The sequence below is a fragment of the Dendrobates tinctorius genome, unplaced genomic scaffold (genome assembly GCF_039654945.1).
Source record: "Dendrobates tinctorius isolate UK_male_01 unplaced genomic scaffold, ASM3965494v1 ptg000158l, whole genome shotgun sequence".
NCBI classification, from domain to species: domain Eukaryota; kingdom Metazoa; phylum Chordata; class Amphibia; order Anura; family Dendrobatidae; genus Dendrobates; species Dendrobates tinctorius.
This window is the reverse complement of record NW_027361825.1, coordinates 10,373,127-10,445,215: the sequence shown is the minus strand read 5'-3', so window position 1 is coordinate 10,445,215 and position 72,089 is coordinate 10,373,127. Positions and strand designations below refer to the sequence as shown.

The 72,089-nt window shown below is 44.0% G+C and overlaps 2 protein-coding genes across 2 annotated transcripts in view; both read right to left on the bottom strand.

The window, feature by feature from the left end:
* Window positions 1-4,566, bottom strand: part of LOC141052184 (uncharacterized) — a 12,341-nt gene extending 7,775 nt beyond the window's left edge. Inside the window, exons 1-3 of the mRNA XM_073549407.1 lie at window positions 4,509-4,566; window positions 674-1,430; window positions 1-415 (exon numbers count right to left, since the gene is read on the bottom strand). The exon at window positions 1-415 is cut by the window's left edge and continues 5,735 nt beyond it. Of these exons, the coding sequence (XP_073405508.1) occupies window positions 1-415; window positions 674-1,430; window positions 4,509-4,566 (1,230 nt within the window). The remainder of the gene's footprint in view (window positions 416-673; window positions 1,431-4,508) is intronic.
* A 45,890-nt stretch (window positions 4,567-50,456) lies between these two features.
* LOC141051822 (uncharacterized) lies at window positions 50,457-62,197 on the bottom strand. The gene is made up of 3 exons (XM_073548852.1): window positions 53,395-62,197; window positions 53,217-53,314; window positions 50,457-51,213 (listed from the first exon to the last, which is right to left on the bottom strand). The coding sequence occupies exons 1-3, from the start codon at window positions 62,159-62,161 to the stop codon at window positions 51,163-51,165; spliced, it is 8,916 nt and encodes a 2,971-aa protein (XP_073404953.1). The 5' UTR covers window positions 62,162-62,197; the 3' UTR covers window positions 50,457-51,162.
* Between the last annotated feature and the right edge of the window lie 9,892 nt (window positions 62,198-72,089).

The following is a 72,089-nucleotide window of genomic DNA, read 5'->3' as shown; positions in this document are numbered from 1 at the left end:
GTTGGTTGTTGGTGGCTGTCTACTGGTTTGAAAAATTAACGTCGGTGAACTGGTAGTTACAGTAGATTGTGCTTGTGTCCCAACACTGGAAGAAGTGAAGGTATTAGTAGATGATGGCTGGATACTAGATCCACTTGCAGGAGCTGTTGTACTGAATGATGCTTGACCACTTGTGGAAGCACTAGAGGATGTTGGAGAGATAGTTGTTGTTGGCTGACTACTGGTTTGAACAATTGACGTTGGTGGTCTGGTAACTACAGTAGACTGTGCTTGAGTCCCAACACTAGAAGAAGTGAAGATATTACTAGATAATGGCTGGATACTTGATCCACTGGCAGGAGCTATTGTACTGAATGATGTTTGGCAACTTGGGGAGACACTAGAGGGTGTTTGTGAGTTGGTTGTTTGTGACTGACTACTGGTTTCAACATTTGAAGTAGGTGGATTGGTAGTTACAGTAGATTGTGCTTGTGTTCTCGCACTGGAAGAAGTGAAGAAATTACCAGAAGATGGCTGGATACTCAATGCACTATCAGAAACTGTTGTACTGAATAATGTTTGGCTACTTGTGGAAGCAAAAGAGGATGTTGGTGAGTTGGTTGCTGGTGGCTGACTACTGATTGCTGGGCTTCCAGTTGCACTTGAAGATGTGAAGATACTAGAAAATGGTAGCTTACTGCTTTGAGTATTTGGGGTTGATAGACTGTTAGGTAATGATGATTGTACTTTAGTTCCTGCAGTTGAAGTGAGAACATTACTCGATGATGACTGGCTACTAGTTTTTGCAGTAATGCCTGAGCTGCTGAATGCAATCTGACCACTGGAAGACGTCAAAGTACTACTTGCTTCTGTGCTTAAATTTGGTATACTACTAGTGTCATGACTGAATGAAGATGCAATGTTTGTGGTGGACAACATTTTCGTACTGATTGCCCCAGTAGTTGATTGCTGATTTGTGCCAAATGTTATCAGCTGGGTAGTTGGCCCAGTATCAATGGTTCCTGCAGTTCTTGATGGTGTAAATTCTGTGATTTTTGCCCCTGTAGTAGGAGCAGTCATACTAGAAGTGACTAATGAGTAAGGGGATGTACTAATCATTCCAGTAGTGGATGTCGTAGATGTAGTCTCAGTCCGACTTGTGGAAGTATTGGTCACAGTAGAAGATGTAGTAGATTTAGTCGGCGTGGTACTTGTGGAAGTACTGGTCACAGTAGTGGAAGTAGTTGGAGAATTGCTGGTTTTAGTTGATATAGTGCTGGTTGTGGTGCTTGATATTATTGTTGTGCTTGCTGTTGTAGTACTTGGTGCAGTTGTTGGTTTTGTCAGATTTGTTACCTGATTTATTAGATTCTTAATAGCTTGAGCAATTGCATCGAGGATCTTTTGTAATGTTGAAAGAAATGAATTTGCCTGTGCTTCAACAGGAGACACTATGAAAGAAAACAAATAAGTAATATTAATAAGCACTATCTGACCTATCTAAATAGTGGATGTACTTGAGTGGCCCCTTAGTTACTAGAGCCAAGTTGAGGTGGTTACTTCTACACTCGCTTTTATTACAACCCTTGTGTCAACTCTCAACCAGATCTTCACAATTTCATTTTACATGACATCTCTTAAAAATCTGCAACCTTATCGAGAAGGAGTCTTTTGTCAATTTTTTTTGGCACAGTCCATATCTCTTTTCAGCTTTGTGCCATACCTTGGCTACAACCTTTCAGAATTATATCATGCTCCTAAAGGTGATATAGGTATTGAGGCTTGACTCCAACATGGTCTTCCAAGGTTCCTTCAGGTGGGAGACATTGACTTATGTGGGTTCCATGTGTATTACAAGAATTAGAAAATCACTTATTATGAAAATAAAAACATTCATGTCACTTTCTTTTTAGGCGGGGTTTATATCACGTCTTGGTCCCTGCTTAGCATTTTGTTTATGGCTTCCATCTAAATATCAAAAAAATGGCATTCAGTCAGTTTGTGAGACTAAGCCATTGTCTTCAATAAGGCAAAGTCTAAAATATTAAACTTTAGACTTCAGTTGTACCCCTTTTTAGCTGTGTCAATCTTTTTAGCTGGAAGAACAGTGAAGTCTACCATGCTATTGCTACTGGCTAAAAGGATGAAAACCACCAAACAGGAGGTCAAAGAGACCAAAGTTTCATATTTTAGACTCAATTTCTTTATTGAAATCAATGGCTCTGGTTCATCAAGACCAGCGGTTTTCATGCCGGTCTTGATGAGGCAGTTGGGTGGAGTGTGAGGGACATGATTCATTAAGAAGCAAACAAAGTGGTGTGCACCTACGTGTGCGTCTCCTCACAAATGTTCAGGCAGGCACTGGAGTAAGACTTGTGGGGTAACACCCTGTCCAAAAGTCACAAACATTTTGAGCAGCTTTGTGTTGCTCAAAATTGTTGCAACTTTTTAAAGTTTTTTTAGACCAGAATTCTGGCTAAAAACTTCGATTAATTGGGGCCAATGACCTTAAAAAACGCCAATGAAGTGGTGATCGGAGACCCTTACATTGTAATAACTCAGCGTTAATTGATGTAAGGGTCTACCTAAAACATTTGTACCAAAACGGTCATGCAATTTTGCATCACTAATGTCCGATTCTACTAGGGTGAGTGACCACCGGCGTCATGTGTTCCATATAGTCGAATGTAATGGATCCATATGATCCATTTAGTAGCAGATCCTAATGGATTTGAATGAATGATAATGGGATCATCAGGTTTCCATTAATATTGAATAGAGTAGAGTGTTGGGCTATGTTATTCTGTTCATTAGGGGTAATGGAAACATAATGCCATTGTGACCGGAGCATGAAGTCATGTATCCAGTCCACCACTCAGTAATACGATACAGTCATGTAGATGGAGACCTTAACCAACAGCCTATAGAAAGCTGATAAGGTAGGTAAATAAGGTGGCTAACCAAGGTGAGAGGTGAGCAGGCGTGCCACAGTCAGTTACTCAATGGATGGCCTCTGATATTTGCACTGTGAGTTTTCTGACTCTATCGGATACCCGATGAATGACTGCGGAATGCTTTTATCCAGAAAACAAGGAAGTGTTTGCTACTGAAGCATCTAAGAGTCACATCCTCTTTGTGCCTTGTTTTTTCACATCTTTTCTTTTGATAGAATCAATCCCCTCCCCTTACAGCCAATATTTTAATCTGTGAAGTATGCATTGCACCCATAATAGATAAATAATATCAGGGGCCAAAGGCAAAAGGAGTGACTTCAATGACAAAATATGCATCACTTTTGTAATTTACACCATTTGAACCACCATTTTTTTTTACTTAAATACATCTATTTGGGGCTAAAAATCATTTCTCTTAAAAAATGTTGCACAGTTTGCCTTCTATAGCCTCTGTGTTGTCCTGTCTATTGCTGGATGCAGAATGAGTTAGCTGAGAATCTGTCAGTGAGCTTGTTCTGATGGTCTAATGGGAGAGTCTTTAACTTTTGTCTCTGTCTTTATCTGACCTGCTTTAAGGTGATTAATGACCACATCAAAGTTGAATGTGTCGGGAAGCAAAGAGCCTGTAAAATTTAAACGGTGCAACATTTTTAATAAAACCCAATTGCAAAAATGATTTTTAGCCCGAAATACATGCACGTAGTAAAAAAAATAAATAAATAAATAAATAAAAATCACCAAATTTGAACAATTGAGGATTTTTCAGATTGTTGCTATTCAAGATCTGTAAAAGCAACTTCTTGATTTGAGACTTCTGGAAGTGAGGGGGCTGTAACTTTAAGACAATATTGTTCAACCTGTTAATGTACAGCTATAAATCTTATGATTTTGAGGGTCTGCTGAGAATTCTATGTAATAAGCACATCGATCTCACTGCTACATCACATAGAAGTGCACTCATAGGTAGATGACCAGATATTGTTCTGTGCATTGAGCGTGAAATATCAAGAATTACTACAGAAAAAAACATAATAAAAGTTCATTGTCCAAAGAAAACAAAAAAGCATCTAAAGTTACAAAAAATTAGGAAAAATAATTATTAGAGCCACCTAGTGTAGAGGGTGACACAGCCAGGTCTCTACTGATTTCTAAGCTACTGGTTAGGAAGTTGATTCATTATGACGACGTGTGTTGAGCATACCATACTGTGCAAATAAAATAATAAACTAAAATTGGGAATAATATAAAATAATTAATAATAGAATAAATTAAATTAACATGAATATTAATAAATGTAACACAAAAAAAATCTAATTCCATTCCATATAATACAATTTAATAAAAATAGAATAAAATGCAGTAAATAATATGGCGTCAAAAAATTACAAAACACAGTATAATATAAAATGCATAGTATAATAAAAAGCTTAAAACAATATGAAATATATACAATTAAAAAATGAAGCAAAATTCCAACAAAATAGAGGTAAGTTCAATAAAAAATTATATAATTAATAAATGTCCAATAAGATAAAATGTGATAGAATATAATAGATAAAAGTATAATTTTCTTACCGATCAGTAACAGTACAATCCCCAGGATAATCACTCGAGTGGTCCCTGCAGTATACATGGTTAATAAATATTAAATACAAGTATTGAGCCAAAGTAGAAGACAGCAAAGAAGTCACTTTGGCACAAGAAAATAAATATCCAGAGGGGTCCTCCTGGAGGTAAAATGTCCAGAATATGTTCTCCCTCTCCCTTTATGTACAGTATATAACAGAGAACACACACACATATATCATATATATGTAAATTAAGACATATAGGAAGCAGGGAGTGCACCAAGGTGTGTGATCAATGACCTCATACATGACAATCACAAAGTAACGTATGTATTCCTTTGGGTCAGATATTTGGGTGCTAGGTAAGGGTGGAGTATCTATATATAGATTGGAAGGGTAAAAAACAATTTGTCATTAAGGAAATGAAAGTAGCAGGAGTAGAGAGGAAGTAAAGTTTGAAAATTCCGTAAAATCTGTCTCATAAAAAAGTCATAAAGTATGCAAACTTTTCAAAATTAATTTGTTAGATACGTGTAGGTGTAGTAGACAATAAAGAAACAAGGCAGAAGAAGAATCAACACATTTGAAACTTGGTGCTGGAGAAGGATGGTATCAATACCATGGATGGCCCTAAGAACAAACAACTTAATCTTGGAGCAAATCAAGTCAGAATTGTCACTCGATGCAAGGCTCCCCAAAGTACGACTGGACACTTCGTACGAAGAGAGCGATCACTGAAGAAGGACATCATGGTCGCAAGAGTAGAAGGAACAAGGCGAAGAGGAAGGCCATGTTATGATCGTAATGACAGAGAAGACAATGGTGGACCTATCTAGACTTGCACAAGATCAATCTTCCTACAGATCGTTCATCCATCAAGACACCTTGGCTTGAGATTGAGCCGAAGTCCATTAAATACTAAGATAGATAAATAAAAAATAGATGTAGTAGAGGAGTAGTTCGTTTTTCACTGTTGAATGATGGCGATGGGGTAGAATGGTGGGTCATCGCCAATTGGGGTCAACAACTTTATGACTTATATTACTCAGGATATTGGGACTCTAATAGATTCCGAAAACAAGGCACTTCCAGTCCTGATCACCAGTGGTGGTCCGTTATGCTCTGTTCATCTACACTAAATTGAATAGGAGTTGTCCCCTTTCTGTAACTTTTTTTGTAGGGTGAGAAAATGCATGAATTGACACATTGAGACATTGAGGGACAAGATTTCCAGTTGTGAGTCAACCAACAAGCTATCTCTTGAGAACTCAAAGTAAATTTTAATGGGTTCTTCACTATTTTTATACGCAAAAAATGTGCTCATATTGGTCTTACATAAAAAAAAATAAAACAAAGCAAGATATTAATCAACCAGGCTCTCAGCACTGCTGCACATGGTCCCCACTGGGCTCCCATCTCCAGTAGGGAAAGAAATGTGTCCTCTGCAACAACTCAGTGGTCACTGATGTTTTCGGTCTGAGCTGGGAGAGAGAGCTGAGAAGTGACTCTTCTCACTAACATGGAACGTCACAACCAATCAGTGTTCGCCATTGGAAAAGTAACTCTTCATTTTGGTCTGAAGGATAACCATTGAACAACATGATATAGAGGGCAGACATCAGTTCCCTGTACACCATGCCTTTACTATGTGCTGGAAGTAATTTTGTAGTCTATCGCAAACTATTAATGATAAAAATATCTATGTGCTCAAAGAGAAAAAGAAGATGGCTCTGGCGTCCTGCATTGTAACCACCAGTGACTGACCTAACTGTAAATACATGGGAATTGTTGACATGGAAATGAAGAATGGTGATGGGAAAGATAGATAGATATCATATAAGAACAGGAGGCAGCACTCCATAAAATGAAGGTGAAAAGGGGGATTTTATTAGCTCATCTAGTGTGGCAATGTTTCGGCTGTAAACAACCTTTCTCAAGCAATATACCAATACAAGTGAGGAGTATATATAGCAGCAGTACCGCCTATTACAATAAAAGTTTCATTAAAGTGAACCTGTCATCAGTTTTGGCCAATATGAAATAAAGCCACTACCTTTCAGGCCTGATATACTGTATTCTATAATGCTGTATATCTGACCCCAACCTGACCTGTAAGACAGGAAAAATACCTTTTAGTATACTCACTTGTGGGGCGATGCAGTCTGAGGGGTGTCTTGCTCCGGCACTTCACATCTTCTTACGATCGCCGTCCTCCTGCTTGCTTTGTGTGGATGACACATCCCTGCATCATCCACACAGTCTCCTCGGCACAGCGCTCCTGAGCAGGTGTACTTCTCTGCTCTGAGGGCAGAGCAAAGTCCTGCAGTGTGCATGCGCCGGGGCTGTTTGACCTTTTCCGGCACCTGTGCACTGCAGTACTTTGCTCTGCCCTCAACAGGGCAGAGAAGTACGCCTGCGCAGGAGTGCTGTGCCGAGGAGACTGTGTGAATGACGATGGGACGCGTCATCCACACGAAACAAGCAGGAGTACAGGGATCGTAAAAAGATGGAAGCCGCCTGAACAAGACCTGCAACCCCCTTGAACCGGACCACCCCGCAGGTGAGTATAATAAAGTTATTTTTCTTGTCTTACAGGTCAGCTAGGGGGCAGATATACAGCATTATAGAATGCTGTATATCAGCCCTGAAAAGTGGTGGCCTTATTTCATTGGCCAAAACTGGTGACAGGTTTGCTTTAACATGATTTACAAGCAAAGAGTAATTTAATTATAGAAAAAACACAAAAATAGAGCTTGGTTTGAGTTGGTATATATGCCGCACATAAACGCATGTTCATATTGGCCATAAAGCATACAAAACCTACAAGAAACAAAATCAGCAAAAACTTCACAATGGGATAGTTGTCTGGGAGGCCATGCACTCATCTTTGACTTATTTTGTGCTGTTCTGCTATAGATAAGGGATAGACAGATAATAGATAGATAAATAGATAGATAGATAATAAATACATAGTAACATAGTTATTAAGGTTGAAGGAAGACTTTAAGTCCATCTAGTTCAACCCATATCCTGTCCTAACTTGCCCTAACATGTTGATCCAGAGGAAGGCAAAAAAACCCCATGTGGCAAACAGTAAGCTTCACATTGGGGAAAAAAATTCCTTCCCGACTCCACATACGGCAATCAGACTAGCTCCCTGGATCAACGCAATATTAAGGAAACTAGTGTATATACCCTGTAATATTATACTTTTCAAGAAAGACATCCAGTCCCTTCTTACATTTTATTAGGGAATCACTCATTACAACATCACATGGCAGAGAGTTCCATAGTCTCACTGCTCTTACAGTAAAGAATCCGCGTCTGTGAGTATGCTTAAACCTTCTTTCCTCCAGACGTAGAGGATGCCCCCTTGTCCCCGTCACAGGCCTAAGAGTAAAAAGATCATTAGAAAGGTCTTTGTACTGTCCCCTCATATATTTATACATTGTAATAAGATCACCCCTAAGCCTTCGATTTTCCAAACTAAATAACCCCAAGTGTAATAACCTGCCTTGGTATTGCAGACCTCCCAGTTCCCAAATAACCTTGGTCGCTCTTCTCTGCACCCGCTCCAGTTCAGCTATGTCTTTCTTATACACCGGAGACCAGCACTGTACACAGTATTCTACGTGTGGTCGCACTAGTGACTTATATAGAGGTAAAATTATGTTTTCCTCATGAGCATCTATGCCTCTTTTAATGTATCCCATTATTTTATTTGCCTTTGGAGCAGCTGCCTGACACTGGCCACTAAATGTGAGTTTGTCGTCCACCCATACACCCAGTGACAGTTTTGCCCAGAGTTTTACAATTAAGCACATAATTATACATCTTGTTTGTTCTACCCAAGTGCATGACCTTACATTTATCCCCATTAAAGCTCATTTGCCATTTATCAGCCCAAGCTTCTAGTTTACATAAATCCTCCTGTAATATAAAATTGTCCTCCTCTGTATTGATTACCCTGCAGAGTTTCGTGTCATCTGCAAATATTGAAATTCTACTCTCTATGCCCCCTACAAGGTCATTAATAAATATGTTAAAAAGAAGCGGGCCCAAAACTGACCCCTGTGGTACCCCACTGGTAACCGTGACCCAGTCCGAGTGTGCTCCACTAATAATCACCCTTTGTTTCCTATCCCTGAGCCAGCTCTTAACCCACCTACACATATTTTCCCCTATCCCCATTGTTCTCATTTTATATATCAACCTTTTGTGTGGCACTGTATCAAAAGCTTTTGAAAAGTCCATGCACACCACGTCCACTGCATTCCCTTGGTCCAGTCCGGAACTTACCTCTTCATAAAAGCTTATCAGATTAGTCTGACAGGAACGGTCCCTCGTAAACCCATGTTGATATTGGGTCATGAGGTTATTCTTCTCCAGATACTCCAGTATAGTATCTCTTAGAAAACCCTCCAGGATTTTACCTACAGTTGAGGTTAAACTTATTGGCCTATAATTTCCAAGTTCAGTTTTTGTCCCCTTTTTGAATATTGGCACCACATTTGCTATATGCCAGTCCTGTGGTACAGACCCTGTTATTATGGAATCTTTAAAGATTAAAAATAATGGTCTATCTATGACTGTGCTTAATTCCTGCAGTACTCGGGGGTGTATCCCATCCGGGCCCAGGGATTTGTCAATTTTAGTGATTTTTAGACGCCGCCGTACTTCCTGATGGGTTAAGCAGGTGACATTTAATAGAGAATTTTTATCCCTGATCACGTTATCCGTCATGGGATTTTCTTGTGTAAATACTGTTGGAAAAAAGTCATTTAGCATATTGGCTTTTTCCTCATCCTCATCCACCATTTCACCCAGACTATTTTTAAGGGGGCCAACACTATTATTTTTTAGCTTCTTACTATTTATGTAGTTAAATAATATTTTGGAATTATTTTTACTTTCTCTGGCAATGAGTCTCTCTGTCTCAATCTTTGCTATTTTGATTTGCTTTTTACAGAATTTATTTAATTTTTGTATATTTATTTAATGCCTCAATACTACCTACTTGCTTTAATTCTCTAAATGCTTTATTTTTGTCACTTATTGCACCCCTTACATCTCTATTTAACCATAGTGGTCTCCTCCTAATTCTAGCATGTTTATTCCCATATGGTATATATTGTGCACAGGTCCTATTCAGGATGCTAATAAACGTCTCCCGTTTTCTTTGTGTATTTTTATGTCTCAGGATGTCGTCCCAGTTAATTTCACCAAGATCATCTCTCATCCGTTGGAAATTTGCCTTCCTGAAGTTTAGTGTCCTTGTAACCCCTCTACTACACATCTTATTAACGGATACATGAAAACTTATTATTTTGTGATCACTATTACCCAAGTGACCCCCAACCCTTACATTTGATATGCGGTCTGGCCTGTTGGTTGATATTAGGTCTAGCAGTGCCCCCCCTCTTGTTGGGTCCTGAACCAGTTGTGAAAGGTAATTGTCTCTCATAGTTGTCAAAAACCTATTACCTTTGCTGGAACTGCAGGTTTCGGTTCCCCAATGTATTTCAGGGTAGTTGAAGTCCCCCATAATAATGACTTCTCCTTGAGTCGCCGCTTCATCTATTTGCGTTATGAGGATATTCTCTGTTGCTTCCATTATTTTTGGAGACTTATCAAACCCCTATCAGTAATTTATTATTTTTCCCCCCTCCCCTTATCTCTACCCACAGGGACTCTAGATTTTCATTAGATTCATATATATTATCACGCAGGATGGGTTTTAAGGATGATTTTACATATAAACACACGCCTCCCCCTCGCTTATTTGTACTGTCATTTCTGAACAGACTATAGCCCTGCAAACTAACCGCCCAGTCATGGCTCTCATCAAGCCATGTCTCAGATATCCCCACTATGCCATAATTATGTTCCAACAACATTAACTCCAATTCCTCCATTTTGTTGGCGATGCTTCTGGCATTAGTATACATGCACTTCATGTATCCCTCTGTACCTCTATTCTTTCTTAAATTATTAACTGTTCTAACCCCACCCCAATTTCATTATTTGTGCCCAGGTCTTTATCCACACTGTCTTCCCCTCCTATAAAAAGAATACCCTCCCCCCCGTCCCTAGTTTAAACACTCCTCCAACCTTCTAGCCATTTTCTCCCCGAGCACAACTGCACCCTCCCCATTGAGGTGCAGCCCATCCCTAGCCTAGAACCTGTAACCAACTGAGAAGTTGGCCCAGTTCTCCAGGAACCCAAACCCCTCCTTGCTACACCAATTCCTGAGCCACTTATTAACCTCCCTAATCTCCCGTTGCCTCTCTGGCGTGGCACGTGGTACAGGAAGTATTTCAGAAAATACCACCTTGGAGGTCCTTGCTTTAAGCTTACAGCCTAATTCCCTGAAATCATCTTTAAGGACCTTCCACCTACCTCTAGCTTTGTCATTTGTGCCAATGTGCACCATGACCGCTGGATCCTCACCAGCCCCTCCCAGTAATCTGTCAACCCGATCAGCGATGTGTCGGACTCGCGCGCCAGGTAGGCAGCACACCGTTCGACGATCCCTGTCTTTGTGACAGATTGCCCTATCTGTTCCCCTAATAATTGAGTCTCCCACTACCAGCACCTGTCTGGCCTGCCCTGTTCTCCTATTTCCCCCCTTACTGAAGCAGACACTCCTCCGGCTTTCAGAGGACATGTCTTGCTGCAGTAGTGCTACTCCTGCACTAACACTCCCCTCATTTACCAACTTAGCAAACTTATTGGGGTGTGCCAGATCAGGACTAGCCTCCCTGGTGCTCTTCTCTTTACCCCGCCTTCTAACTGTCACCCAGCTAGCGGTTTCATTGTCCTGCAGCTCCAACCTAGCGTCCCCCCCCTCATCTATCCCATTGAGCGTTTGCTCAGTGAGCAGAAGACTCCTTTCCATATTGTCTATGGATCTCAGTGTTGCCAGCTGCACATTTAGATCCAGTATCTGGGCTTCCAAATGCACAACGTGCTCACATCTCGCACAGCAGTTTGCACCCTTGACCGGCTGTTCAAGGATTTCATACATGCGGCAAGACGTGCACTGGATGGCATTGGCAATAGTGGAGCACATCCTAATGGGGATTGCACCAGACAGAAAAGATAAGCAAAAATAAAATAAAAAGTATTAATAAAATATAACAGCAATTCAGTAATACCTCCCTTGGAAACTCCCTGAATCCAAAGTCACTGAATCACAAGTCACACACTTACCACAGTTTGCACTTACACTCAGGTCACACTCAGCTCATTCACACTTGCTCAGGCAGAAGATTTAAAAGAGTTTTTTTTTCCCTTTTACCAGCACACCACCCTGCTGCACAATGCACTTCCAAAAGGAGTTGAGCCCCAACCAGCTGCCCCTTATAAACCCTTAATTATGAACTCCCACCCTTAATTAACCTCTTGTGAATATAGTTACACCTCAAGATTTAAATGCCATATAGTTACCCCTTATAAACACAGAGAGTAAAATAAGAGATTAACCCTGTAGAGATAAAAAATAGGTTAAAAAAGCCCCCCAAGAATTGAACAAGTAGAAAGCACTCAGCAACCCACAATTCAGCAACTCACACAGGTATTTGTTAAGGGTTTTCCAAATACCTCTTCACTGAATCACAAGTCACACACTTACCACAGTTCGCACTTACGCTCAGGTCACACTCAGCTCGTTCACACTCGCTCAGGCAGAAGATTTAAAAGTTTTTTTTTTCCCTTTTACCAGCACACCACCCTGCTGCTCAATGCACTTCCAAAAGGAAATAGATAGATAATAGATAGATAATAAATAATAGCTACAAATAAATAATAGAAACATAATAGATAGATAAGAGATACATAATACAGGGTGGGCCATTTATATGGATACACCTAAATAAAATGGGAATGGTTGGTGATATCAACTTCCTGTTTGTGGCACATTAGTATATGGGAGGGGGAAAACTTTTCAAGATGGGTGGTGATCAAGGTGGCCATTTTGAAGTCGGCCATTTTGGATCCTACTTTATAAATGGCCCATCCAGATGTATTCATATAAATGGCCCACCCTGTAGATAGACAGAGAATAGATAGATAATAGATAGATAGTGTGGTGCAGCAAAGGGTGTAGTGCTGGATGGAAGATATATTTCTCCCAGCAGGATAAAATTTGGCCGTGATTTTCCCTAAGATTGAGGACCTGCAGTGATGTCACGATCACGTGATCAGCCCATGTGATGGTTACCTCACCTGTGGGTGTGGTTATGGGCTATGTAAAGGAGTTTGTTGTTTTGGCAGATGGTCTGTGTGTGCAAGCTGTGAGGAGCAAGGCTGGAGTTAGCCTGAACTTGTTATATTGGACTACACCTGCTGCAAAGGTTTTGTGACTAGACTCATAGCAACCCTGGGAATGGCACCAGGCAGCCGCTTAGTTAAGACCGTGCAAGGGTGAGTCTGAGACCAGTGGTTTTCCAAGTTGGAGCATGTTTGTGTTTTTTCCCCTTACTTTTTGCTACTTACTGTTTAAAGTGTCATTAAACCACTGAAGTTTGGACTAAGCCTGCGTATTGACTCATTACTGCGGCCCCGCCACTGCCTACCAGAGCAAATCCCTACAATAGATAGTTAATAGATAGATATTAGATAGGCAGATAATAGATAGATAGATAATAGATGACAGATAGATAATAGATAATAGACAGAAAAAAGATAGATAGATAATTTATAAAAGATACATAGATGATATATAGATAATATATATACAGTATGTATATATAGATATATAGATAGATAATACAAAATGATAGATAGATGATTGTAGGCTAATAGCTCGAGAGGTATGTAGAGTAGAACAGGGGGGCATTTGTGTACATATAATAACATGTCTGAATCTAAAGGCCCCGTCTCACATAGTGAGATCGCTAACGAGATCGCTAATGCGTCACCGATTTGTAATGCAACAGTGATCTCGCCTGCGATCTCGCTAGATGTGACACATAGCGGCGACCGCCCCCTAGCTGGATATTGCTGATCATGCTCGAATGTCCTGGGCCATTTTTTCATCATCGGCATCCCGCTGGCCAGCATGTATCGCTGTGTTTGACGCCGATGAGCGACCTCGTTGGCGATGCAGAACTCAGGGACGCAGGCTGGAATCGTTCAGAATAGCTGCTGTGTGACAATGCACCAGCGATCCTTACCAGGTCGTATCGTTGTCGGGATCGCTGGTGCGTTGCTCTGTGAAACGGGACCCTAACATGCATCTCTATTTTCTTCATACAGGTACTTAACTACTTCAAGCTACTTCACTGAATCCTGCATGTGTCCTACCTATGTTATTCATCTTAGCAGCACATATAATGGTATTTAACTATTTCATGCTACTTCCCTGAATCCTGCATGTGTCCTACCTATGTTATTCATCTTAGAAGCATATATAATGGTTTATAGTTATATCAACTTACTCTGCTTGTCCCCTTATGCTATGAGGTCAAGTAATATTCAAAGTGGTTTATGATCCATTTAGGCCTGGACACTTGTTTATCTGCTCACTACATTTATTGTGTCCTGCTGTCTCAACTCAGTTTGATTGATTGCTAACGAGAGAAAAAAAAAGTAAGAGATCTTAGAACTGGTCTCCTATATATTCAGACATAGTCTGGGGAAACATTTATGCAGGGGGGCATTTATGTACATTTAATCAAAGTACATTTGATCAAAGTACTGGCAGTTATAACATGGCAGTTAGACAGGGCAAGAGACAGGTTAGACAAATAAATAAATAAACCTATTCCCTGTACATTTGGATTGCCACAAATATGCTGCTAAAGAAATAAAGGGAACACAAATGGCCTGTTGCAAATGGAATAGTGTTCCCTTTATTTTTTTGAGCAGTATATATACCATATGCATTGTTATAATTTATATCCTGGCTGCTGCATTCACTCACATCCACCGCCCTTGCATTTACTTTTTACAATCCATCCACATCGGCCCCTCTGTCCTTTTCTCTCCTATGTATAGCACTCACGCTCTTTTCACATTGCTAAACAGCACAGATCCATTCATTCGCACCATCAATACATGAGACGCGCTCACAAATCACTTAACCATCTGCTCACTCTTTTTATTCTCTTTCTCCTAGACATCTCTCCCAACCCCGGCCCCCCATGTCATAGTAAGTCGAACCCCTCAACTGCTACACTCAGAAACTCCTCTAATCTTATTAATATTACTTGTATGCCTTATATCTCTTTTAATTGTGCCCTTTGGAATTCTCTCTCAGTGTGTAATAAACTCTCCTTCATCCATGACTTCTTCCTTTCTGATTCTCTTAACCTTCTGGCTCTTACTGAAACCTGTTGTGAGTTCATTTTCCCCTTCACTACTGAGGCCCGATGAACTCCCTCTTCTGGTAAAGAAAGGTAGTGAGCCTGATTATCAAGCACCTGAGCCTAATGATGATGACTGGCTGAGTGGAGTTACTGACTGGATATAAGGCTGCCAACGCCCTTCTGCCCTGCGGGTGATTTCTCTGTGGGATCTTTGGAGACCAGTCTGAATTACTGCTCTTCTAAAGCTAAGTTTTCTGCTAGGCCTTTTGCATTTGTGCTTTGACTTTGTTTTGCTTTGTTTTCTGGATTTCTGCCATTCCCTGCTGGGGTGAGCTGAATTCCTTTAGCTCTGTCTTCTGAAAATTCCTGAGTGCTGATACAGTTTTTGAAGCCTAGCTGCTTCAGGGTCTTTTTCCATATCAGCTTGTTGGCTTATGTCTTTGATAGGGTTTTGGCAGATTGCAGACAGCAACCTTCCTTTCCTGTCCTGTTTTGTTGGGCCCCATCGTTTGCTCAGCCTATCTTTCTATCTGTGTGAGTGTTTTTTCATCTTGCTTCACCGTCATTATATGTTGGGGGCTGCCTTTTACTTTGGGGTCTGCTCTGGGGCAGTTTAGATTTCCTTTTCTGTCTTTAGGCTATTTAGCTCTCCGGCTGTGATCGAGGGGTCTAGGGCACCGTAGGAACCCCCCACGGCTACTGCTAGTTGTGTTGATAGGTTTAGGGGTCTGCAATCTGATAGTTGCCAACTTCTCTGGTTTTCTGGACGTAGCTTCTATTTTTGTGTCTGCCTCCTACGGTGACTCTTTCATAACAGAATCACCCGCCATACCGCAGATCCTAGGGTACTCAATAGCAGGAAAGAATTATAAAAAAAAAAAAAGTGTGTATATTTTTTCCTCTATATCTCTGAGGCCATAGGGGGATTTTTTTTTCTCTCAATGGAGATAAAGCAATTGTCTGATCGTGTGGAGCAGCTCGCTGCGGAAGTGCGGGGAATTTCCGCCTACCTTGCTCATTCACATGCTGCTGAACCAAAGATTCCTACACCTGATGTATTTTTTGGGGATCGATCTAAATTTTTGAATTTCAAAAATAATTGTAAATTATTTTTTGCCTTGAAGCCTAACTCGTCAGGGAGCTCCGCGCAGCAGGTTAAAATTGTCATCTCTTTGCTGCGTGGCGATCCCCAGGATTGGGCGTTTTCTTTGAAACCAGATGATCCTATTCTGACTAATGTGAACGCATTTTTTCAAGCCTTGGGGTTGTTGTATGATGAACCTAATGCCATTGATCAGGCTGAAAAGACCCTGCTGGCATTGAACCAGGGTCGAGATTCTGCAGAATTGTACTGTCAAAAATTCCGAAAGTGGGCGGTACTTACTACCTGGAATGATAATGCCTTGGCTGCTCTCTTTCGGAAGGGTTTGTCAGAAGCCGTAAAAGATACTATGGTGGGATTTCCTGTTCCCTCTGGTCTTGACGATTTTATGTCATTAGCCATTCAGGTTGATCGGCGTTTGCGCGAACGCAAAACTGCACGAGAGGTGTTGCCACCTGTTGAACAAATGTCTGAACCTATGCAATGTGATAGAGTTTTGTCCAGAGAGCAGCGTCAGGAGTTCAGAAGGCGTAATAAGTTGTGTTTTTTCTGTGGAGATGCCTCGCATATTATTTCTGTCTGTCCTAAACGAGAGAAACGCTTTGCACACACGTTTTCTGTTGGTGGTGTTCAACCTAAGTTTCTTTTGGCTATTACTCTGATCTGCTCCCTGTCCACATTTTCCGCCAAGGCTTTTGTGGATTCGGGAGCAGCCCTAAACCTAATGGACTTGGATTTTGCTAAACGTTAGGGATTTCCGATGACACCTATGCAGACGCCTATCCCTTTGAGGGGGATTGATGATACTCCTTTGGCTAAAAATAAACCTCAGTTTTGGACCCAGGTGGTAATGCGGGTCGCCCCAGACCATCAAGAAAATTGCAGATTTTTGGTGTTGCATAATCTGCATGATACTATTGTTCTGGGGTTTCCCTGGTTACAAGTTAATAATCCAGTTTTGGATTGGAAATCTGTGTCTGTGGTGAGTTGGGGTTGTCGATGTGCCTTTAGTGAGGCTCCGGTGTTTTCCACCTCTCCTCAGTCGCATGATGTTCCTGATTATTTGGCGGACTTTTATGATGTATTTAGTGAGAATGAGTCCGGGGTGTAAATTTCCCAAGGGTCGGCTCTTCAATTTATCTGTACCCGAGCACGAGGCTATGCGATCCTATATTAAGCAGGCGTTGAAGAAGAGTCATATTAGACCATCCTCGTCACCCTTAGGTGCCGTTTTTTTTTTGTAGCCAAAAAGGATGGATCATTAAGACCTTGTATAGATTATCGTGCCCTCAACAAAATTACTGCTAAATATCAGTATCCGTTACCCCTGATTTCGGATCTATTCTCTAGAGTTAAAGGTGCTTGCTGGTTTACCAAGCTTGACCTCAGGGGGCGTATAATCTTATTCGCATTAAGCATGGGGATGAATGGAAGACGGCGTTTAATACTCCGGAGGGACATTTTGAGTACCTGGTGATGCCTTTTGGGCTCACTAATGCCCCTTCTGTCTTCCAGTGCTTCATGAACAATATTTTCCGAGATTTTGTCGATAAATTTTTGATTATCTATCTGGATGATATTTTGATCTTCTCCAAGGATTGGGATTCTCATGTGGAACATATTCGGACTGTGTTCCGGATCTTGAGGGAGAATTCCCTGTATGTCAAAGGATCTAAATGCCTTTTTGGAGTACAGAGGATTTCTTTTTTAGAATTTATTTTGTCTCCGTCAACTATTGAAATGGACCCGGCCAAGGTACAGGCCATTTACGATTGGGTTCAGCCCACTTCTTTGAAGGCCCTCCAGAAGTTTTTGGGTTTTGCTAATTTTTATCGGAAATTTATAGCAAAATTTTCTAGTATTGCCAAGCCATTGACTGATTTGACTAAGAAAGGTGCTGATGTGTTAAATTGGTCTCCGGAGGCTGTTTCTTCCTTTCAGGAGCTGAAGCGAAGATTCACCTCCGCCCCGGTTTTGCGGCAACCTGATGTCTCACTTCCGTTCCAGGTAGAGGTGGATGCTTCTGAGATTGGTGCAGGAGCTGTTTTGTCCCAAAAGGATCCTGTAACATCTAAAATGAATCCCTGTGCTTTCTTTTCCCGAAAGTTCTCTCCATCTGAACGTAACTATGATGTGGGGAATCGGGAACTGTTGGCCATGAAATGGGCATTTGAGGAGTGGAGACATTGGTTGGAGGGAGCTAAGCATCAAGTCGTGGTCCTCACTGACCACAAGAATATGATTTACCTAGAGTCGGCTAATCGCTTGAACCCTAGACAGGCTAGGTGGGCCTTGTTTTTTACACGTTTTGATTTTGTGGTTTCTTTTCTTCCTGGAACTAAGAATGTCAAGGCAGACACCCTCTCTAGGAGCTTCTTTGCTGATTCTCCTGTGATGACCAAGCCTGCTACCATCTTAGGCGAAGGGGTAGTTCTTTCTGCCATCTCGCCCGATTTGAGACGTGCTCTGGAAGAGTTCCAGGAGGACAAACCTGAGCGTTGTCCCAGTGGAAAGTTGTATGTTCCTGACCAGTGGAAGAAGAGAGTGATGTCTGAAGTTCATTGCTCTGCTTTGGCTGGTCATCCAGGTATTTTTGGTACTAGAGATCTGGTGAGTCGGTCTTTTTGGTGGCCCTCCTTGTCTCGTGATGTCAGGAATTTTGTGCAGTCCTGTGGGACGTGCTCCCGGTCTAAATCGTGTTCTCGCTCTAGTGGGTTGTTGATGCCTTTGCCTGTCCCCAAGAGGCCATGGACCCATATTTCAATGGATTTCATCTCTGATATGCCTGTCTCTCAAAGGATGACTGTTATTTGGGTGATTTGTGATAGGTTCTCTAAGATGGTTCATCTTGTACCACTCCCTAAGTTGTCGTCTTTCTCTGAGTTGGTGCCCCTGTTTTTGCAACAGGTGGTTCGCTTGCACGGGATTCCTGAGAACATTGTATCTGACAGAGGAGTTCAGTTTGTGTCTAGATTTTGGAGAACTTTCTGTTCCAAGCTGGGAATTCAGTTGTCCTTCTCCTCTGCTTGTCACCCTCAGACCAATGGGCAGACAGAGAGAACAAACCAGACCTTGGAGTCATATTTGAGATGTTTTATTTCTGCTGATCAGGATGATTGGGTTTCATTTTTGCCCTTGGCCGAATTTGCTTTAAATAATGGAGCTAGTTCTGCCACTTTGATGTCACCTTTTTTTTGTAACTTTGGGTTTCATCCTCGATTTTCTTCAGGGCACGTGGAGCCCTCTGCCTGCCCAGGTGTTGACACTGTGGTGGAGAGAATGCACCAGATCTGGCACCAAGTGGTGGATAAGTTATCTCTCTCCCAGGAAAAGGCCCAGCGGTTTTCCAACTGACATAGGACCATTGGTCCCCAGTTTAAGGTTGGTGATATGGTGTGGTTATCATCAAAAAATATTGCTATGAAGGTGGCTTCTCCTAAGTTTAAGCCTAGATTTATTGGACCTTACAAGATTTTGGAGATTATTAATCCGGTCTATTTTCGTTTGGCTCTTCCTGTCACATTTAAAATCCATAATGTGTTCCATAAGCCTTTGTTGAAGAGGTTTGTTGAACCTGTTGTTCCGGGGGTGGCACCTCCAGACCCTGTATTGGTTGAAGGTAACATGGAATATGAGGTAGAGAAAGTACTGGATTCCCGTCTGGCTAGACGGAGACTCCAGTATTTGGTTAAGTGAAAGGGTTATGGTCAGGAGGATAATTCCTGGGTCTCTGCCTCTGATATTCATGCCAAAAGATTGGTGCGTGCCTTTCATCGGGCTCACCCTGATCGCCCTGGTGGCGTGGTTGAGGGTTCGGTGACCGCTCCTCAAGGGGGAGGTACTGTTGTGAGTTCATTTTCCCCTTCACTACTGAGGCCCGATGAACTCCCTCTTCTGGTAAAGAAAGATTATCAAACACCTGAGCCTAATGATGATGACTGGCTGAGTGGAGTTACTGACTGGATATAAGGCTGCCAACGCCCTTCTGCCCTGCGGGTGATTTCTCTGTGGGATCCTTGGAGACCAGTCTGAATTCCTGCTCTTCTAAAGCTAAGTTTTCTGCTAGGCCTTTTGCATTTGTGCTTTGACTTTGCTTTGCTTTGTTTTTCTGGATTTCTGCCATTCCCTGCTGGGGTGAGCTGAATTCCTTTAGCGCTGTCTTCTGAAAATTCCTGAGTGCTGATATAGTTTTTGAAGCCTAGCTGCTTCAGGGTCTTTTTCTATATCAGCTTGTTGGCTTATGTCTTTGATAGGGTTGTGGCAGGTTGCAGACAGCAACCTTCCTTTCCTGTCCTGTTTTGTTAGCTTGGGCCCCATCGTTTGCTCAGCCTATCTTTCTATCTGTGTGAGTGTTTTTTCATCTTGCTTCACCGTCATTATATGTTGGGGGCTGCCTTTTACTTTGGGGTCTGCTCTGGGGCAGTTTAGATTTCCTTTTCTGTCTTTAGGCTATTTAGCTCTCCGGCTGTGATCGAGGGGTCTAGGGCACCGTAGGAACCCCCCACGGCTACTGCTAGTTGTGTTGATAGGTTCAGGGGTCTGCAATCTGATAGTTGCCAACTTCTCTAATTTTCTGGACGTAGCTTCTATTTTTGTGTCTGCCTCCTACGGTGACTCTTTCATAACAGAAACCTGTATCCAGCAGTCAGACACCACCGCTGCTGCTACTCTTTCATATGGTGGACTACACTTCTCTCATACCCCAAGATCAGAAAACAGAGCAGATGGAGGCGTTGGTCTGCTCCTGTCACCCAAATGTACCTTTCAGGTTATCCCTCAAGTACCCTCACTTGTCTTCCCTTCTTTCGAGGTGCATGCTGTCAGACTCTACATCCCCTTCTCCATGCAAGATGCAGTGATGTATCGTCCTCCGGGCCCCTCCCATCAGTTTCTGGATTACTTTGCCACCTGGATTCCACACTATCTCTCCTGTGACATCCCCACCCTCATCATGGGAGACTTCCACATTCCCATTGCTCTTCCCCTCTCACCATCTGCTTCTCACCTTTTATCTCTAACCACCTCTTTCGGCCTCTCGCTGCATACTAACTTTCCCGCGCATGAAGACGGAAATTCCCTCGACTTCTGGCTTTGCTCAGTGAATGATTTCACAAACTCCCCTCTCCCGCTCTCTGACCACAACCTTCTATCATTCTCTTTCAATAACTGCCATCCCGCCCAGGTTACCTCCACTTTCCACACATTTAGAAACATAGAGGCCATTAACACCCAGAAACTTATTAAGAACTTGCAGTCCTCATTAGCCCCTATCTCCTCCCTCTCATGTCCCGATTCTGCACTGAAGCATTACAATGAAACACTTCAAAGTGCCCTGGATGAAACTGCACCTCCTATACATAGAACAACTAGGCACAGATGGTGCAACCCTGGCACACGCTGCAAACACGCTTCATACAGCGGTGCTCCTGGTGTGCCAAACGTCTGTGGAGAAAATCCAATCTACCCGAAGATTTCATCCATTATAAGTTTATGCTTAAAACATACAACACTGCCCTTCACCTCTCCAAACAAATCTATTTCAACACCCTCATCACCTCACTATCCAATAACCCAAAAAGTCTCTTTGACACTTTTCATTCCCTACTCAACCCAAGAGTGCAGGTCCCAACCACCGATCTCCACTCTGACGATCTGGCTAATTATTTCAAAGAAAAAAATTGACCATATCCGACAGGTAATTATCTTCCTATCAATTCATGCCATGCACTGTCGTCCCTCCCCCACTGCATCTAGCTCACTCTCTGATTTTGAACCAGTAACAGAAGAAGAAGTAATCAAGCTCCTTGCATCTTCTCGCCCTACCACTTGCACCAGTGACCCCATTCCATCACATCTCCTCCAGTCCCTTTCCCCTGCTGTCACCACTCACCTAACTAAAATATTCAACCTCTCTCTCCTGGTATCTTTCCCTCTTCAGTTAAGCATGCCATCATATAGTCATTACTTAAAAAAACTATCCCTCGACCAAAACTGTGCCACTAACTATAGACCTGTCTCTAATCTTCCATTCATCTCTAAACTCCTGGAATGCCTGGTTCACTCCTGACTTACCCGCTATCTCTCAGATAACTCTCTTCTCAACCTACAATCCGGTTTCCGCTCTCTACACCCTACTGAAACTGCCCTTACTAAAGTCTCTAATGATCTTCTAACAGCTAAATCTAATGGTCACTACTCCATGCTAATTCTCTTGGATCTCTCTGCAGCATTCAACACTGTAGGTCATCAGCCCCTCCTCTCTATTCTCCGCTCCATTGGCATCAAGGACACCATCCTCTCCTGGTTCTCTTCCTATCTCTCTGACCGCTCCTTTACTGTATCTTTTGCTGGTTCCTCCTATTCTCATCTTCCCCTTACTGTTGGGGTTCCTCAAGGATCGGTTCTAGGCCCCCTCCTCTTCTCTTTGTATACTGCCCCTATTGGTCAATCAATCAGTAGATTTGGGTTTCAGTACCATCTCTATGCTGATGACACCGAATTATACAATTCTCCTGATATCACGCCTGCCTTTTTGGAAAACACCAGTGATTGTCTTACCGCTGTCTCTAACATCATGTCCTCCCTCTATCTGAAACTGAACCTGTAAAAAACTGAACTCCTCGTGTTTCCTCCCTCTACTAACCTACCTATGCCCAACATTGCCATTTCCGTGTGTGGTTCCACAATTACTCCCCAGCAACATGCCTGCTGTCTTGGGGTCATACTTGATTAACCTCCCACATCCGATCACTGGCTCGCTCTTGTTATCTGCACCTCAAAAACATTTCTAGAATTCGACCCTTTCTTACTTTCGACTCTGCAAAAACTTACTGTTTCTCTTATTCATTCTTGCATGGACAATTGTAACTCTCTAATAATCGGTCTCCCATTTATCAAAAACTCCCCTCTCCAATCTGTCCTGAATGCTGCAGCTAGGATCATATTCCTCAAAAAATCGTTATACCAATGCCTCTCCCTTGTACCAGTCCTTACACTGGTTATCCATACACTCCAAAATCCAGTATAAACTTATTACCCTCACCCACAAAGCACTCCATGGCTCAGCACCACCCTACATCTCCTCCCTCGTCTCAGCCTATTACCCTACCCGTGACCTCCGTTCTGCTAATAACCTGAGGTTAACATCCTCAATAATCAGAATCCCACTCCCGTCTCCAAGACTTTTCGTGTGCTGCACCAATTCTTTGAAATGCACTACCCAGGTTAATACGATTAATCACCAATCCCCACAGTTTTAAACGTGCCCTAAAAACGCATTTGATCAGTCTAACCTATCGCCTCAACGCATTAACCTAACTATCCCTGTGTGACTCTTTCAAAATCTTTTACCATAACCAGGTTCCTTACATCATATTCTCACATGCTTTATGCATTTAATAGCCCTCTGTGTCTGTACTGTTACATATTTAGACTGTTAACTGGTTCATGCAGCAACAGGAACACCCGATTCTTACACTATGGCTGGTCCGAACAATAAAAACAATTGTTACCATCCACCTTTCCTGTCTCCCCTTTTTCCTTACCGATTGTAAGCTTGCGAGCAGGGCCCTCATTCCTCTTGGTATCTGTTTTGATGTGTTTATTGGTATACTGTAATGTCTATTGTCTGCAGAAGTCCCCTCTATAATGTAAAGTGCTGTGGAATATGTTGGCGCTATAGAAATAAAATTATTATTATTATTAATAATAACAGGGATCCACCAGTGAGAGGTCATCTCGCTGCGGTTGATGGGCACACATGAATTGGCCAACTTATGCGCTAAGAACCTTCATTTTTGTAAATCACAACATGGTCAGGTTAAGGGCTTAGAACCTGGTCAGGTTTTTTCGCTGTATTTTTCTTAATATTATATAGATAGATTATATATAATAGATATATAAAAGATAGATGATATATACAGTAATAGATATATAATAGATAGATAATAGATTATAGATAGATAATAGATAGATAAAACATAGATATAGATAGATAAATAATAGATACAGAGATAATAGATAGATGATAGATAGATATGGGATAGATAATAGATAGATTGATAGAGATAAAAAAAAACAGTAGCAGCACACCGTAATATTTCACTTATTATGGTGTGCTGCTCCTATTTTTTTAGGATCTCTGGATACAAGGTTTGGAACTTGCCTAGGGGGGCTTTTTGCACCTGGACTCATTGTCTTATTATTGTGCTGCTCTGTATTTTTTTGAATAGATAGATAGATAAATAATACATAGATAATAGAGAGATAATAGATAGATAGATAATAGGTAATAGATAGATAATAGATAGATAGATAATAGACAGAGAGCTAATAGATAGATAATAGATCGATAGATCGATAGTTCGATAGATAGATAGATAGATAGAGAGAGAGAGAGAGAGATAGATGATAGATATATAGATAGATAATAGCTAGATAGATAGATCATAGATAGATAGATAGATAACAGATGGATAGATAATAGATAGATAGATGATAGATAGATAGATAATAGATAGATAGATAATAGATAGATAGATAGATAATACATAGATAGATAGATAATAGATAGATAAATGATAGATAGATAATAGATAGATTGATAGATAATAGATAGATAGATAGATAATAGATAGATAAATAATAGATAGATGATAGATAGATATATAATAGATAGATAGATAGATAATAGATAGATAGATAGATAATAGATAGATGATAGATAGATGATAGATAAATAAATAATAGATAGATAGATGATAGATTGGTTTATAGATACAGTTGCAATTAAAATTATTCACTCCTTATTGTAAATATGGATTATTAGTAGAGTTGAGCGACTTTTGGTTTTTTAGGGTCGCGTTTCGTTTCGGGTCGAGCAAGATCGTCCGATTATAGGGAAAAGTCGGGGTTGTCCCGAAACACGAAACCCAATGTAAGTCAATGGGGAATAAAAGTCGGCAGTGAGAGGAGGACAGGAAACACACCTACAGTGCCCATTTGAAAGCCAAAAGCATCAATTCTTCTTACTTAAGCTTGTCAACCTTAATTAACTTCATAATACAAGTTACGCACTGAAAAATGGGGGTTATTTGGCTAAAGTTGTGGGGGGGGAGGGCTGGCTGCAGGTTTTCATGTGCCCTGGGCGAAAGAGCGCCCCTTTAACACATACCACAACTCATCATGCTCCGATACGGCAGAGAAATAGCGGTATAGTACAATGAAAAATACCTCACTTTTCACATCTCATGACGAGGCCCATCTATTTCTCCATACAGAATCATTGGTCCCATATAATGTTTGAAACAGTATATGATGAGCTCCACATAATGCTACAGTATATGTTGGTCCCCATGGATGAAGCTCCACTGTCTTATGGGCCCAAATAATGCTCCAAACATAATGGGCCCCATTTCTAATGCTCTAGTGTATAATGGGCCCTGTAAATGCTGCTCCAGTGTCTGATGTCCACCTTTGGAATGTTCCAGTGTATGGTGGGCCCCAACTATCATTCTCCAGAGTATAGTGCTCCCCAAAAATTGCTGTCCCAACATTGAAAACAATCAAATAAGTCTCCTCGCTAGGGAATCCCTGTACTAGTCTAGACTCCTCGTCGTCCCCATCTTCCATCTCACTGCACAGCATTTCAACTTTGCAAGTGCTGTGATCCTGGGCAAGCAGGGGGGGCCCACTCGTTGGCGACGGCACTGGCACAGGGCCCCTGATAGTACGGTGGTGTGTCTGATGGCGGGTGGGCCGAACCTGCACTTTCATCTGCAGCTTCCTCTTTGTCACCGTGTAAGATGGAACTGTATATGGGAAGGGTAACCTGAGTTTCATCAGGGTCAGATTCAGGCCGGGTAGCGTGCGAGGGGAATGTAGTGGTCTGGGTCAATGTACCAGCAGACTCATCGAGCAGTGGCTGGGCATCAGTGCACTTGTGTCGCCCCCAGGTCGCCACAGTGGCATTACCTTCTTCCTAGGGAGTGTGATGTCATGCTTGGGAGCAACGAAGGATCTCTCTAGCAGGTTAACTGATTGGGCGGCGTTATTCCCACGAGTCATGACCCTCCAAACAGCGTTCATGATGGCAAAGTGTTTGTTTTACGTGGGCAGTATGGTTGCAAAGCTGAACCTTAAAGGAATGTCCAGAAGGGCACCACCAGGAGTGGAGCCTACGGTTAAATTCGACTCCACCTGGGAAACCTCAACCATGCCAGCTACAGAACAGATGCACACATTGCAAGCTTAATTCCGTTAACGAACGTCATGCCCCGCGGTCCGAGTCCGGCTTACTAGAGGGACACGTGAGGCTCTGGCACATGAGACTGGCCAATAACTGGTGTGTCATGCCCTTACATGTCCGTGGCTGCATGTGCGCTACACTGAAAAGGCCAGCGTTTGTCGCTTACAGGTGCAGATAACCCGCTGAACAATGTTAGTGATGGGGATCACTGATTACAATTATTACCCGCGAACAATGATTTCCCAGTAAGTGCAGGTCAACCGCAGTTCCGGAATTAGGCCTAACCGTCATTCCTGAAAAAATGAAAAACTTACGTGTGCAAACCACAGGTGCTGTAGCTTGCTTAACAGCTCGCCAGCCGTTCTCACGCCCAGTATGGATTACACGTGATTGCACAAAGGTGAGAAAGGGTACCGTATCCCCGGATAACATGTATGGATAGCGTACACATTCAAAATATATGTCTATACATCAGGAGGCAGGCTCAGACGGTGTTAGGCCCAGTATGGATTGCACGTGATTGCACAAAGGTTAGAAAGGGTACCGTATCCCCGGATAACATGTATGGATAGCGTACACATTCAAAATATATGTCTCAGGAGGCAGGCTCAGACGGTGTTAGGCCCAGTATGGATTGCACGTGATTGCACAAAGGTTAGAAAGGGTACCGTATCCCCAGATAACATGTATGGATAGCGTACACATTCAAAATATATGTCTATACATCAGGAGGCAGGCTCAGACGGTGTCAGGCACAGTATGGATTTGACGGCCCAGATTACACAGCGGAGGAGCAGGGAGAGGCAAAGATTGTAAATGCTGGGGCCCTGCCCAAGCAAGGGGGGCCCACTCGTGGGCGTTGGTACTGGCACTGGGCCCCTCATAGTACAGCGGTGTGTCTGACGGCAGGTGTGCACCACCACCGTCAGAGACACTTGATTGCACTATGAGGGACCCTGTGCCAGTGCCCGCGCCCAAGAGTCGGCCTACCCACCTGTCCAGGGCAACGGCACTCGCACGGTGTCGTGCGCTAGGTGGTGACCCCGGCCATGGGGGGGGAGGCAGCACAGTTAGGGAGTTTTAGAAAGTGGCATATGTTGATGTTGGACATTCAGCTGATGCAAAAGGCGAAATAGGTGAAGTACCAGGAAGAGGTGGACCAAAGCAAGCCATTTTTCTGTCACCCTATGTGTCATCAGGGGAAGGTGGGACAAAATCCTTGGAAACCCATGCATGGTTCATTTTAATGAAGGTTAGATCATCCACATTTTGGGTTGACAGACGGGTCCTTTTTTCTGTCAGGATTGATCCAGCTGCACTGAAGACTCTTTCCGATAGCACACTTGCAGCTGGGCAAGCGAGCTCCTGTAAGGCATATTGGGCCAATTCAGGCCAGGTGTCCAGTTTAGCGGCCCAATAGTCAAAGGGAAATGACCTGTGTGGGAGAACATCGATATGGGAGGAAAAGTAGTTTGTAACCATAGTTGACAACTGCTGTCTCCTGTCACTTTCCATCGATGCAGTATTACCAGTTGTGTGAGCGGTATTTGAAAAATCAGTCCACAACATTGTCATGAAACCCCTGTCTCCAACGCCACTTCTGCTGTGTGCACCACGAACACCTCTGCCAAGCTGCCCCCGGCCCGTACGGCTTGTGTGAGAACCATCACCGCTGCTGTGTGCTGGGAATGCCTCAAGCAACCGATTTACCAGAGTTGCTTGTTTATTAGCCAATATTAGGTCAAGGTTCTCCTGTGGCATGATGTTTTGTAATTTGCCTTTATAGCGTGGATCCAGGATGCTGGCCAACCAGTAGTCGTCATCGTTCATCATTTTGGCAATGCGGGGGTCCCTTTTTAGGATCTGCAAGGCATAATCTGACATGTGGGCCAATGTTCCCGGTGTCAATGATGCACTGCGAGTGCTGGGTGGAGGAGCACTTTCTGGCAAATCCACATCCCTCCAGTCACGCACAAACCCTGTACCAGACCTTGCCACGCCAACATTTTCACTTGCCCCACGAGATGCATCCTCCTCCCCTAAGTAATCATCCCCATCATCATCCTCCTCCTCCTCTTCTTCCTCCACCTCGTCCAGGAGAGGTCCCTGAGCAGACAATGGCTGAATGTCATCAAGGATTCCCTCCTCCTCTTCCTCCTCATCAACATTGGCTGCAGACGCCTGCTCCTTAAGGTGCGTCAAAGTTTGCATGAGCAGACGCATAAGTGGGATGCTCATGCTTAGGATGGCGTCGTCTGCGCTTACCAGCCGTGTGCATTCCTCAAAACACTGAAGGACTTTACAGAGGTCTTTCAGCTTCGACCACTGCACACCTGTCAACTCCATGTCTGCTCTCAAAGTGCCTGGCCGTGTATCCTCCCACAAATGCATTATGGCCTGCCTCTGCTCGCACAGCCGCTCCACCATGTGCAGGGTGGAGTTCCACCTTGTTGCAATGTCGATAATGAGGCGGTGGTTGGGAAGGTGGAGCAATCGCTGCAGCTTCTGCATACGAACGGAGTGTACAGGCGACCGGCGGATGTGCGCGCACAGTCTTCGCACCTTCTGGAGCAGGGCTGTTAACTCCGGATAATTTTTGAGGAAGCACTGCACCACCACGTTCAAGGTGTGAGCCAAGCAAGGTATGTGGCTGAGTTTTGAAAGGGTTATGGCTGCCACAAAATTACGGCCGTTATCACTAACTACCTTGCCTGCATCAAGATGTACACTGCCCAGCCATGACTCAGTTTGTCGCTTCAGGTACTCGGCCAGCACCTCGGCGGTGTGTCTGTTGCCCAAACACATCATCTGCAACACAGCCTGCTGACGCTTTCCACTAGCTGCTCGATAGGGGGACACATCATGTGCAACAGTGGCAGCTGCAGATGGAGTGCTCGTACGACTGCGCTCTGTGGACGAGCTTTCGCTTCTGGAGGAGGAGGAGGAGGGTCGAACGCCTACAGCCAACTGTTTCCTATACCGTGGGCTAGGCAGCACTGTCCCACCACCGCTGTCCCCTGTGGACCCTGCATCCACCACATTAACCCAGTGCGCAGTGATGGACACATAACGGCCCTGGCCATGCCGACTGGACCATGCATCAGTTGTGAGGTGCACCTTTCCGCTCACTGACTGCTTGAGTGCATGGACAATGCGGTCTTTCACATGATGGTGGAGGGCTGGGATGGCTTTGCGAGAGAAGAAGTGGCGACTGGGTAGGTCATAGCGTGGTACTGCATAGGCCATGAGTTTGCGGAAAGCTGTGCTTTCCACCAACCGAAAGGGCATCATCTCAAACGAGATTAGTTTGGCAATGTGGGCGTTCAAACCCAGTGTACGCGGATGAGAGACTGAGTACTTTCTTGACCTACTCATAGTGTCTGGGAGGGTGAGCTGGACTTGAGAGCTGCATATGGTGGAAGTAGCGGTGGACAGGGCGGACTGAGAGAGGGTTGATGATGGTGATGGAGTTGGTGTTCTTTCTGATGGCCTAGAATCAGTCTTTCGTTGATATAACAGTGGGATTCCCTGACTGCTGTGGCCTTGCAACGACACCTCAACATTTGCTGCTGTGCTAACCGGTGGGCTTACAGTGGGGGAAACAATGTAGCGTTGCTGACTACCTTCGTTGTGATCAGTTGCACATGTGGCACTTGAGGTTTGGTGTTGTGTCCACGCTTGCAAGTGCATGCTGGTTAAATGTCTAAGCATGCAACTGGTATTCAAATTTTTCAGATTTTTCCCTCGGCTAAAGGTCTTTGCGCACTTCTTACAGATAACCTTGGCCTGATCATGAGGATTTTGTTCAAAAAAGTGCCACACTGCACTCTTCCTACTTTGGCAGACATTTTGCGGCCTAGCACGCTGTGATCTTTTGACCCTCTGGACAAGCTGTCTAGCAACTCTTTTGATGTTTGGAACCTGTCTTTGGAGTGCTACGGGCCTGCCAGATAACAGCTGTTCCGATGTCGATGTCTGCTGTGGATGCTCCTCATCTGAGCTATTGGAAGCAGCACCCTCTTCCCCCAATGGATGCCAATCTGGGTCAACAACTGGGTCATCCATCACCTCCTCTTCTATGTCATGTGCACCTTCCTCTGTGTCACCGTGTATGGTGGTATAGTGTGCGGGAAGGGGCACCTGAGTCTCATCAGGGTCAGAATCTGGCTCTGTACACTGCGAGGACAATGTAGTGCTCTGAGTGAATGTACCAGCAGAATCATCCATCAGCGGCTGTGCATCAGTGCACTCCATGTCAGATTCATCTTGGCCTGGGTAATTCACCATTTGACTTGATAATCCAGGCATGGTATGTGAAAACAGCTCCATGGAGTAATCAGTAGTATGGCCTGCGTCATCCTTCAATCTTGGTTGGGGTGAAGGACACAAGGAAAGGTGTGGTTCATGAACATGAGCCTCCAATGACGACTCAGTGCTTTTACTTTTTACAACTGAAGAAGAGGAGGTGATAGAGCTGGAGGCTGAGTCAGCAATGTAAGACAAAACTTTTTCCTGATGCTCTGGCTTTAAAAGCGGTTTGCCAACTCCTAGAAAACTAAGCGTTCGAGGTCTTATGTAGCCAGACGATGACGCAGGCTCAACACCTCCTGCATTCGGTCCTATTTTGCTCTTGCCACTACCATCAGATCCACCACCAACACCATCATTACCAGCTGCCAATCCCCGCCCAATTCCACGGCCTCTTCCACCAGCCTTCCTCATTTTTGGTAGAAATGTAGACAAAATCCAACAAACTATATAGTAATGTAAAACAAGGTACAAGGTGTCTATAGGACAGGGGAGATTTTGAATTTCTGCAGACACTTGTGGACACTGGACACTTTTGGATTGTGTGAGGCCCACTGATATCTGAGCGCTATGTGACAGGCTCGATGGCACAGCTGTGACCAAAGTGACTAGAGGATAAGGGAGATTTTGAATCTCTGCACACACTTTTAGACACTGGACACTTTTGGATTGTGTGAGGCCCAATGAATATCTGAGCGCTATGTGACAGGCTCGATGGCACAGCTGTGACCAAAGTGACTAGAGGATAAGGGAGATTTTGAATCTCTGCACACACTTTTGGACACTGGACACTTTTGGATTGTGTGAGGCCCAATGAATATCTGAGCGCTATGTGACAGGCTCGATGGCACAGCTGTGACCAAAGTGACTAGAGGATAAGGGAGATTTTGAATCTCTGCACACACTTTTGGACACTGGACACTTTGGGATTGTGTGAGGCCCACTGATATCTGAGCGCTATGTGACAGGCTCGATGGCACAGCTGTGACCAAAGTGACTAGAGGATAAGGGAGATTTTGAATCTCTGCACACACTTTTGGACACTGGACACTTTTGGATTGTGTGAGGCCCAATGAATATCTGAGCGCTATGTGACAGGCTCGATGGCACAGCTGTGACCAAAGTGACTAGAGGATAAGGGAGATTTTGAATCTCTGCACACACTTTTGGACACTGGACACTTTTGGATTGTGTGAGGCCCAATGAATATCTGAGCGCTATGTGACAGGCTCGATGGCACAGCTGTGACCAAAGTGACTAGAGGATAAGGGAGATTTTGAATCTCTGCACACACTTTTGGACACTGGACACTTTTGGATTGTGTGAGGCCCACTGATATCTGAGCGCTATGTCACAGGCTCGATGGCACAGCTGTGACAAAAGTGACTAGAGGATAAGGGAGATTGGATTGCTTTTAAAAAAGCAGTTTGCGGAGCAGTGGGTAAACAGCAATGCCAGCCTGTCAGGAAGCCTTAAAAGGCAGCCCAACAACCAACACCACTGATACACCACAATATAGCCTCCCCTTGCACTGCACACACAGTGACTGGTGTGTTGTGCAGGCCAAATTGCTAGCAGCAGAAGCAGTTTTTTTTTCTTCTCAGCAGGACAAAAAAAAAAATTGGGATTGCTTTTAAAAAAGCAGTTTGCGGAGCAGTGGGTAAACAGCAATGCAGGAATGTCAGGAAGCCTTAGAAGGCAGCCCAACAACCAACACCACTGATACACCACTATATAGCCTCCCCTTGCACTGCACACACAGTGACTGGTGTGTTGTGCAGGCCAAATTGCTAGCAGCAGAAGCAGTTTTTTTGTCTTCTTCCCTGCCTAACGCTCTCCCTACAGAATCAGCAGCAACCTCTCCCTATACTGAGATCGGCAGAAGTAAGATGGCGGTCGGCGTGCACGCCCTTTTATACCCCCTGTGACGCCCACCAAAGCAAGCCAATCACTTGCATGCCCTTCTGAAAGATGGTGGTGACCCGTGCCTATGTCATCACGTTGCCCACAGTGTCCGTGGATCCTGATTGGCTGAAAAAGAGCGCAAAACAAACTTTTGAAACGCGACTTTGGCACGTAAGTCGCCGACCTCGTGGCCGACCTCATCCTAGGGTCGGGTTTCGTTTCATGAAACCCGACTTTGCCAAAAGTCGGCGACTTTTGAAATTTTTCGACCCGTTTCGCTCAACTCTAATTATTAGCAAACTTTAGAAACTTTCTGCTGTTTGCCATACACAAATGTAACCAGAACCATGTAAATATAATAACCCAACTAATATAACAAGTGTTTTCCCGATTTCAGAAGAAAATGTGTTTTTAGTGACTGCTGCAGTCTCCGCTGCTCTTGTTTGATCGGTTTATTATAAACGTCAGAAGTTTCTAAATGTTATACTCCGGGGGCAACGGGACTGAAGTTAAAACCATTTGGAGGGTTAAGGTAAAGTTTACACTAGTGCAGCGCTCTCTGCTGGCCACTATGTTGGGTATTCTGTCTGAATCCCTGAAGAAGCAGATGAGAACTGCGATGGGAGACCTGACGAAGCCCGATGGAGATATTTCTTGTTGAATGAAGCTGATGGAGTCCGTCCTATCTGTTTCGCACATGCAAAAAAAAATTAAAAATGTGACAGAAACCCTGATGCAGAGCTCGGCACAGTGCCCTGTATTAATGTGAACGCAGCCTAAGACGTGTCCAATTCATTTCTGCCTACAGTGTGCTCAGCGCCAGTGTTTGTCAGTAATATTTTGGGTGTTACAGGAGAGTCCATTGTTTGCGGTCATGTCTTGCTTAGTAACTTGTCCTTGTGAGATATACAAAGTGTCAGTATTTCTTGTATGACAATTGGGGTTTGTAGAGGGTCAGAAATAGCAGAGGAATGTGAGATGAGCCTCGTATTATGCAAATTCTAATAATCACCAACTTCCTTGTCGGTAAATAAAAACTAAATAAAAAGTGAAAATCACCAGGGCGTTTTTACTCTGTGTCATTATATGTGATGACGCGAGAAGGAAAAAAAAATGACAATAATAACTTGTTTTCAAAGATGTTTTCACAATGCCTTTGTTTTTAAGGAACGCTACTCTCATCGAGATCACACAGTAAGTTGTCATATCCAGAGGAATTCAATGGCAAGCATTCCACTTCTTTACAGCACCATCACAGGGGAAAGAAAATTGTCCCCAATAAAATACATTGAGTGTCTTAGTAATGAAAAGTGTGCTGATCCTCCAGACTGAGAGACGCTGCAACTAGAGATGAGCGACTTTGCCTTTTTTAGGGTCGAGTCGGGTATCATGAAACCCGACTTTCTCAAAAGTCGAGTCGAACGAAATCGGCCGACTATAGGGAAAAGTTGGGAAACACGAAACCCAATGCAAGTTAATGGGGAGAAAAGTCGGCAGTGAGTGGAGGACTGTAAACACACCTGGCATAAATTTTAACCCTAGAGGCGGCGAAATCTCTCTCTCTTCTCTCTCTCCCACTCCCACTCCAGCTCCGCTACGCTCCGCTTCTCTCATTGGCTGAAAAAAGTCACGTGCAAGCATTCGGCGAAACCCGACTTTGACGCTTGGGTCACTGACCGCATGGCCAGCTTCACACTGTGGTCGGGTTTCGCTCCATGAAACCCGACTTTGGCGAAAGTCGGCGACTTTTGAATCTGGCCGACCTGTTTCGCTCAACTCTAGCTCCAACCACTTTCATCTTATGCTAATTTAGGGCATTCTCAGATAAATAGTTTGTGACGCCAGTGAGGATTAGGCTGGGGCTACAAGGCGATTTTAGCCAAAGGTCAAAGAGCTAAAAAAAACCCAAAACCATTTGCTGTTACCAAATCACAGCATTGTGCAAGTGAATGGGGAAATGTTGCAACACACAAGATACTGGAACAAGCAGCTTTAGTGTGTGAGTGGAAGAAACTTAATGTAATTGATAGTGATAGAGATAGGAGAGTCACTGTATAGTACCTTGAGGCAGGTGGGAAACAGCATGGGAAAGACTGCTGCTTTTAATCTGCTACAGTGCCGCAATTCTGTCAGTCAGTCTGCTCTTAAGGGGGTTTTACACATAGCGATATCGCTAGCGATATCGCTATAACGTCACCGATTTTGTGACGTTATAGCGATATCGCTAGCGATATCGCTATGTGTGATACTTACCTCCGACCGGCTCCCCCGCTGTACATCGCTGATCGAGCGAGAAGGTCCGGCTCCATTTCTCGTCGTCAGCTTCCTGCTGTGACGATGAGCGACGCGTGGAGGCGGGCGGGAGGACGTCTTCATCGCTGTGTGTGAAAGGTGTGTATCGTGCGCTGCGTCGCTGCTGCATCGATGTGAGACCTACCTGTGTGGCAGCTCACTAGCGATCATTTAGCGATGCACCAGCGATCCTGACCGGGTCGGATCGCTGGTGCATCGCTAAATGTAAAAGGGCCTTTTCACAGCAATCAGTTTTTGCTTTTCTGCATTTTGCTATATTTTTTGGCATAAAATAGAAGCTTTTATACAGCATTCTATAGACACCGGCAGAATATAAAAATAAAATCCAGAAAATCACACAGCATGATTTTTACATTATTAATTTGCATTTTATTGCATGAAATAAGTATTTGATAAAATAGACAAACAGAACTTAAAATTTGGTACAGAAACCTTTTTTTGCAATTACAGAGCTCAAACATTTCCTGTAGTTCTTGACCAGGTTTACACACACACTGCAGCAGGGACTTTGGCCCACTCCTCCATACAGATCTTCTCCAGATCTTTCAGGTTTTTGGGCTGTCGCTAGGCAACAATGAGTTTCAGCTCCCTCCAAAGATTTTCTATGGGGTTCAGGTCTGGAGTCTGGCTAGGCCACTCCAGGACCTTGAAATGCTTCTTATGGAGCCACTCCTTAGTTGCCCTGGCTGTGTGTTTCATGTCATTGTCATGGGGGAAGACACAACCATGGCCCATCTTCAATGCTGTTATTGAGGGAAGGAGGTTGTTGGCCAAAATCTCACGATACATGACCCCATTCAACCTCCCTTCAATACAGTGCTGTCATCATGTCCCTTTTGCAGAAAAGTACCCCCAAAGTATGATGTTTCCTCCACCATGCTTCATGGTTGGAACAATATTCTTGGGGTTGTACTCATCCTTCTTCTTCCAAATACGGCAAGTGAACTTGATACCAAAAAGTTCTTTTTTGCTCTCATCCGATCACATGACCTTCTCCCATGACTCTTCTTGAGCATCCAGATGGTCTTTGGCAAGCTGCAAACAGGCCTGGACATGTGCTGGTGTGAGCAGGGGGCCTTGCATGCCCTATAAGATTTTAATCCACGGAGGTGTATTGTGTTACTAGCAGTAATGTTTGAGACTGGGGTCCTAGCTATATTCAGGTCATTGACCAAGTCCTCCTGTGTAGTTCTGAACTGATTCCTGACCTTTCTCAGAATCATCCTTACCCCACGAGGTGAGATCTTGCATGGAGCCACAGAGCGAGGAAGATTGACAGTCATCTTGTGCTTCTTCCATTTTCTAATAATTGTGCCAGCAGTTGTTGCCTTCTCACCAAGCTGCTTGCCTATTGTCCTGTAGCCCATCCCATCGGTCTGCAATTTTGTTGCAGGGGTCCTTAGACAGCTGTTTGTTCTTGGCCATGGTGGAGAGGTTGGAGTGTGATTGAGTGTGTGGACAGGTGTCTTTTATGTATGTAACAGGTTGCGGGATGCAGTGACGGTCAGGAGGCAGGGCAAGGGTTAACAATTTTAATTAATACTAAGATACTCCACACAGGGAGGTAAACAGTTAAATGAGGGAACAAACAGTTCAATTTGCAAAGGATATGCAGAGTTAAGGAATAATGAATCAGATAATGGCATTTCCTTTGAATCACTTAACATGGCAGTAATTCCTCCTGCTGTGGATTCTGCTAGGAAGTCAATAGAGCCAACAAGGGCTGGCGCGATGCTTATCCAAGAAGGTCCCGTAGGCAAAGAGGATCCGTCTTCTGGTGGCAGCGGTCAGTCTCCATTACCTTCCACTGAGCCCCTAGTCCATAAATTGATGCTGCCAAGTGTTAGGCGTTGGGTTCCTGCCTGTGCACAGGAGGAATCACGACCTTGCCTTCTGCAGTCTCCCATTCCGCTCTGGCTGCAGAGGAGCCTGCTCAGCAAAGACGTTGTTCCCGGCATCTTGCTCAGTCTACTACTGTTGGCTTGGTTACTGCTGCCAATCAGAGTTCAGCTATAGTAACCTGCAATAGCCAGCAGCGAGCAGCTCTTGGGACTAAGTCCTTCTTTGGGCCCACTGAGCATGCCCGTGGGAAGTCCTCTCATTGGAGGTCTGAGGTCACATGCTCTCTGAGGAAGAACCTGGTTAAGGTTCGAAACACGTCAGGCGTGGGGGTCTGTTTTCCCCTTTATGGTTTTATCATGAAATTATGTGAATAAAACTTATCGTGGATTTTATCAAGTCTCCAGTGCCGGATCTTCCTTCTCTCTTCATGTTTACAGCACTGTATGCACTTTAGTGCGGTTTCTGTTTAGTTTTGTTTCTTCGAGTGCTAGTGGTCTAGAAGGACTCTAACCCAGCATCTGTGGGGCTGAGTCCTGAGACTGTACACTAGCGCTCACTCCTCCGAGTCCTGTGACGTTAACAGGCTCTGGCATTTGTTACAGCGGCTCTGTGAAGTAGCAGAGTTCGCTTCCATACACACCGAGTCAGCGGTTAACCCGCCTGTGTTTTGCTAGTACTCCGCCATTACTGAGCAGCAGTTTACCATCCCTGCACGGTGGACCCCGGGTTGCGATTGCACTTTCTCTTATTTTATATTTAGTGCGATCCGCAACCCTAACACCTAGTCAATTAAAGACACAGCCCTGACTGAGTCCAATGTAGACCGGTCAAGTATAAGCTGGCAAAATCAGGGTGTGAGTGTCTGTCCCGTCTACCCAGTCTCTCTTATGCGGCATGTGCACGGTACTCACGGCGCCTTGCTTTCTGGTAGCCACTGGGCACACTGCACCCCTCTCTCTCTAGTCCCCACTGTTGGTGGTGGGAGGCAACAGACGCCGGCCTGCGCACTGGCGGTGCTCGCAGCACGGAGTGTTATGATGAGTCACCGAAGGAGGAAAAAACAAAATACCAGCTAAGTCCAGAAAAACCAGAGAGGTTGGCAGCTATCGGATTGCAGACCCCTGAACCTATCCACAACAACTAGCAGTAGCCATGGGGGGTTCCTACGGTGCCCTAGACCCCTCGATCACAGCTGGAGAACTATATAGCCTAAAGACAGAAAGGGGAAAAACTAAACTGCCCCAGAGCAGACCCCAAAGCAATAGGCAGCCCCCAACATATAATGACGGTGAAGCAAGATGAAAACACTAACACAGATAGAAAGATAGGTTGAGCAAATGATGGGGCCCAAGCTAACTACATAGGACAGGATAGGAAAGCTGCTGTCTGCCATCCGCAAAAACCCTATCAAAATGAGCCAACCGACTGATAGGAAAAACAGGCCCTGAAGTCGCTAGGCTTCAAAAGACTATATCAGCACTCAGGTATATTCTGAAGACAGAGCAAAATATCAACAGATCAGAGACAAAAATGGAATTCAGCTCACCCCCAGCCGGGGATGGCAGAACTCCCAAAAAACAAGGAAAAACAAAAACAAAACTGAAGAGTACAAAGCAGAGCAGAAAAACTTAGCTTTGAGATGCAGGAATCAGACTGGTCTCCAAGAATCCAGCAGGAAAATCACCAGCCAGGAAGAAGGGCGTCGGCAGCCTTATATCCAGTCCTCAATTCCAGCCACCCAGTCATCATCTAGCTGCCCAGGTGTTTGGTAATCAGTCTCACTACCTTCCTTCACTAGAGGAGGGAGATCATCAGACCTCAATGGTGAACTGAAAAATGAACTCACAACAGTACCTCCCCCTTGAGGAGGGGTCACCGAACCCTCATCCATGCCACCAGGGCGATCTGGGTGAGCCCGATGAAAGGCACGCACCAATCATGAATATCAGAGGCAGAGACCCAGGAATTATCCTCCTGACCATAACCCTTCCACTTAACCAAATACTGGAGTCTCCGTCTAGCCAGATGGGAATCCAGTATCTTCTCTACCTCATAATCCATGTTACCTTCAACCAATATAGGGTCAGGAGGTGCCACCACAGGAACTACTGGTTCAACAAACCTCTTCAACAAGGACTTATGAAACACATTATGAATTTTAAATGTGACAGGAAGAGCCAACCGAAAAGAGACCGGATTAATAATCTCCAAAATCTTGTAAGGTCCAATAAATCTAGGCTTAAACTTAGGAGAAGCCACCTTCATAGCGATATTTTTTGATGACAACCAAACCATATCACCCACCTTAAACTGGGGACCAACGGTCCTACACCGGTTGGAAAACCGCTGGGCCTTTTCCTGGGAGAGAGACAACTTATCCACTACTTGGTCCCAGATCTGGTGCATTCTCTCCACCACAGTGTCAACACCTGGGCAGGCAGAAGGCTCCACCTGCCCTGAAGAAAATCGAGGGTGAAAACCAAAGTTACAAAAAAAAGTGACATCAAAGTGGCAGAACTAGCTCTATTATTTAAAGCAAATTCGGCAAAGGGCAAAAATGAAACCCAATCATCCTGATCGGCAGAAATAAAACATCTCAAATACGACTCCAAAGTCTGGTTTGTTCTCTCCGTCTGCCCATTGGTCTGAGGGTGAAACGCAGAGGAGAAGGACAACTGAATTCCCAGCTTGGAACAGAAAGTCCTCCAAAATCTAGACACAAACTGAACTCCTCTGTCAGATACAATGTTCTCAGGAATCCCGTGCAAGCGAACCACCTGTTGCAAAAACAAGGGCACCAACTCAGAGGAAGATGGCAACTTAGAGAGTGGTACAAGATGGACCATCTTAGAGAATCTATCACAAATCACCCAAATAACAGTCATTCTCTGAGAGACAGGCATATCAGAGATAAAATCCATTGAAATATGGGTCCATGGCCTCCTGGGCACCGGCAAAGGCATCAACAAGCTACTAGAGCGAGAACAAGGTTTAGACCGGGAGCAAGTCCCACAGGACTGCACAAAATTCCTGACATCACGAGACAAGGCGAGCCACCAAAAAGATCGACTCACCAGATCTCTAGTACCAAAAATACCTGGATGACCAGCCAATGCAGAGCAATGAACTTCAGACATCACTCTCTTCTTCCACTGGTCAGGAACATACAACTTTCCACTGGGACAACGCTCAGGTTTGTCCTCCTGAAACTCTTCCAGAGCACGTCTCAAATCGGGCGAGATGGCAGAAAGAACTACCCCCTCGCCTAAGATGGTAGCAAGCTTAGTCACAACAGGAGAATCAGCAAGGAAACTCCTAGAGAGGGCGTCTGCCTTGACATTCTTAGTGCCCGGAAGAAAAGAGACCACAAAATCAAAACGTGTGAAAAACAAGGCCCACCTAGCCTGTCTAGGATTCAAGCGCTTGGCCAACTCCAGGTAAATCAAATTCTTGTGGTCAGTAAGGACCACGACTTGGTGTTTGGCTCCCTCCAACCAATGTCTCCACTCCTCAAATGCCCATATCATGGCCAACAGTTCCCGATTCCCCACATCATAGTTACGTTCGGATGGGGAGAACTTTCGGGAAAAGAAAGCACAAGGATTCATTTTAGATGTCACAGGATCTTTTTGGGACAACACCGCTCCTGCACCAATCTCAGAAGCGTCCACCTCCACCAGAAACGGGAGAGAGACATCAGGTTGCCGCAAAACCGGAGCAGAAGTGAATCTTCGCTTCAGCTCCTGAAAGGAAGAAACAGCATCCGGAGACCAATTCAGCACATCAGCACCCTTCCTAGTCAAATCCGTCAATGGCTTGGCAATACCAGAAAAATTAGCTATAAATTTCCGATAAAAATTAGCAAAACCCAAAAACTTCTGGAGGGCCTTCAAAGAAGTGGGCTGAAGCCAATCATAAATGGCCTGTACCTTGGCCGGGTCCATTTCAATAGTTGACAGAGACAAAATAAATCCCAAAAATGAAATCCTCTGTACCCCAAAAAGGCATTTCGATCCCTTGACATACAGGGAATTCTCCCTCAAAATCCGGAACACAGTCCGAACATGTTCCACATGAGAGTCCCAATTCTTGGAGAAGATCAAAATATCATCCAGATAGATAATCAAAAATTTATCCACAAAGTCTCGGAATATATCGTTCATGAAGCACTGGAAGACAGAAGGGGCATTAGTGAGCCCAAAAGGCATCACCAGGTACTCAAAATGTCCCTCCGGAGTATTAAACGCCGTCTTCCATTCATCCCCATGCTTAATGCGAATAAGATTATACGCCCCCTTGAGGTCAAGCTTGGTAAACCAGCAAGCACCTTTAACTCTGGAGAATAGATCAGAAATCAGGGGTAACGGATACTGATATTTAACAGTAATTTTGTTGAGGGCACGATAGTCAATACAAGGCCTTAATGAACCATCCTTTTTAGCCACGAAAAAAACCCCAGCACCTAAGGGTGAAGAGGATGGTCTAATATGACCCTTCTCCAATGCCTCCTTAATATAGGATCGCATAGCCTCGTGCTCGGTTACAGATAAATTGAAAAGCCGACCCTTGGGGAATTTACACCCCGGGTTCAGCTCAATAGCACAGTCATAACTCCTATGAGGAGGCAAAGACGCAGACTCATTCTCACTAAATACATCATAAAAGTCAGCCAAATAGTCAGGAACATCATGTGACTGGGGAGAGGTGGAGAAAACAGGAGCATCACTAAGGGCACACTGACAACCCCAACTCACCACAGACAAAGATTTCCAATCCAGAACTGGATTATGGATTTGCAACCAGGCAAACCCCAGAACAATGGTATCATGCAAATTATGCAACACCAAAAATCTGCAATTTTCTTGATGGTCTGGGGCGACCCGCATTACCACCTGGGTCCAAAACTGAGGTTTATTCTTCGCCAAAGGAGTAGCATCAATACCCCTCAAAGGGATAGGCGTCCGCAGAGGTGTCATAGGAAATCCACAACGTTTAGCAAAATCCAAGTCCATCAGGTTCAGAGCTGCTCCTGAATCCACAAAAGCCTTGGCGGAAAATGTGGACAGGGAGCAGATCAGAGTAATTGCCAGAAGAAACTTAGGTTGAACACCACCCACAGAAATAATATGCGAGGCATCTCCACAAAAAAAACACAGCTTATTACGCCTTCTGAACTCCTGACGTTGCGCCCTAGACAAAACTCTATCACATTGCATAGGTTCAGACATTTGTTCAACAGGTGGTAACATCTCTCGTGTAGTTTTGCGTTCACGTAAACGCCGATCCACCTGAATGGCTAATGACATAGAATCGTCAAGACCAGAGGGAACAGGAAATCCCTCCATAGTATCTTTTACAGTTTCTGACAAACCCTTCCGAAAGAGGGCTGCCAAGGCACCATCATTCCAGGTAGTAAGGACCGCCCACTTTCGGAATTTTTGACAGTACAACTCTGCCGAATCCCGACCCTGGCTTAATGCCAACAGGGTCTTTTCAGCCTGATCAATAGCATTAGGTTCTTCATACAACAACCCCCAAGGCTTGAAAAAATGCGTTCACATTATTCAGAATAGGATCATCCGGTTTCAAAGAAAACGCCCAATCCTGGGCAGCGCAGCAAAGAGATGACAATTTTAACCTGCTGCGCGGAGTTCCCCGACGAGTTAGGCTTCAAGGTAAAAAATAATTTACAATTATTCTTGAAATTCAAGAATTTAGACCGATCCCCAAAAATACATCACGAGTAGGAATCCTTGGTTCAGCAGCATGTGAATGAGCAAGATAGGTGGAAATTCCCCGCACTTCAGCAGCGAGCTGCTCCACACGATCAGACAATTGCTTCATCTCCATTGAGAGAAAAATTCCCCCTACGGCCTCAGAGATATAGAGGAAAAAATATGCACACAAACAAAAAAAGAAAAATTCTGACACTTTTTTTTTCTTTTACAATTCTCTCCTGCTGTTGAGTACCCTAGGATCTGCGGTATGGCTGGTGATTCTGTTATGATGAGTCACCGAAGGAGGAAAAAACAAAATACCAGCTAAGTCCAGAAAAACCAGAGAGGTTGGCAGCTATCGGATTGCAGACCCCTGAACCTATCCACAACAACTAGCAGTAGCCATGGGGGGGTCCTACGGTGCCCTAGACCCCTCGATCACAGCCGGAGAACTATATAGCCTAAAGACAGAAAGGGGAAAACTGCCCCAGAGCAGACCCCAAAGCAATAGGCAGCCCCCAACATATAATGATGGTGAAGCAAGATGAAAACACTACACAGATAGAAAGATAAGTTGAGCAAATGATGGGGCCCAAGCTAACTACATAGGACAGGATAGGAAAGCTGCTGTCTGCCATCCGCAAAAACCCTATCAAAATGAGCCAACCGACTGATAGGAAAAACAGGCCCTGAAGTCGCTAGGCTTCAAAAGACTATATCAGCACTCAGGTATATTCTGAAGACAGAGCAAAATATCAACAGATCAGAGACAAAAATGGAATTTAGCTCACCCCCGGCCGGGGATGGCAGAACTCCCAAAAAACAAGGAAAAACAAAAACAAAACTGAAGAGTACAAAGCAGAGCAGAAAAACTTAGCTTTGAGATGCAGGAATCAGACTGGTCTCCAAGAATCCAGCAGGAAAATCACCAGCCAGGAAGAAGGGCGTCGGCAGCCTTATATCCAGTCCTCAATTCCAGCCACCCAGTCATCATCTAGCTGCCCAGGTGTTTGGTAATCAGTCTCACTACCTTCCTTCACTAGAGGAGGGAGTTCATCAGACCTCAATGGTGAAGGGAAAAATGAACTCACAACAACGGAGCACTTCTCTCTCTGGACTGCTACAGTACACCCGACTCCTCTCAGTGCAACGGTCCCTCTGCAGACGGTGGGACCTGTCGCAGCGCTTTGCCTTTTATGTAACTCCGCCTCCCCAGGTCATCAGGTTGGTCCGGCTTCTCATTTCTTCCCCCAGGCAACAGGGGATGCAGCCTCAACAGTTCCTGACCCTGCAAGCAGGTGCCTGCAGCCCGGTCTTCCCCCTTACATATAGGTAATGAGTTCAAACAGGTGCAGTTAACACAGGTAATAAGTGCAGAGTAGGAGGCTTATTAACCCCTTTCTGACATCTAATGTAATATTCCGTCCATGTGACCTGGGCCAATTTCACCATGGATGGAATATTACGTCATCGCGATCTGCCGCACTCATGGCGGTGTGTGGCCGATCATTGCAGGGTGTCAGCTGATTCTCAAAGCTGACACCCGGCTCTAGGTGCCAGGAGCGGTCACAGGCCGTTCCCGGCACTTTAACCCCCGAAATACTTTGAGCAAACAAGATCGCAGCATTCCGGGAGCCAGTGCAGGGCTGACAGCCCCTCTGCCTTTGGATTGGAGACCCCGTGGGTATAACGCGGGGTCCCAATCATTGCCATGGTGAGCGGATGCCGTCATGACGACATCCAGGTCACCAGAGTTAGGAAACTTGTTGATCATTCGCAGTGCATGATCAGCAAGTCTCCCTGTGAGTGCAGCACTGACAGCTGCTTCATCTGCATGCTATAGAAGTGATCAGCCTGCAAAAAAATGATTGTCCCATAGTGGGACAAAGTGTAAAAGTTAGGAAAAAGTAGAAAAAAATTTAAAATAATTGTAAAAACATTTTAAAAAAATCAAAAATAATAATAAAAAAATCAATATATATTCTATCACTAAATAAAAAGTTGAAAAAAATCTAAACAAAAAAAGTACACATATTTGGTATCACCACATCCGCAATAACCCGACCTATAAAACTGTCCCACTAGTTAACCCCTTTAGTGAACAGCATTAAAAAAACAAACAAAAAAACAATGCTTTATCATCATACCGCCGAACAAAAAGTGCAATAATGCGCGATCAAAAAGATGGATATAAATAAACATGGTACCGCTGAAAATGTCACCTTGTCCCACAAAAAACTGAGCCACCATACAGTTCCATCAGTGGAAAAATAAAAAAGTTATAGCTCTCAGAATAAAGCGATGCAAAAATAATAATTTTTTCTATAAAATAGTTTTTATTATATAAAAGCGCCAAAACATAAAAAAAAATGAGCTATCGCTGTAATCATACTGACCTGAAGATTAAAACTGCTTTATTAATTTTGCCACACACAGAATGGTATAAACGCCCCCCCCCAAAAGAAATTAATGAATTGCTGGTTCTTGCTCATTCTGTCCACAAAAATCAAAATAGAAAGCAATCAAAAAGTGTCATGTGCCCGAAAATGGTACAAATAAAAACACTAGCTCTTCCTGCAAAAAACAAGGCCACACATAACTCTGTGGACCAAAATATGGAAAAGTTATAGCTCTCAAAATGTGGTGATGCAAAAACTATTTTTTGCAATAAAAGTGTGTGACAGTAGCCAAACATAAAAACCCACTATAAGGCCTCTTTCACACATCCTGATATTTCCGGTACTGGAGATGTCAGTGTCTGTGTGTGTAATACTGTGCGGCATCAGTTCCACAAGCACAGGTGTCAGGGAAGAAGTGTTACAGTAACCACTGTTCCCTGGCGCCGGGTGCTAAACACGGCTCTCATCATTTTCCCCTGCTCTGCCGGCGATTGGCAAGAACAGGGCAGAATGATGAGAGTTACATTTAAGAAATAAAAGAGACAGCAGGCGGTGGCTGATGGGACTATTACTCCCTGCTGCTGCTAATAACAGTGACAATAGGAGCGGCGGATGGGAGTATTCATCTGCCGCTCCTGTGCTGTAAATAAATACGGTAATTAAAAAAAACAGAGTGGGTTCCCCCCTATTTTTGATAACCAGCCAGACAAAACTCACAGCTGGGGGCTGCAACCTTCAGCTGTCAGCTTCAGAAAGGCTGGTTATCAAGAATAGAGGGGACTTCACGCTGTTTTTTAAATTATTTAAATAAATAAAATTAAAGGGTATTTTTGACAACCAGCCTGGCTAAAGCAGACAACTGGGTGCTGGTATTCTCTGGCTGGTAAGGGGCCATGGATATTGACCCCCCAGCCTAAAAATAGCAGCCCACAGCTGCCCAGAAAAGGCGCTAATCCAAGCCAAGCCCTCAATCTCCTGTAATAAAAATAAAATAATAAAGCAGCAATATACCATACCTGTCCGTAATTGTGTCCCACGCCGTAATCCATGTCTGGGGGATATACAGTTTTCAGCCTGGATAGTGCCATGATGCAACCATCCCAGCTGAAAACCACTGGTGAATGAGCTGCTGAGAATGCAGCATCAATGACTGGAGCTGACGTCCTAGAGGTTACCTTTGGTCACTGAGCGCCTTTCCCAGCCGGGATGAGCTGCGATCAGATCCCCGCTAGCACTGTGAGCACTCACAGCTCACGGTGCTTGCGGGGATATCACCGAAGTCACTGCAGCTCAGCCCGGCAGGGAACAGAGCTCAGTGAAGTAACCTCTATGACATCACCCTCGGTTACTGACACTGCGTTGCCAGCTGGGATGAGCTGTGCTGACTTCGGTGAGGTCCCCGCTAGCACAATGAGCTGTGATCGCTCACTGTTCTAGTGGGGATCTGATCACAGCTCAGCCCGGCTGGGAAAGGAGCTCAGTGACCGAAGGTGACATCTACGATGTCACCTCCTGTCACTGACGCTGCATTCTCAGCAGCTTATTCACCAGTGGTTTTCTGCCGGGACGGTCGCATCTTGGCACTGTCCAGGCTGAAAATTGTATATCCCCCAGACATGGATTAAAGTGTGGGACACAATAATGGACAGGTATGGTATACTGTTGCTTTTCTATTTTATTTTTATTACAGGAGATGGAGGGCTTTGCTTGGATTAGGCATGGTTGTAAGTATTGTTTAATTGAGATTAATAAAGGAGTCTGTGTCTTTTTTTGAAATAAAGGATTTTATTCTGGGTGTCTGTCTTTATTTACAATACAGCTAGAGGATTAGGAATGAGGGCATCTTATTGATGTCTCTCCATTACTAAGCCATGGGCTTGATGTCACCTGAAAGGTGACATCAACTCCACAAATATTATCCCACTTGCCACTGCTACAGGGCAAGTGGGAAGAGCCAGGCAAAGCACCAGAATTGGCGCATCTAATAGATCTGCCTTTTCTAGGCAGCTGCGAGTTGCTATTTTTTGGCTAAGGGGGTCAATATCCATGACACCTTATCAGTCTGAGAATAACAGCCCCCCAGCTGTGAGCTTTAGCAAGGCTGGTTGTCAGAAATGGGGGGTTCCTCAGGGGGTCTAGTTTCCAAAATGGTGTCACTTGTGGGGGGTTTCCACTGTTTAGGCACATCAGGGACTCTCCAAACGCGACATGGCATCCAATCTCAATTCCAGCCAATTTTGCATTGAAAAGTCAAACAGCGCTCCTTCCCTTCCGAGCTCTGCCAAGCACCCAAACAGTGGTTTACCTGCATATATGGGGTATTAGCGTACTCAGGAGCAATTGCACAACAACTTTTGGGATCCAATTTCTCCTGTTACCCTTGGTAAAGTAAAAAAAGTGGATCTAAAGTAAATTTTTTGTGTAAAAAAGTTAAATGTACATTTTTTATTTAAACATTCCAAAAATTCCTGTGAAGCACCTGAAGTGTTAATAAATTTCTTGAATGTGGTTTTGAGTACTTTGAGGGGTACAGTTTTTAGAATGGCATCACTTTTGGTTATTTTCTATCATCTAGACCCCTCAAAGTGACTTCAAATGTGATGTGGTCCCTAAAAAAATGGTGTTGTGAAAATGAGAAGCTTTAACCCTTATAACTTCCTAACAAAAAAAATATTGGTTCCAAAATAGTGCTGATGTAAAGTAAACATGTGGGAAATGTTAATTATTAAGTATTTTATGTGACATATCTCTATGATTTAAGGGCATGAAAATGTCACAAGAAAACAGTGTCAGAATCACCGGGATCCATGGAAGCGTTCCAGAGTTATAACCGTATTTTTCGGACTATAAGACGCACCAGACCATAAGACGTACCCCAATTTTCAGAAGGAAAATAGGGAAAAAAATAATAATGTGTCAAATGGGGGTCCGTCTTACAGTCCGAATTAAGCTTACCTGGGAAGGGATCCGGCACTGGTGGAGGAGTGGTCACAAGGGTCATTCAGTGGTCCAGGCTCGTGCGGTGGCGGCTCTGTGCTTGGGCAGGTTGGTTGAGCTGGAGCAGCTGGGCTGTATTGGGGCAGCTGGGCTGTGCTGGGGCAGGTGGGCTGTGCGGGGGCAGCTGGGCTGGGGCAGCTGTGCTGGGGCAGCTGTGCTGGGGCTGGGGCAGCTGGGCTGTGCTGGGGCAGCTGGGCTGTGCTGGGGCTGGGGCAGCTGTGCTGGGGTTGGGGCAGCTAGGCTGTGCTGGGGCAGCTGTTCTGTGCTGGGGCTGGGGCAGCTGTGCTGTGCTGGGGCAGCTGTGCTGGGCTGGGGCAGCTGGGCTGTGCTGGGGCAGCTGGGCTGTGCTGGGGCAGCTGGGCTGTGGATGGGGCAGCTGTGCTGGGGCTGGGGCAGCTGTGCTGTGCTGGGGCTGGATCAGCTGTGCTGGGGCTGGGGCAGCTGGGCTGGGGCAGGTGGGCTCTGTGGGGTGAGGGAGGTGGCACTCTGTGCTCCGGTGCAGGGGTGGTGGCTCCGCCGGTATTTCCTCCAAGCCCGGAGGCCCCCGCACATCCCTTGCTGGCCGCCGCCATGTTGCGGTGGCCTCTGGGAACATGGATGCTGGGAAGATGGCCGCCGGTCCGGGGACGGCGCATGCGCAGGTTCAGATCTCATCTCGGGGGACGAGATCTCGTTGCCGAGATTTGAATCTCGTCCCCCGAGATCTCGGGACGAGATCTGAACCTGCGCATGCGCCGTCCCCGGACTGGCGGCCATCTTCCCGGTGTCCATGTTCCCGGAGGCCACCGCAACATGGCGGCGGCCAGCAAGGGATGTGCAGGGGCCTCCGGGCTTGGAGGAAATGCTGCCCCTGCACCAGAGCACAGAGAGCGGCTACCCCTGCACCGGAGCACAGCCCGCTGCCACCACCGCACTACAGAGCCCCGCGGCACCCGCACCAGCCTCCAGCCATGATCGGAGGTTAGTATATTGCGACCATAAGACGTACCCCCCACTTTCCCCAAAAATTTTTGGGGAAAAAAGTGCGTCTTATGGTCCGAAAAATATGGTATCTCATAAAGGGACAGTGGTCAGAATTGTAAAAATTGGCCCAGTCATTAACATGCAAACCACCCCTTGGAGGTAAAGGGGTTCAAGAAAAACCAACAGGTCTGTGAGAGGCAGAATTATTGCTGGTCGGTGAATAAATTTGTACTTATTTCATGCAATAAAATGCAATTAAATTACCGTATGTAAAAATCATACAATGTAATTTTCTGTTTTTTATTTTTAGATTTTGTCTCTCACAGGTGAAGTGTACCTACGATAAAAATTACAGACCTCTCCATTCTTTCTGGGAAAACTTGCAATATCGGCAGTATATGAAATACTTATTTTCCCCATTGCAGCATTGATTTGCAAATATAAGGGGGTAAGATATTATGTCTTTCATGCTCCCCTTCCCTCTGACTGTCTTGCAGTTCTTAATGATTACAGAAGTGCAACAAGAAGGAACAGAGGAAGAGAGCCCAACACTAGGGAAGGGGGGAGTGGAGACCCCTAGGCATATCTAAAGTCACCCTTTCTGCCCTAAATGTCCCTATATAGGTTATGCACCTATCGCCTAGCAGGAACCTAATCCCTGCCTTACCCTGGCGATAAGCCCTGCTTGGGGAAGGACTGAATGAGCACTAGTCAATCCTCACTACCACTAAAGACAGCTGGTGTAGACAAACAAGGGGAACACTTATCTTGAGAGGACTCAGAGATGTAACACAGACATCCTCCAGCCACACCAAAGAGGAAGAAGTCTCAACAGGGGGAAATATAAATATCATCGGCATCTCCCAGCAACAGGCTGGGAGTCTATAAGCACCCAGGTCCAGGTGTGTCAATTAGAGCCAGAGAAAGGTTGCCGCTTGGTCCAAGAGTCGGAAGGGTTAAGAAGGTGTCTACAAGGCCAAGCGCAAGGACCTTCTGCAGCTAGATGCAGTGTGACTGTCTACAGCTTCTGACATACCTGTGATAACAAATCACTTTATATTATTTCTCTCTCTGGTTTTGCGATTTCATGTCTTTGTCCAAAGGAATAAAAAGCTTAGTGGACTATGTGTGAAATGAAGTCATATGGATCGAACAGATCCTCTGTTGCTCCATCACATGCGATGTGTAATCTCGGTAGAGAACCTGATTAATTGAATTTTGACACCTTGATACTCAGGTCTATTTTGTAATCTTAACCCTTGATATCACAGCTCTGCCCAACCTCCATCTACCTTGCTTGCTTTACCTTACATTTGACAAGAAGAACCACCACCAATTCAATGTATTTTAGTGGCTGTGAATTGATGCAGCTCATTGGATATTAGGATATTTAAGGAGATGTAATAAGAAAGAAAAAATGTAAAGACAAAAAGTAAACTTTTGATTTTTGTTTATATTTGAGATGAAAGCCTTTCCAATCTCTTGAGTCTCTGTCACCTTTTAGTTTTAAGTTGGTGGAACGCCAACGTGACAAACAAGGCCAAAATTTTGCCAAAATAAGTGATGTTTGAAAGCTAAGAAGACTCATACGTATTTTTTTGCTTCCAGAGAAACAGTTCAGTCTTGGAAAGTTGGGTCTAGTCCAAGTTGATCCTGATTCTTGGCATCTTGCTGGACAACCTGAACAGGACTCCAAGTGTACCAGCAAAAAAGGAATAAAAAAGTCGATGCAAGAGTCATGAAAAGTTCATGGAGAGATGGTAAAAACACCAGGTCTTTTCTGTCTATTCCAGTGCTCTTCCTTTTGATCATTTAGGCAGGTCATGTTGTTTATAATATAAAATATGTAACATAATATATAACTTCTTTATTTACTTGTTTTGCATAGCTGATTTATAGGCATACAGCACAGATACAAAATATATATATAGTATAGATAGCAAAAGTATTATATACAAGCCACACCGTGATTGTCTATGGTGTTGCCAGCAAAACCACTATTGACCATCAGAGGTGCATTTTAATCAAGTAATATTTAATTTAAAAAAAGTGTATATCTATATATATGGTATATATGTATATATATATATGTGTGTGTGTGCGTATATATTATAACATGGTCTCCCTTGATCACCTGGATCCACCTTTATGCTGCCTTTTTAGTTATTGCACGTCTACCCCCAGGCCAAGCTCCTTGGATTATATTTTCTTCCAGTGTTGGCTAGTGTCTTCAAATGAACATTATTTTGAAGTTCTACAAAATGGGCTGACCAACATGGCCTTCTTAGATTAAACCTTGTAGACCCAAGTAAAATAACAACACATCCTATAATGTCTAGGGGTGCCATGTAGGGAGCACCAAAGCATCAGCAATAACCCTTCTGGTATACTGAGTAACCTCTGGAGCCCTCATCACTAAACATCAGTGATATGTATTTGCCCACAAGAGGATGTTCCCATTGTCCAAAACATTGAACTAGTCGACCAATACTGTGTTATTTTTTCATTGTTTGCAAACATCTTTGTAGCTGATTTCTGAGTATGCAGCTTCTTCCTTGTTAGACACTAACATTGTAGTTCATGCGACGTCTTCTTAAGCTGTACACAGACTGTTAAGGAAAGAAAAAATAATCCAATTAGTACTTTACAATATCTTTAATTTTTTTCATACAAGTCACTGTTCAGAAACAAATTAGAACGAGATACATTATGTCTGCATCGTATAAGATCCTCAGAGTTAAATACACTGGGACCAGGAAAAAAATTTCTTATGATAGGAACACTCATTAAGTACTAGGATACCAAAAAACACAGAGTGTACATCCTAAGTATATAAAAATACAATATTTTATTTATGAAATACAATACAATATCACATGGTGTCATAAATACATAATCATAAAGTTCATGAACAGAGGGGAAAGACAGACAAATAGGTATGCTACACCAGGCCTGGCATTATAAATATAAAGAGGTGGGGGAGTAGCAACTTGTTATTATAAAATCAATCATAGTAACCGCCAAACAGTGCAAGAAAATGTATAAGTACACTCAATGGATATTTCAAACAAGAAGGTAATAAAGTGCAAATAGAGTAAAGTTTGACTAAATACCCAGGTCAAAAAAGACCAATGCTAGGTGATTATAAGGGTTCCCTAATGTTTACATAGAGCCGCTGAGAGCAAAAATATTCAAAAAAGTGCAAAGTAATATCAAAAATAATGGCAAAGCCACTCTTACCCTCTAGTCCCCCATCACAGGGTCCCGGAACACGCAGCCCCAATGCGCGTTTCGCGTTATTTTTTATATTACTTTGCACATATTTTTGCTCTCAGTGGCTCTATGTAGCCATTAGGGAACCCTTATAATTACCTAGCATTGGTCTTTTTTTACCTGGGTATTTAATCAAGCGTTACTCTATTTGCACTTTATTACCTTCTTGTTTGAAATATCCATTGAGTGTACTTATACATTTTCTTGCACTGTCTGGCGGTTACTATGATTGATTTTATAATAACAAGTTGCTACTCTCCCACCTCTATATATTTATAATGCCAGGCCCAGTGTAACATACCTATTTGTCTGTCTTTCCTCTCTGTCATGAACTTTATGATCATGTATTTATGACATCATGTGATATTGTATTGTATTTCATAAATAAAATATTGTATTTTTTTATACTTAGGATGTACACTCTGTGTTTTTTGGTATCCAAGTCACTGTTCAGGCAGCTACAAATGTTGTATCACCCGGCTCTTTTTGTATATTCCTTCACCGCGCAGTCCTTGCCGGCTGAGCAGGGGAGGACACTTTACTATTATCAGTCCTTGCCTGCCACTGAGAGTAGAGCACTTTACCATTATCAGTCCTTGCCTCCTGTGCAGGGGAGGGCATTTTACTATTATCAGTCCTTGCCTGCTAAGCAGATGAGGGCACTTTACTATTATCAGTCCTTGCCTCCTGAGCAGACGAGGGCACTTTACTATTATCAGTCCTTGCCTGCTGAGCAGGGAAGGGCACTTTACTGTTATCAGTCCTTTCTTGCTAAGCAGAGGAGGGCACTTTACTATAATCAGTTCTTGTCTCCTGAGCAGTTGAGGGCACTTTACTATTATCAGTCCTTGCCTGCTAATCAGGGGAGGGCACTGTACTATTATCAGTCCTTGCCTCCTGAGCAGACGAGGGCACTTTACTATTATCAGTCTATGCCTGCTAAGCAGAAGAGGGGATTTTACTATTATCAATGCTTGCCTGCTGAGCAGGGGGGTGAAATTTACTATTATCAGTCCTTGTCTGATGATCAGAGGAGGGCAAATTAATATTATCAGTTCTTACTTACTGAGTAGGGTAGAGCATTATACTATTAGCAGTCCTTGCCTGCTGAGCAGAGGAGGAGGGCACTTTGTTATTCTGAGTGAATCACAGCTCTCCTCAATTACCCCTCCCTACCTACTGAATGCAGTATCACAGACACAGAAAGAAAATGCAGCAACATACCTCTCCTCCTTCCATCTACTAATTTGTGGAACTGAGGAGTTTTTTGGGGGACCACAGCCTGCAGTAAGGTGAGGAACATTTATATTTAAAGTAAACAAAAATGACATAAACTTACCAAACAGACTGTGGTTATGATTGCAACCACTCCAAGGATAACAGCAAGACATATTAGGATGATGCCCCAGAACGGAAAAACATTGGTCAAGGAAGAAGCTGTTAACAAAATAGAAAAAGTAGGAGTAATTATACAGCCTTACTAATTTCCCTTTTCTGTACTATCACAATCCACTTACCAGAAGTTGATTCTGTATTTGTACTTCTGGAAACTTTGGTTAATGTCGAAGTTTCACTTGTTGGTTGTTGACTGGCACTACTTGAAGACACAACTGTATTGGCAGTTGTTTGTGTTTTCACACTGGTTGTAGTGCTGATAGTGCTGGTTCTTGTGCTAACTAGAGGAGTAGTTGTGCCGGTTGTAATTGTTGGTGTTGGGTAAGAAGCAGTGCCCGTAGGGAGTGATGTCACTGTTGATTTACTTGCTGTAGGGCTAACAGTAGAAAATGATGTGGAAGTGTTAGTGGATGCCGATACGGATTGACTGTTACTACTCTGGCTGGTAATTTGGGTGATGAGCGCTGGTTTGGTTGATGAAGATGTGGAAGTGGATGGAGTACTAGATGAAGTTGTTAAATCACTGGTGGAAGATGTCTTGTTGCTGGTGGTGGTTGAAGTTTCTGTGCTGATCGGGGTTGAGATTGCAGTGGTTGAAGCAATTGAAGAAGCCCCGTTGCTAGTATCTGTCCAAGTAGTTGAAGAAGTCACAGTACTAGTAGTGGTAGTAGATGGCACAGTATTTGTTGATGTTGTACCAAGTATAGTGACTGAAGGGGATGGTGCAATTTTGGGGGTAGTTGGAAAGGTGAATGAAGTAGCTACAGTACTGTTTGTAGTATGACTTTGGGCATTTTTCCCTGTTGTAGAATATGTCATGGTACTTGCTGAGGTTGACTTTTTGCTGGTTGTAGTAGCTGATGCTGTAGAATTGAAGGGTATGGTTGTAGTGGTTGCTGTATTTAGAGTTGTTGCATTGGTTGAACTTGGAAATATGCTGGCAAATGTAGAGTTCTGAATATTGGATGTAGTACATGGAGATAATGTTTGGGATGAAGTTGACTTTGTTGTGGTCAAAGAAGTTGAAGTTTCTAGAATATTATTACTGGTAGGCTTCTGGGTACTGACAGGTATTGTAGAAGATGATACAGTAATTCTGGAACTTGCATTTGAGTTGGTCATAGTAGTAGATGCTGTAGAATTGAAGGGCATGGTTGACTTTGAAATGGTCAAATTGCTTGAGGTAGTTAGAGTAATATTAGTAGTAGGCTTCTGTGTACTAACAGAAATTATTGATGTGGTGTTTGTGCTTGTTATGGTAGTTGATGCTGTAGAATTGTAGGGTATGGTTGTTGTGGTACTTACAGTATTTAGAGAAGTTGATACATTGGTTGAGCTTGTTGCTGTACTCATAAATGTAGTGTTATTAATATTGGATGCAGTATATGGAGATTTTCCTGTCCCAGGTGAAGTTGACTTAGTAATGGCCAAATTAGTTGATGTGGATAGAGTATTAGTTGTGGTAGGCTTCTGGGTACTGAGCAGTATCGAAGAAGATGGCACAGTACTTTCTGAGGTTGCTTTTGTGCTATTTATCGTATTTGAGGTTGTAGAATTGGGGGGTATGGTTGTAGTGGTGATTACAGTATTTAGATACGTTGATGCGTTGGTTAAGCTTGATATTGTACTGGTAAATGTGGCGTTTTCAATATTGGATGCAGAAGATAGAGATGTTGTTGTATAGGTTGAAGTTGACTTTGTAGTGCTCAAAGTAGGTGAAGTAGTAGGCTTCGGGGTACTGACTGGTATCAAAGAAAATGACACAGTATTTTCTGAGGTTGCTTTTGTACTCATTGTAGTAGTAGTTGCAGTAGAATTTGAGGGTTTTGCTGTAATAGTTGTTGAAGTGTTTAGAGAAGTTGATGCCTGTAGTTTGCTTGAGGAGCTTTGTACATTAGTTGCAGTTGTGACTACACTTGTTGAAGTTGAACGCCTTCTACCAAATGAAGTAGATATCCTAGAAAGTGAAGTTGGTGCTCTAGAAGTAACAGGTAGTTGGCTGCTGTTAACTGAACTACTAGTAATTGTTGTGCGAGTTGAAGAAGACTGGCCAATTGTTTCAGGTGCTGCACTGGAAGAGGTCAGATTTTTGGCTGATGGTTGGGTACTTGATCCATTATTTGAAAGAATGCTGGTTGTAAGATTAATAGTTCCTTTACCTAAAGTCGTTGGAAGATCACTGGTGACAGAAATAGTTGGTGTGCTGCTGAGTGACGCTTTGCTACTTGTTAATGTGGTGCCAGGTAGAGGTTGGCTGTTGGTTACAGTTCTTGATGTTGATGATGTTTGGCTCACAACTAATTGGCTGCTGGCACTTAGGCTGGATGACTGGCCGGTTGTTCCAGAGAGTGTACTAGAAGATGTCAGAGTGTTGGCTGATAGTTGGCTGCTGGTTGCAGTATTTAAAGGAACGCTACTTATATAATTAGTAGTACCTGTACCTAAAGTAGATGGTGGGTTACTAGTTGGTGTGTTGCTTAGTGAAGTTTTGTTACTTGCTGACAATGTGGTACCAGTGGCAGGCTGGCTATTGGTTACAGTACTTGATGTAGGCAAACTTTGACTCACAACTAATTGGCTGCTGGCACTTGGGCTTGAAGACTGGTCAGTACTTACAGGTAATAAACTGGAATATGACTGAGTGTTGGCTGATGGTTGGCTACTTGTTGCAGTAACTAAAGATAGAGTGGTGCTTGCAAAATTAGTAGTTACTATACCCAAGGTAGATGTTGGGTTACCAATGCCAGAAATAGTTGGTGTGCTGCTAACTGAAGTTTTGCTACTTGCTGACAATATGGTGTCAGTTGGAAGTTGGCTGTTGATTATGGTATTTGATGTTGATGGAGATTGACTGACAAGTGATTGGCTGCTTGTACTTGGGCTTGAAAACGGGCCATTTGTTCCAGGTAGTACACCTGAAGATGTCAGAGTGTTGGCTAATGGTTGGCTACTTGTTGCAGAATTTGAAGGTAGAGTACTGCTTGCAAAATCAGTAGTTCCTGTATTCAAAGTAGAGGTTGGATTTCTAGGGGAAGAAATAGTTGGTGTGCTGCTAAGTGAAGTAATGCTATTTGCTGACAAAGTGGAGAAAGGTGGAGATTGGCTGTTGGTTACAGTACTTGCTGTTGACATAGTTTGGCTCACAACTAGTTGGCTGCTGGAATTTGGGGTTGAAGACTGGCTAGTTGTTCCAGATACAGGACTGGAAGATATCAGAGTGTTGGCTGATGATTGACTGTTTGCTTCAGTATTTGAAGGAACACTGCTTGCAAAATTAGTAGTTCTTGTACCCAAAGAAGATGTTGAGTTACTACTACCAGAAATAGTTGGTGTGCTGTTAAGTGAAGTTTTGATACTTGCTGACAATGTGGTGCCAGTTGGAAGTTGGCTGTTGACTACAGCATTTGACGTAGGCAAAGTTTGACTCACAACTAATTTGCTGCTGGCACTTGGGCTCGAAGACTGGCTAGTTGTTCCAGGTAATACAATGGAAGATGTCAGAGTGTTGACTGATGGTTGGCTACTTGTTGCAGTATTTGAAGGAACACTGCTTGAAAAATTAGTAGTTCCTATATTCAAAGTAGTTGGCAGGTTACTAGAGCCAAAATTAGTTGGTGTGCTCCTAAGGGTAGTTTTGCTACTTGCTGACAATGTGGTGCCAGTTGGAAGTTGGCTGTTGGCTACAGCACTTGATGTAGGCAATGTTTGACTCACAACTAATTGGCTGCTGGTACTTGAGCTTGAAGACTGGCTAGTTGTTCTAGTTAATACACTGGAAGATGTTGGAGTGTTGGCTGATAGTTGGCTATTTGTCTCAAAAGTTGAAGATTGAATACTGCTTGCAAAATTTGTAGTTACTGTACCCAAAGTAGGGGACTGGTTACTAGAGCCAAAATTAGTTGATGTGCTGTAAAGTGAAGTTTTGCTATTCGCCAACAATGTGGAACCAGTTGGAGATTGGCTGTTAGTTACAGTATTTGATGTTGATGAAGTTTGGGTTACAACTAATTGACTGTTGGCACTTGGGCTTGAAGACTGGCCAGTTAGTCCAGGTACTGCATTAGAAGATGTAAGTGTGTTGGCTGATGGTTGGCTACTTGTTGCAGTATTTGAAGGGACACTACTTACAATATTTGTAGCTCCTGTTCCCAAACTAGTTCTTGGGTTACTAGTGGCAGAATTAGGTAGTGTACTGTTAAGTGAAGTTTTGCTACTTGCTAAGTACGTGGTGCCAGTTTGAGGTTGTGTGTTGATTACAGTATTTGATACTGATAAAGTTTGGCTGCTGGCACTTGGGTTTGAAGACTGGCCTGTTGTCCCAGGTACTGCCACTGAAGATGTCAGATCGTTGGCTGATAGTTGGCTACTTGTTCCAGTATTTACAGATGTAAAGCTAATTGCAAAATTAGTAGTTCCTGAACTTACTGCGGTATTACTGGTGAAGGTAGTGGACAATGTTATTGCACTGGTGGATAGTGGTTTACTACTGGCTGCAGAGATGGAAGTTGTTGCTGAGTTGCTTTTTGGTTGACTGTTTGTGATGGAGGATGCAGTATAGCTTATTTGAGAGGACTGGGGAATTGTTTCTAAACTCGAAGATAGGATAGTGCTGGTAGTGATTGACTCAAGAGGGCTACTTGTCTCTGTGGTAGCTGTAGATGATTTTTCACTTGATATAGAGGTTATTGCTGTGTTGGTCATTGGTAAGCTGTTGGTAATTCCATATGGAGAAGTAATGACATTGCTAGAAGATGGCTGGTTAGTGACTATGTTACTTAACGACGTTTGATCACTCCCAGCAAAACTAGAACTTGTCTGTCGTTTGGTTGATGAAACTTGACTACTGCTTTCAGTATTTGAAGTTACAGATATTTGCCTTCGTGTTCCTGTACTGGAAGAAGGAAAATCACTACTGGTAGATGGCTGGCTACTGTATTCACTGGAAGGAACTATTGTACTGAATGATGTTTTGTCACTTACATATTCGCCAGAAGATGATGGTTGGTTGCTTGTTGATGCCTTACTACTGGTTCCAGTACATGTTATTATTGGACTGCCGGATACAGTTGACTGTAAGGTTGTTCCAGTATTCGAAGATGTAAAAGTGTTACTGGAAGAAGGCTGGCTACTAGATCCACTGGCAGGGGCTGGAGTACTGAATGTTGTTTTGCCACCTGCAGAAACACTAGAAGATGTTGGTGAGTTGGTGTTTAGTGTCTCACTACTGATTCCAGTACTTGATATTGCTGGGCTGCCAGTTATAGTTGATTGTAGTGGTGTTTCGATACTTGAAGAAGTGAAGTCATAACTAGAAGATGGTGGGTTGCTAGATTCACTTGTAAAAACTGTATTAATAAATGATGTTTCATCACTGACAGAAGCACTAAAGAATGTTAGTGGCTCCTTACTGGTTCCAGTACTTGATAATGCTGGGCTGCCATTTATAGTTGATTGTAGTGGCATTTTGATACTTGAAGAAGTGAAGACATTACCAGAAGTTGGCAGGTTACTAGATCCAACTGTAACTCCTGTAGTACTGAATGGTGTTTCAACAATTACAGAAGCACTAGAGAATGTTGTTGAGATGGTTGTTGGTAGCTCACTACTGGTTTCAGTACTTGATGTTGTTGAGCTGCCAGTTACAGTAGATTTTAGTGGTGTTTCAGTACTTAAAGAAGTGAAGTCGCTACTAGAGGATGGTGGGTTACTAGATCTACTTGTAAAAGTTATAGTACTAAATGATGTTTCACCACTTACAGAAACACTAGAAAATGTTGGTATGTTGGTTGTTGGTGGCTGACTATTGGCTTCAGTATTTGAGATTGCAGGGCTGCCAGTTACAGTTGATTGAACTGATGTTTCGCCACTGGGAAATGTAACATTACTGGAAGACGACTGGTTAGTAGATAAACTGGCAGAAAATGTAGTACTCAACAATGTTTGGTCACTTACAGAAGCACTAGAGGATGTTGGTGGCTCATTACTGGTTCCAGTACTTGATATTGTTGGGCTGCCATTTATAGATGATTGTAGTGGCGTTTCGATACTTGAAGAAGTGAACTCGCTACTAGAGGATGGTGGGTTGCTAGATCCACTTGTAAAAACTGTATTAATAAATGATGTTTCACCACTGACAGAAGCAATAGAGAATGTTGGTAGATTGGTTACTGGTGGCTGACTACTGGTTTCAGCATTTGACATTGCTGGGCTTGCTGTAACAGTTGATTGAACTGATGTTCCAGCAATGGGAAAAGTATAAACGTTACTGGAAATTGGCTGGCTAGTAGATAAACTGACAGAAGCTGTAGTACTGAGCAATGTTTGGTCACTTACAGAAACACCAGAGAATGTTGGTGAAATAGTGATTGGTGGCTCATTAATGGTTCCAGTGCTTGATGTTGGTGACCTGCTAATTAAAGTTGATTGTAGTGGCGTTTCTACACTTAAAGAAGTGAAGTCTCTACTAGATGATGGTGGGTTACTAGATCCACTTGTAAAAACTATAGTACTAAATGATGTTTCACCACTTATGTAAGCACTAGAGGATATTGGTTGGATGGTTGTTGATGCCTGACTACTGGTTTCAGTATTTAATGTTGCTTGGCTGCCAATTACAGTTGATTGTAGTAGTGTGAAGACATTACCAGAAGGTGGCGGGTTACTAGATCCACTTGTAACTCCTGTAGTACTGAATGGTGTTTCAACACTTACAGTAGCACTGGGGAATGTTGTTGAGATGGTTGTTGGTAGCTCACTACTGGTTTCAGTACTTGTTGTTGATGAGCTGCCAGTTACAATAGATTCTAGTAGTGTTTCAGTACTTAAAGAAGTGAAGTCGCTACTAGAGGATGATGGTTTACTAGATCCACTTGTAAAAATTATAGTACTAAATGGTGTTTCACCACCTACAGAAGCACTAGAAAACGTTGGGATGTTGGTTGTTGGTGGCTGACTACTGGTTTCCATATTTGAGATTGCTGGGCTGCCAGTTACAGTTGATTGAACTGATGTTTCGCCACTGGGAAATGTAACATTACTGGAAGATGGCTGGTTAGTAGATAAACTGGCAGAAAATGTAGTACTCAACAATGTTTGGTCACTTACAGAAGCACTAAAGAATGTTGGTGGCTCACTACTGGTTCCAGTACTTGATATTGCTGGGCTGCCAGTTATAGTTGATTGTAGTGGCATTTCCATACTTGAAGAAGTGAATTCGTTACTAGAGGATGGTGGGTTTCTAGATCCACTTGTAAAAACTATAGTACTAAATGATATTTCACCACCTACAGAAGCACTAGAGAAAGTTTGTGAGTTGGTTGCTGGTGATTCACTACTAGTTCCAGTATTTGATACTGCTGGACTGCCAGTTATAATTGATTGTAGTGGTGTTTTGATACTTGAAGAAGGGAAGATGCTACTAGAAGATTGCAAACTATTAGATCCACTTGTAAAAATTGTTGTACTAAATGATGTTTCACCACTTACAGAAGCACTGGAAAATGTTGGTGAGTTGGTTGTTAATGGTTGACTACCAGTTCCAGTACTTGATGTTGCTGGGCTGCCCATTACAGTTGATTTTAGTGGTGTTTCAATACTTGAAGTGAAGACATTACTAGAAGATGGTGGCTTACTAAACACACTTGTAACTACTGTAGTACTCAATGATGTTTCACCACTTACATAAGCATTAGGGGATGTTGGTGAGTTGGCTGTTGGTGGCTCACGACTGGTTTCAGTACTTGATGTAGATGAGCTGCCACTTACAGTTGATTGTAGTGGCATTTCGATACTTGAAAAAGTGAATTCGCTACTAGAGGATGATGGCTTACTAGATCCACTTGTAAAAACTGTTGTACTAAATGATGTTTCACCACTTACAGAAGCACTAGAGGATGTTAGTGAGATGGTTGTTGGTGGCTGACCACTGGTTTCAGCATTTGACATTGCTGGGTTGGCAGTTACAGTTGATTGTAGTGGTGTTTCAACACTTGAAGATGGGAAGATAGTTGAAGATAGCATGTTACTATTTCCACTAGTAGGAGCCTCAGTACCGGTTGATGCTTGGCTATTTGCAGTAACACTAGAGGACGCTTGTAGGATTGTTGACGATCCTTGACTACTGCTTTGAGTATTTGATGTTGATATACTGTTAGTTACAGATGTTTGGACTTCAGTTACTGCGCTTGAAGTGACAATGTTACTTGATGATGACTGGCTACCGGTTTCTGCAGTAATGACTGAGCTGCTCAATTTTGTCTGACCACTGGAAGATGGAGTGCTTATTGTTTCTGTGCTTAATGGCAAAATGGATGCTGAATTTGAGGAACTGAAGGTGTCAGTTACAAATGTTTGGTTTGTAGGTGATGCTATTGATGCTGTGCCTGGTTGACTACTTGATATTGATGGACTGATGGCCTCACGACTGACTGAGGATGCTATGTTTGTGGTGGATAGCAATTCAATACTGGTTGCTCCAGTAGTTGATTGCTGACTTGTGCCAGGAATAGATATCAGCTGGCTAGTTGGCCCAGTATCAATGGTTCCTGCAGTGTTCGATGGTGTAAATGCTGTGCTTGTTGCACCTATAGTAGGATTAGTCGTACTTGAAATGACTGATGAGTAAGGGGATGTACTACTTGTTCCACTAGTGGATGTAGTAGATGTAGCCTCAGTGGTATATGTAGAAGTTCTGGTCACAGTAGTAGATGTAGTTGGAGAATTGCTGGTTACAGTTGGCATGGTGCTGGTTGTAGTGCTGGTTATGGTGCTTGATATTACCGCCGTGCTCGAGGCTGTTGGTGGTGCAGAGGTTGATTGTATGATATCTGTTATCTGCTTTATCAAATTCGTAATAGCTTGAGCAATTGCATTAATAATACTTTGTAGCATTGAAAGAAATGAATTTGTTGTCTGTGCTTCAACAGGGGGCACTAGGAGAGAAAATAAATTAGTAAAATAAATTAAAACATTGTGAAGAATATTGAGTGCTCAGAGTTTATTATGTGGGAGAAGGGTGGCTTAGATACTTGAGCTGAGTTGCGGTTGCTACCTCTGCACCCCCTTGCTATTACAACTAGTGATGAGCGAATACATTTGCCACTATTTGTTACTAGCACGAATAGTATGGTATTCCGGCTATTCATTCAGGGCCGCCATCAGGGAATTACTGCCCTGACTGGCGTATGGGGCCCGGTGGACAGAGGGGGCCTGCATCGGGCCTGGTCTCCTCTGCTCTCACCGGACCCCTACCGGCAAGTAAACCGTTACCGGGTCCTCGGTGCTGCGGCAGCTGAAATGCTATTGACAATGCGGGCCCGCCGCCCCGCATGTCCAGGGCCGCCATCAGGGCATTACTGCCCTGACTGGCGTATGGGGCACGGTGGACAGAGACAGAGGGGGCCCGGTGAGAGCAGAGGAGACCGGGCCCCCTCTGTCTCTGCCCCTACCGGCAAGTAAACTGTTACCGGGCCCTCGGCGCTGCGGCAGCTGAAATGCTATTGACAATGCGGGCCTACCGGCCCGCATGTCAATAGTTAACAGCCAATTGGAGGCTGGCAGCTGACGTCAGCCGCAGCGTGCACCTCGCTGACGTCTGGCATCAGTCGCCGGCCAGAGCGCGCTGCAGCATGGAGGGACGCCCGGAGCTTCGCCGCTGGACTGTGGTCAGGTAATTAGAACTTTGGTTTTTTTTGTTTGCTTTTTTTGTTTGTTACTTTTGACAGCGGTGATCCGGGGGGCCCGGGGCAGACTGGGAGATGGGACAGAATGCTGGACTGGGGCAGACTGGGAGACGGGGCAGAATGCTGGAGACTGGGGCAGAATGCTGGACTGGGGCAGAATGCTGAACATGGGGCAGAATGCTGGACATGGGGCGGAATGCTCGACTGGGGCAGAATGCTGGGTGCTGAGGCAGAATGCTGGAGACTGGGGCAGAATGCTGGACATGGGGCAGAATGCTGGACACTGGGGAAGTATGCTGGAGACTGGGGCAGAATGCTGGAGACTGGGGCAGAATGCTGGAGACTGGGGCAGAATGCTGGACACTGGGGCAGAGTGCTGGACATGGGGCAGAGTGCTGGAGACTGGGGCAGAGTGCTGGAGACTGGGGCAGAGTGCTGGACATGGGGCAGAATGCTGGAGACTGGGGCAGAATGCTGGAGACTGGGGCAGAATGCTGTAGACTGGGGCAGGCTGCTGGAGTCCAGAATGCTGGACACGGGGCAGAGTGCTGGAGACTGGGGCAGTGATGCTGGACATGGGGCAGAATGCTGGACATGGGACAGAATGCTGGACATGGGGCAGTATGCTGGACATGGGGCAGAATGCTGGAGACTGGGGCAGAATGCTGGAGACTGAGGCAGAGTGCTGGAGACTGGGGCAGAATTCTGGAGACAGGGGCAGAGTGCTGGAGACTGGGGCAGAGTGCTGGAGACTGGGACAGAATGCTGGAGACTGGGGCAGAATGCTGGAGACTGGGGCAGTGATGCTGGACATGGGGCAGAATGCTGGACATGGGGCAGTATGCTGGACATGGGGCAGAATGCTGGACATGGGGCAGAATGCTGGACACGGGGCAGAATGCTGGGTGCTGGGGCAGAATGCTGGGTGCTGGGGCAGAATGCTGGACACTGGGGGCAGAATGTTAGACACGGGGCATGATTGGAGACACTGGTCAAAATGGAAATATGGGGCATGATTGGAGACAGATGGGGCAGGGTTGGAGACAGATCGCACAGGATCATGGGGCAGGATGGATATGATGGAGATCATATGGGGAAGAATGGATACTCATGAGAGCGGGATGGGAGAACATATGGCTAAAGCCAGGAATGAGACACACGGGGGACAGGATGGGGGATATTAGTACCATAGGGGCTAATTAAAGGATGTTATTACTGCAGTGATGTATTTAATTTTTTGAGTATACTTTTTTAAATGGGGGGGTTGGTCCTGTTACTGTGCAGAGCGACACTATGTCGCCTTTTTTTCTTCATGTGGTGTAATGTAGAAGTTGGGAAAAAATAAGTAATGTGTTCTGCAAGTGTAGCTCTAGATAACTGTGTTATTTCCTGCAGAGACGAGCCCTGGCTGGAAGACGTGATGGCGATCTGTGCTGGATGAAAGATGAAAAACAAGGATGAAGGACTTCACCTAGAGACATCACTGGTGAGTTAGTGTGTTACCTATACACTGACACTATATATTGTATACTATATACAGAGGTCCTGTGTATAATGTCACCAGTGATCACTGTGTTACCTGTACATTATATACGCTAGAGCTCCTGTGTATAATGTCATTGATCAATATATTACCTGTACACAGACACTGCATACTAAATACAGATCTCCTGTGTATAATGCCACTTATGGTGATAGTATTATGTTTTTTTATTAATGATTAGTATTGTAGTATTCAGTCACCATGTGGTGGTAATATGTGGTCTGGGCATGGTGCGGTGGTATTTGTCCCTTGTATGTGCTATTATTTGGTCACTTTGTGGTGGTAATATGTGGTCTGGTCATGGTGTGGCGGTATTTGTTCCTTGTATGTGGTATTATAGGACACTATGTGGTGGTAATATGTGGTCTGGACATGGTTTAGCGGTATTTGTTCCTTGTATATGATATTATTGGTCATTTTAAAAACTGAAAAATAAAAATATACCTAAAGTGTATTGCATATTTTAACAAATATTTAATAGGTTAGAGTAGAGTAGAGCCCGGTCAAAAGTGTCTACCCTGTTATGGTGGCGGCTTAAAAACAATTCTATGTCCAAAGCAAAAGCTGCTGGCTATATGTGTGATCTGGTGATGGGAACTGTTAATGTGTGATAAGAGAGCAGTGGGACTGTGGACAGTTTGAGGGGTGGAGGCGGGACTGGGTGGAGCCTGGGCAGAATCTCAAGGGGGCCCCGAAAATTTTGCCAGTATGGGGCCCCGAAATTCCTAGTGGCAGCCCTGTATTCGTTACTCGGCAATTAATTAGGCATTCGTCTCAATATATTCGAGTGACGCGCCCAGCATGTTTGGCACTTTATTTGCGGCCAATGAACATGCTGGACTAGCTTGCCAATCACAGTAATACCGGTTCCATCTTTGGTGTGGCATTACTGCGATTGGCTGGCCTTCCAGCATCATAGGGGATGTTTAACGGTTGCCGGCACCATCTTGCGCACATTGCAGCCGGAAACATCGTAGGAACAGCGTAGGAAGAGCGTAGGGAGAGTGAAAGGAGCATAGTGAGTGTGATAAGAGCCTATAGTGAGCGTTATTCATTCCAAAAATCTCTTTTAAGAGCTGAAGATTGTCAAGATTAGTTGTTTGTTAGGTGGGGATTTAGTAGGCAGAGATTTAACAGGAGGGAGGGTGAAAGGCAAGCACCTGGGTGTCCTCATCTTTTCAAGTACATGCTGCAGATAATCTCGCCGCTATTTTCCACTGTGGTGTATAGTAGTTAGTATTAGGAACAGACTGTGGGATTAGGGTGAAATACGGAGGGTTTCATCCACTACCAAAATATAAAAATCAGCTATTTGTGGAGGCAAATAATATTAGGTAGTAACAGCATATACAAAACCATTTTTTTGGGAGCTACACAATATTCCTGTGTAGCAGCCTATAATTTTTTTTTAAATAATATTCCTGAGTGCAAGCATATGGTAACATCCATTTTAAAATCTAATTGCTAAATAATATTTCTCATCTATTGCTTAAAGACCTAATATTTGTCTAGCAGTTGTGCGACTCTTGAGCTATGGAAACGTCTCTATTTACCAGTAATCTCGCAGAGTCTGCTGTTGGCGTCTCATAAAGGTGATGTAAAAAAAAATATCCCCCCAAAATTATATTTGTTTAAAAAATAGCGTATCTTTATCTAGCAGTTGTGCGACTGGCGCAATCCGCGTAGAGAAAATTGTACATGACAATTTAGCAATGGCAATAATCTTCATTACTCTGCATTTGGAGTGTGTCAGCAAGGAGATCTAAAAAACCCATAATTTTCTATTGGTTTAATAAATAGCGTATTTTTATCTATCAGTTGTGCGACTGCTGCATTCCTTGCAGAGATAATTAAATGTCACAATTTAGCAGTGGAAATAATTTTCATTATTCCACTGTTGGAGTCCGTTAGCAAGACGATCTAAAAAAAAATCCTAATTTTCTATTGGTATAATAAATAGCGTATCTTTATCTAGCAGTTGTGCGAATGGTGCAATCCAGGTAGAGATAGTCTTACGTGACAATTTAGCAGTGGCAATAATTTTCAATAATAACTGCACTGTTGGAGTGTACCAGCAAGACAATAGATAAGGAGTACAAGTTCACCATTGCACAATTAGCCAAGTTTTCACAAAGTACAAAACATTAGCCACGGGGAGTATACATGCATGAGAATTAAGTACTTGTTGCAGAAGCAGGAGGAGGAGAAGGAGGTGATTTCCTAAACAAAACGGTTTTGCATAGTAAGGGATGGATATTAAGACAACTTCCCCCCCAAAAAAATTTGGGCTACTTTTACATTACTTGATCACAAAGGAAGGTCCAGCTCCATGATGTCGATAAACTTTTTTTTTTATTCATAATTCATTAAAAAAATCTTTCTGATTCAATCGGCATAAATGTCACAAGCCCCCTATGGGGAGGTATATAGTAGCAAACGCGTTTCAAACCTTGTGGTTCTTATTCATTGCATGCTATACAAACATAATCCTAGTAATAATAATATTAGTAGAATTTTTATGGCTATCATGAAGCTGGACCTACCTTCGTGCACCGCCGTCTTCCGTCTTCTGGTTTCCTGTCTACATGTGCGTGAGCTGACAAAACACCTTTTTGTTCTCTTTTGATTTCACATTACCTTGCTGTCATCCGTAGGGCTTACAAAGTCAGAGGAAATCCAGCTCTTGTTCAATTTTAGAAGAGTCAGCTTGTCTGCATTTTCTGATGACAGGCGTGTGCGCCTATCCATTATGCTTGCACCAGTCGAACCAAAATCCTTCTCAGACAGCACACTTGCGGCAGGGCATGGCAGCACCTCCGAGGTGTACAAGGAAAGATCAGGCCAAATGTGGAGCTTGAACAACCAATAGCTAAAAGGCACTTAAGAATAAGGAAGGATGCTAGTATGGTGACCTAAGTAGTCTTTCGCCATCTTGGTCAACTTCTCCCTCCTCGTCATAGTTACACCCAGAGATAGCCCTTGCTGATGTGATGGTCTCATGAAAATGGCCTAGTTGGTGGACATATCCCCCCCCCCCCCCCCGAGTTGAACCTGGTGTGCGTGGCCCTCCCCTGCAATCCTTGTTGGTGGAAAAAGCCAGTACCTCTGTCAGCAGTGTTGTCTGAGAGTAATCTTTTTAGCAAGTCTTAAGCTGGAGTCACACATAGCGACTTACCAGCGATCCCGACAACAATATCAACGTGTCAGGATCGCTGGTAAGTCGCTATGTGATCGCTGGTGAGCTGTCAAACAGACAGCTTCACCAGCGATCAGCATAGCGATGCCGAGCGCCCGGCATCGCTGTGTTTGTTAGCGCTGATGCCATATCCCTGTAAAAAAATAGAATTAAAATAAAAAATATTGTTATTCTCACCTTCCGACATCCTGTGCAGCCATCCTGCCTTTCTCCACGATCCGGTCCCAGTAATCCTTTGCGAGAATGACCGCGAGAATGTCACGGTCTCGCGGCAGCGCGAAGTTGGACCTTGGCTTCTCCTTCAGGAGAGTTCATAGTGCAAACCTTGCAGTTGCTATGGGGCTCATCAGTGTGGGAGGAAGGTGGACCCCCAGAATCAAATCCTCCGGTGGTCCCAATGTTCTTCAGTCTGACACTTACCATCCACCTTTCGTGTCTCCCCTATTTCATCATAGATTGTAAGCTTGTGAGCAGGACCCTCATTCCTTTTGATATCTGCTGTTTATGTGATTATTGTTATTCTGCAATGTTTTTTATTGTTTGTGCAAGTCCCCTCTAAAATGTAAAGTGCTGTGGAATAAGTTGGCACTATAGAAATAAAATTATTATTATTTATGTTAGGCGTCGGGATCCTGTCGCTGCACAGCAGGAATCCTGAGGCTTGCTTTCGGCAATCTCCCATTCCTCTCCGGCCGCAGAGGAGGCTGCTCAGCAGACTCATCAATCCCGGCGCTCTGCTCAGACCAGCTCTGTTGGTTTGGTTGCTGCTGCCACCTCTGGTCCAGCTATAGCAACGCATGCTGGTCAGCAGCGAGCTACTCCAGGGACTAAGTCCTCCTTTCGGTCCACTGAGTATGCCCGTGGGACGATCTCTCATTGGAGATCGGAGGTCACAAGCTCATGTCCTTCTCCAGTTCAGATTGGACCATCGGGAGGGTCAGGAAGGTCCCAGAAGGACGCTACTATAAAAGGTTTGCATGGCCGCTCGGCCATGCGCTAGTATAGACAGTATTTTGTAGTTGTGTGTGTGAAGATGTATGTATGCGTTCTGGTGACTGACTCATTAAGACTCCCTCCCTCTGGTTGTGCATGTGTATAGGGTATTGGAGATAAGTCAGTGCCTACAGGTGGTATTGCCTATGTGCCATGGTGCATCCAGTCCTCTGCACCACCCAGCACAAGGCACTGCTATACTGCGTCAAGCAGCAACTGTCAGTGCGGCGCCGTGTGCTAACATTGCGCATTCCAGCCACAAGGTTAGGTTGGTTAGTGGCGTCTGCCAGTGCGGCGGTCTGCACCTAGTGTGCTTTATCTTTGAGTGGTTTATGTCCAGGCACCGCAGTAGCGGCGCCAAACGTTAGTGGGTCTAGAGGGACTCTAACCCCGTGTCCTTGGTGCAGGGTCCTGTGACCACAACACTAGCGCACTCAGTGGTATCGCGGTAATGTGAAGCAACAGGGTCCGCATTCTAGTAACCGGATGAAGTTAACCAGAGTGTACTAGTTATACCACCAGTTATTGTCTGCCATTACCTAGCAGCAGCATACCACCTCTGCACGGTGGACCCCGGGTTGCTATCGCACTTTCTCATATTTTATATTTAGTGCAATCCGCAACCCTAACAATTTATTATTATGAAAGGTGCGTGTGGGTAGGTCACAAATCAGTTAGTGATGACGCAAATTAAAGAGCTGCTGCAGCAAAGCTAGTCCGGCGAAAGCCTGAGATGACTTTCAGAAATGTGCGCTGACATGCCGTACCTTGGCAAGTAGGCCTGGCAAGTCAGGGTATGCTTTTAAAAAATGCCGTACAGCCAAGTTCAGCATGTGGGCCATGCATAAAACGTGATTACCAGCTTGCTGAGCTTTGCCGCCACCAAGTTACACCCATTATTGCACACAACCAGACCTGGTTGGAGATTCAGTGAGGAGAGCCACTGATTGGTTTGTACTTTTATCCCCTTCAACAGATCAACTGCATTGTGAGCTTTACCACCTAAACAGATGAGCTTCAGCAGAGAGTTCTGCTGCTTTGCCAAGAAACTCTCCTTGGAAATATCCATCTTGATGCAGAATACAGCCTCAAAATCTGCTGTTTTCAGCTCTACAAGGGTCTATATAACAAAATGCCATGAGATACGCCCATTGGGCATGGCTAGTGTTTCAGAAGATCTCCTGGAAAAATGTTTCCAAATGGGAAGCATGCGCTTAAAAAACGCAAACTAACGTATAAAAACGCCGCGGTTTTTTGACGTCTTGCGTAAGATGATGTGGAAAAAAAAACGCTGCGTTATTACGCGTTTGCATGTATTTTTGTATACGTTCATGAATGTGGACAATAAGCAGCGGACTCAACCGCAAATGTGAACTTTACCTTAGATATTAGAAAAAACGTTTTGACTGTAAGGGTGATCAATGAGTGGAACAGGTGGCCACGAGAGGTGGTGAGTTCTTCTTCAATGGAAGTCTTCAAAACAGATGCTGCATTGAGCAGGAGTTTGGACACGATAACCCTGGAGGTGTTTTCAAACTCTAACATTCTAGGATTCTACAATATTAAACTTTAAGCTGTTTGACCTTTATTCCTGGTGGTGCCCATCTTTTCAGCTGTACACAATAATGTAGTCTACCATGCTATTGTGTCCAGCTATAAAGATGGACACCACTGGAAAGGAGGTCAAACAGAGTCCAACTTTTCATATTTTGGATTTTATCTGTCTCATCTAAGTTAATGACTCCATCGATGGGACACTATTTTTTGGATATTCATAGGGAAAGCTCCAACTAAATGCTGATCGAGGACCAAGATGTGTGAACCCAGCCTTACATAAAACATTTGTACCAAAATCGTCATGCAATTTTGTATAACTTAAGTCCAATTCCTTGAGGGTCTGATCCCAATAGGTTCCATATAATGGATGTGATGGTCCAATTAGCAACATATCTTAATCGATCCTAATGGATCTTGATGACTTATAATGGCTTTCACAGGTTTCCGTTTTTCATTGGATAGAGTAGTGCAGAAAATTATGTTATTCTGCTCATCAAGAGTAATGGAAATCTGACTGTCACGTGGGGCTTAGTTCAACTAAGGCTGTAATTGCCGGGGCCCCTGTGATGTCCCTGTAACTAGGGGAAACCCTGTCTGACCCTCAACCCAGGGTTTTTGCTGATGGTGCAAATGCCTGAGCCTCCAACCTTTCCTTATCTCCTGCTCAGCCCTGCACTTAACCCTCCACCCTCCACCAAGTGAGGAGTCACACCACCAACGCCCCCACACAAATTAAGACAGACAGGGAGAACTTAAACTGCACTGCGCCGCGCACACACAGGAATATACAGTAATGTGAACAGGGCACCACTAAACACATATATGGGAAGGAGAAAGGATAACGACGGATCATACGCCACCAGATACGAATCTCTCTCTCTTCAGCACCTCCACTCCAGACCGGAACCACTTGATATGAAACACAAGCTATAATCGGCGACGCCCATATGCCAGCCTGACTATTTAAAGACCGTGGGCGTGACTAACCTTCCAACCTGGTCTCCAGCAGGATTAACCCCCGAGAGCCTGAAGATCAAGCCGGCGCCACTGAGGCTATAGTGGCTGGAGGTGGAACTACCTCTGCCTGCCGGATGCTGTGGTGTGAACAGCGTCCGACATGACACTGACACCAGTGTGACCAGATTAGAAAGTCAGGTCATTCTGGCCTCTGTTTGTAAATCTGGCCTCTGTTTATTATAATAATAATAATAAATTTTATTTTTATAGCGCCGACATATTCCGCAGCACTTTACATTTCAGAGGGGATTTGTACAGACAATAGACATTACAGCATAACAATAATCACATACAGTAGATTATAACAAATACCAAGAGGAAAGAGGGCCCTGCTCGCAAGCTTACAGTCTATGAGGAAAGAGGTAGACACGAAAGGTGGGTGGTAACAGTTGCGCTGATTGTATGGACCAGCCATAATGTTAGGTGTGTGACAGTATGGACACAGAGGGCTAATGGATGCATAAAGCATGTGGGAGAATGATGCGGGGAACCTGGTTATGGTAAAACTTTTGGCTCTGCCACACAGGGATAGATTAGGTTAATGTGTTGAGGCGGTAGGCCAGTCTGAATAAATGCGTTTTCAGGACACGCTTAAAATTGTGGGGATTGGGGACTAATCGTATTGACCTGGGAAGTGCATTCCAAAGAATTGGCGCAGCACGTGTAAAGTCTTGGAGACGGGAGTGGGAGGTTCTGACTATTGAGGATGCTAACCTCAGGTCATCAGCAGAACAGAGGGCGCGGGTAGGGTGGTATACTGAAACAAGGGAGGAGATGTAGGGTGGTGCTGAGCCATGGAGGGCTTTGTGAGTGAGGATAATAAGTTTATAC

Coding starts and splice junctions, on each gene's coding strand:
- LOC141051822 (XM_073548852.1), bottom strand. CDS start 62,161: ATGCTACAAAGTATTATTAATGCAATTGCTCAAGCTATTACGAATTTG. Junction 53,315..53,394: donor AAATACAGAATCAACTTCTG/GTAAGTGGATTG, acceptor TTTTGTTAACAG/CTTCTTCCTTGACCAATGTT. Junction 51,214..53,216: donor TCATAACCACAGTCTGTTTG/GTAAGTTTATGT, acceptor TTTCCTTAACAG/TCTGTGTACAGCTTAAGAAG.